We start from the raw sequence: 67387 nt of genomic DNA on the forward strand, positions 1-67387 counted from the left end.
AAGAACATTTCTTATGGAATTTCTGGTTATGATCAGGAATGATCAGTTCATTTTTTACTTTTTTCCTCATTTAGGATTTATACATGATGGCCAATTTTGAGAAAATCATCTTAGAATATCAAGCTAGAATGAACCTAAGTTCTGGAAAAGAAGGCCTGGATGGAAATGTCTGGAGAGATAAGCAGTTGTTCATCAATAACATTGTGTTTGGTTTCAATTTAGTTTTGCTTTGTCACACATTGCTGAACCTAACACTAACTGATACAGGTCCAGTAGAATACCACAGCAAATGTATATATATATATATATATATATATATATATATATATATATATATATATATTATAAATTTCTAGAAATGCGTATGTTTAGAAAAAATTCTGACAGTACTAAAAGGTGTAAAACAAAAATTAAAACTATTCACTCTCCATTTTCTCTCCCCCAAATAATGTCTGTTGAAAGTTTGTTTCTTCCTCCAAATAAATACTCTTTTGTCCATATGATAAAAAGGTAAGGGTACAGATGGTAACTTCAGGTGGGCTAGTGGTAAAGAACCAGCCTGCCAATGCAGGAGACTCAAGAGATGCTTGTTCGATCCCTGGGTCAGGAAGATCCCCTGGAGAAGGGCATGGCAACTCAGTCCAGTATTCTTGTCTGGGGAATTCCATGAACAGAGGAGCCTGGTGGGTTACAGTCTATAGGGTTGCAAAGTGTCAAATATGACCCAAGTGACTTAGCACACACACAGATGGCAACTAGCTATATAAGTATATTTTGACTGTCAGCTATTTTATTAGTTATTTTTATCTATGGCATATGGTATATAGATATCGATGTAGATATAGATACATACATATGCATGGTTTCCTGAATTTAGCAACACTATATAATATCTATTTATATGTTTTGACAGCAGAGAAGAGTAGCTAATTTTCACTTTCTTCTATTCTCCCTCTCTTCTTAACTTCTTTGATTTCATTACGCTATATTTTTTCTAACATTCTTTATATAACAGTATATGACTATGTCCATTTGTATTTCTTGATTTTTTTCAAGTTTATTTAATACCCCTAATTCTCCTGAGAAATCTGTATTCAGGTCAAGAAGTAACATTTAGAACCGGACATGGAACAACAGACTGGTTCCAAATCTGGAAAGGAGCATGTCAAGGCTGTATATTGTCACCCTGCTTATTTAACTTATATGCAGAGTACATCATGTGAAATGCTGGACTGGATGAATCACAAGCTGGAATCAAGATTGCTGGGAGAAATATCAGTACCCTTAGATATGCAGATGACACCACCCTTATGGCAGAAAGTGAAGAAGAATTAAAGAGCCTCTGGATGAAAGTGAAAGAGAAGAGTGAAAATGTTGGCTTAAAACTCAACATTCAGAAAACTAAGATCATGGCATCTTGTCCCATCACATCATGGTAAATAGATGGGGAAACAGTGGAAACAGTGGCAGACTTTATATTTGGGGGTTCCAAAATCACTGCAGATGGTGACTGCAGCCATGAAATTAAAAGATGCTTGCTCCTTGGAAGAAAAGTTATGACCATCCTAGACAGCATATTAAAAAGCAGAGACATTACTTTGCCCACAAAGGTCAAAACTTTGGTTTTTCCAGAAGTCATGTGTGGATGTGAGAGTTGGATTATAAAGAAAACTGAGGGCCAAAGAATTTATGTTTTTGAATTGTGGTGTTGGAGAAGACTCCTGAGACTCTCTTGGACAGTAAGAATATCCAACCAGTCCATCCTAAAGGAAATAAGTCCTGAATATTCTTTGGAAGGACTGATGCTGAAAGTGAAACTCCAATACTTTGGCTACCTGATGCGAAGAACTGACATGGCAGATTCATGTCAATATATGGCAAAATCAAAACAATATTATAAAGTAATTAGCCTCCAATTAAAATAAATAAATTTATATTAAAAAAAAAAAGACATGCTGGGAATGACTGAAGGCGAGAGGAGAAGGGGATGACAGAGGATGAGATAGTTGGATGGCATCACCGACTCAATAGACATGGGTTTGGGTATACTCCAGGAGTTGGTGATGGACAGGGAGGCCTGGGTTTCTGTGGTTCATGGGGTCGCAAAGAGTCATACACGACTGAGTGACTGAACTGAACTGAATTCTCCACCAAGTTGAGAAAATTAATAAAATTCTATTAAATACTATATTCTCCTTTGCCTCCCAATATTTTTTTCTTGTTATTGTGACATATATATATATATATGTTATTATGACATATATATAACACGTAGTGTATAACATAATATCTATAATTACATTTTATATAGTTTTATATATGAATAATCCCAATACTAATCATTTTTCTTTCATCATGACTTCTCATTTTGTTTTCAGTTGCCTGGAATTTCCTACCTACAAAGGCTTTTTTGTTTTAGAAATGTCTTTCTGCTTCCTCTATACTTGAACATGGTTGGATCGGCACAGCTTTCTTGGCCCTTTGTAATTTCACAGTCATAGCTCCATTGTCACCAGGGATTTACTCTATAGATCATCACGACTCTGGAAAACCCTGAGGTATGACTTCTCTTATTTGTCTTTCTAAATGCTTGAGAAGTTCTTTATCCTTGAGATTCAATATTGACTCAGTACAGATGATTTTGAAATCAGTTTTCCGTAAACGAGGATGGGTGCTTTCAGACTCAAAAAATTCAATTCATTCTTAATTTCAGGGAAAATTGGTACACATTTTTTTGCCATATTTTGCCCACATTGTTTATATTATATATGTAAAGGGCATTATTTTCTTTAACTTAGGGCCTATTTTAAAAATAATTTGATATTTCAAAAATATAAAATGAATCTTGATTGTTGGTTTATGCTCACAGGTAAAGGAGCAGTTTTGCTTTATATTAGCAATTTTTCTTTATTTCCTTCCAGAGTTTAAAAAAGCGATTAGGTAAACAGAACTTAAACCTAAACAATTTATATTCAGAAATTTTTCTCAGGGTCTGAGGAAAGTGACAGGTAATTTGAGAGGGAAGGGAAGTGTTTCCTTAATTAACATGTCCTTATTCTACATTTTCATCTGATAGATAATTTGACTGGGTATATAATTCGGAGTGGAAGTTATTTCCCCCCCAGAATTTGAAGGCTGTACTTAATTTTCTTTAATTTCTAGTGTTGTTGTTGAAAAGTCTCACGTATCTCTGTCCATAGATTCTTCATACTAATAATTACTGCTACTATTTCTCTCTGAAAGCTTTTGGAATAATTTATTTAGTCTTTGTTTTCTAAAATTTTGGGATGATAATATTGATCTTTCTCACTTATTTTGCTCAGCAGTTAGTGATCCTTCACAATTTGGAAATTCATGTCTCTCTGTTCTTTTGACATTTTAGCCTTACTTGTTTCATAATTTTCTCTTCTCTTAGTTTATCTTTCTGAAATTCCTGTTATTTCTATTTGGAATATCTGAAATAGTTCTTTGACATTTTTATCCTTAGTTTCCTAATTTTCAATTTTCTTTCTTTCTTTTCCGTTAACTAAGTTTTGGTTACAGAATTGCTTCTATTTTATGTTTTGGTCTTTTGGCCCTGAGTGTTATGGGATCTTTGCTCCCTGACCAAGGATCAAACCCACATGCCCTGCACTGGGAAGTGAAGTTTAAAACACTAGACTGCCAGGGAAGCCCCTTAATATCTTGAATCTCTTTTCTAGAAGACTCTTCAACTTCATTTTTTTTTCCTTCATTTATATGTTAAAGTATTGTGAGCTTTTTTGCTGTTATCTGTGCTGTTTTATCTGGCATTTTGTTCTTTTTTTATTAGATGCAATACTTTTATTGATGGAAACTGTTTGATCCTCTGTAGAGGATAAAACTCCAGATTTCTGAGACCACAATGAAAGATAAATTACCTGGCAGTGTAGATTGGGAGAAAGTCTTTAGGGGTCTAACCACTTCTTATAAAATCTTTCAAACTATCCTGATTTAGTCTAGCCTCCCCCTACCCCCTTGCACCCTAGCCTCTCCTCTCTGAGAGATACCAGATGCCAAAAATCCTTGAGATTTTAGAGCTCTGCATTGTAAACTGGGTTGCTTTATTGTTATGGCCATGGTTTTAGATTCGAATTTGACTTCCTTGGGAATGTTAAGTTACCATTCATAAATCTCTCTACACTTCTCAAAATTGTTTTGATGTTTCCTCTCCCTTTATCTATGTCCTTTTAGGTGCTTTGTGACTTAAAATAGATTTTAATAGCTGTGAGCATGGAACAAATATAAATATGTGCCTTCATTCTATCTTCTTTATCCATTCCCATTTAATCAATTTTGAGATGAAAATGATTTGGCTATTTTTCTTTAAAAAAATGGTATTTATGTGTTGCTTTTATGGGTAAAATGTAAACAAAATTTTAAAAGAGATAAAATGTCAAGTATAAACAAGCTGCCAAGATAATAAAAGGAAATGAGAAAGAAAACATGAAGATATGGAAGTTTTCTCATCATGAAGGTGAGGATTATATGAGGGTTAGTAATAGTCATAGTAAGATAAACTAAATCCTTCATGATCTTATTTAAACTTTAATATAAATATTTAATCATCCCAGTTGAATTAAGCTCAAAGAAGTAGTCTAAACTGTTCTAATCTAAATTAAGAAAAGTCTTCATAATCTTTAAAAGTTCCAAATGATGCAGTAATACTTCATGGGGATGAAAATAACCATGTTATTAGTTCTTTTGTCTACCCAATGTTTATGAAAACCTCAAGAACAAATGCTATGAGTTTATCACAATCTGTTTTATTTTTCTCTTCCCTTCACTTCCCCCCACTCCTTCTTCCCCTTTCCCTCTCTCCTCTCCTTCTCTCAGTCTCTCTGAGGCTTTTTGTTTCTGTGACATGTATTTTGGCATCTGAGTGTGAGTGCAAAGAGAATGAAAAATGCGAAGAAGAAACTGAATGTTATGGATTAGAACTTCTTGACAAAACACAGCTGCTCATGTTGGAGGGCACTTTATTGAAAACATAAATTCCCACAAGCAGCACCTGGAGGCCAATAGTTTTCAAGCTGCCAAGACTGTGCTGTGAATATTCTAACTGAATATATAACAACTGTGGTAAATATCAATTATGTAAATGGTAAAATGGTATACTTTAGATTTATGTAGCACAAACTAAATTCATAGTGGGAAAATTTCAGATTAGTAATTACTTGAGGAATTTTTGATTTCTTATATGCAACGTTCTAAAAAACTCAATAAATATGAGTGTGAACCACTATTTCCATTGGAGAATAATAAATACAGATAGAATAAAAACAGTATGATGCTGAAGAAGCTAATGATAGAAATTGTAATTTTCTTACCCCAAAATGATATTGTGTATATGACACCAATTTATACCTGTAACTACCTGCTCAACCTTTACCACACCAACCCCCTCCCCAAACTGAAAGGAGCTGACAATATGTGCTTTATGATGCTAATTATCAATGTTTACATATATTTGGGTGCATTTTGTTAAGTGCACCAAACCCATAATTCTTTATGTAATTTTATTTATTTGGTTAGTTTTTTTTTTTTTTTTTTTGGCTGTGTTGGGTCTTTGTTGCAGCACTCAGGCTTTCCCTGGCTGCAGTGAGCAGGGGCTACTCTCTAGACGGGTTTCTCATTTCAGCCCCTTCTCTTGTTGCAGAGCATGAGCTCAGTAGGCTGTGGCACAGGGGCTTAGTCACTCTGGGACACGTGGAATTTTACAGGACCAGATATCGAACCTATGTCCCCCACATTGGCAGGCTGATTCTTAACCACTGGACCACCAGGGAAATCCCCAAGTCCATAACTTTTAACTTTCTCTTAAAGATTTTAATTTCCCTCTGGGCATTGTTCTAAAACATCTCATTATTTTATTCAAAAGTTAATTATTCAACTGTTTTGTTTTGCTTAACAAATATATACACGTGGTCCAGACTCCTAATTTAGCCTCAGTATTAATCATATTTCATTAAGGTCCATATTCATAATGGATATGACTAAGAGTGTTCTCTAAGAATATATTGAGGATTTTTTCAAACTACAAATTCACCAGGTCCCCTGAGATTGATAAATGCCTAGAAGCATGTAGTTCTCATTTCTCAGTCTCCTAACCTTAAAAATCAATTGTGCACTGGAAAAGTAGCCTATGTCACAAACAAAGTTATATATTACTGTCTTAAGGTTAACTTCAATCCTGTGTATGTTATGAGGCATGTAACATGATGGTTATGTTCAAAACATCATTGGATTGTTGAGACACAATTATTGATTGCCAGAAATGGAGGGTCAGTGTATGTAAATATCACATATTTTCAACTTTTAACAGTACAAAACCAATTTTGAGTAATTGTATTTTTAAGTCAAAAAGCAAAGAATTTTAGGCTTTGAGTATTTATGTAACAGATTGTTTCTTTAAAAAGATATAAAGCCTAAAGATGATGAAACAGAATGAAAGAAATCTAAAATTGCAGAAGAAATGAAATAAAGTCGAGATAAAATTTCTTCATAGAACCATTCAACTTCCGCTTCTACGAAAGTGAAAGTGAAAGTTGCTCAGTCGTGTCTAACTTTTTGTGACCCCATGGGCTGTCCATGGAATTCTCTAGGCCAGAATACTGGAGTGGGTAGCCTTTCCCTTTTCCAGGAGATAATTCCCAACCCAGGGATCAAATCCAGGTCTCCCACATTACAGGTGGATTCTTTACCAACTGAGCTATCAGGGAAGCCCTTGAAAAGAAGGGTCTTCTTTTGGAAAAGACCCTGATGTTGGGAAAGATTGAAGGTAGGAGGAGAAGGGGATGACAGAGGATGAGATGGTTGGATGGCATCCCCGACTGGATGAACATGAGTCTGAGCAAGTTCTGGGAGTTGGTGATGGACAGGGAAGCCTGGTGTGCTGCAGTCCATGGGGTCTCAAAGAGTCAGACATGACTGAGCAACTGAACTGAACTGAAGATAAAATTAATCATTAGTGTACACAACAGAAGTAGCTTAAATTTATTGAGTGTTATTATATACCAGACACTGTTTTAAGTGTTTTATGTGAATTAACTAGTTTGTTTCTCAAAGCAATCCTTTGATAATTTACTTCTTGAAGCAGGCTTTTGGAAATTACTATTTTTTTTTTTTTTATATTAGTAGTGAATTATATGGCTATGTTAAGGCAAAGGATGCGGGGTTAGGAGAGCTTGTTTCCAATTGTGGCCTTGCTTTTGATTGAATCACAATGGTCAGTTGCTTCTAAAATGTGATCCTCTGTCAAGGAGACTAGAATTTTTCTTTCACTATTTATCTTAATGGATTGATTGAAAAATAAGTTATCTAACTTAGGTAATTTCTTCTTCTTGATTTAGACTTTATAGCCTATACCCCAGTTTTTTCAAATAGCTAAGACAGTGATAGTAATAATATCTTTCTCAGAGGTTAAGTGGGAAAGGTAATGAGTTATAATGAGTTAGTGCAGGTAAATATTTGGTCTATAGCAAGTATCTAACAAATTTGAACTAAAATTGTTTTTGACTAAATTCAGAATTTAAAGGTTGTTTTCATTATTCTGTAAAAGCTATTATACTGCATATTTTCTAGCAAGTCCAATCATTGCTTTATAGTAACATAACTTAGCTATTAACAATAATAGTGAACAACTGTTAATTATAGGTTGTCAATACAGTCTTAACATCTTAGTATTATGATGTTATTCATCACTCTCATTCAATAATATTGCATTGTTTACTTTTTATTTCACCTAGTACTTAAACTATTGTTTGCTCCAAATATCATATCTTTACTCAAAAGTGATTTACTTCTTTTTTTTCTTCTCAATATTCCTTTTAGAATTTAGAATATTCTCAGACAATTTATTTGCAATTAACCTAAAATTATCTGCTTGATTTTCAAACTTCCCACAGTCTCATCTCACAATATTTTTATGCTGTTTTTATACATTATTCTTAGTGCCTGCTTTCCCTAACCTTTCACAGCTGGATAGCTCACCAAAAAAAAAAAAAAAAAAAAAAATTCAATCCTACTAATGTTCTAATTCACTTTTGGCCAGATCAGAAAATACTATATATAAACACCTCAGTCTTCTGTGTGACAAGACTAGGCATCTAAATAATCTTTAACTACCTTATCAAGGATGAAATTTGTTATCAATGAAAATTTCAAAACTCAATTTTTTTCCAGAAAAGTAATCTTCTAGTAAAGTTCCCTCTATACTTCCAAAAGATTTTTTTTGAAAAGTTATATACATCCTTCAGTTCAGTTCAGTTCAGTCGCTCAGTCGTGTCCGACTCTTTGTGACCCCCTGAATCGCAGCACGCCAGGCCTCCCTGTCCATCACAAACTCCTGGAGTTTGCTCAAACTCATGCCCATTGAGTTGATGATGCCATCCAGCCATCTCATCCTCTGTCGCCCCCTTCTCCTCCTGCCCCCAGTCCCTCCCAGCATCAGGGTCTTTTCCAATGAGTCAACTCTTCGCATGACGTGGCCAAAGTATTGGATTTTCAGCTTCAGCATCAGTCCTTCCAATGAACACCCAGGACTGATCTCCTTTAGGATGGCCTGTTTGGATCTCCTTGCAGTCCAAGGGACTCTCAAGAGTCTTCTCCAACACCATAGTTCAAAAACATCAGTACATCGGTGCTCAGCTTTCTTTATAGTCCAACTCTCACATCCATACATGACCACTGGAAAAACCATAGCCTTGACCAGACGGACCTTTGTGGGCAAAGTAATGTCTCTGCTTTTTAATATGCTATCTAGGTTGGTCATAACTTTCCTTCCAAGGAGTAAGCATCTTTTAGTTTCATGGCTAAAATCACCATCTGCAGTGATTTTGCAGCCCCCCAAAATAAAGTCTGGCACTGTATCCACTGTCTCCCCATCTATTTCCCATGAAGTGATGGGACCAGATGCCATGATCTTAGTTTTCTGAATGCTGAGCTTTTATCCTTATGTATTTGTAAATTCAGCAAAACTTCAAATTTTATGTGAGATGTAATGTCCAACATTATGTAAATCTTGCCATTTAAAACTAAAACTTCTAGGTAATTCCTATAAATATGTCCATTAGAATTTGAAATACTGTATCAATCTGATATCTACTATCATTAATAATCAAGAATATGAACTTATCATTGTTTCCTTTTCTCCTTAAACTCACATTTCCATTCCATTTCTTGCATTCAGAATTCTCCCATTGTATAGTATGGTTATTCTTGAAAGCATTTTACTGATAACCCTATCATACTTCTCTGCATCAAGTATACATATATTATTTAAATTTATTTTTCTAAAATTATTTTATTACAAGCTTTTATACTAACATATGTTTTAAAAATATTTTTACTAAAACATTGTATCTCCTGATTTTTTACTATCTTGCAGCTTCAACGGTAGAGGCGTTTCTCTTTTACAAATAACCTGTAACATCAGACTAAGTTTTTAACCAAGAAAAATATTACTTTAGGCATCAATAAAAATAAATTTCTGAGATTATCATTTGACTTACAAACTTTAATTCTAAAATGGATAAAGAATGGCTAGCTTAATAAAAACATGGAGTCTTACCATGAATTTGTTGCCTGGATGCAAAGAAACGATGCTTTTATTTCTTATCAGTGCTTCACTTTGATTTCACGAATCTCTTCTCAGAAACAAAATAACTGTTTCAAAAATAACTGAAGAATGGCAGCATGGAGTAAGGAGGCAATATAGATGACATTTTTCATGTTCCTTAAGTTCTAATCTATAAAATATTTAAATTTGGAAAACTTGATCATTATTCAAAAGACACCATTCTTAAAGTCATGTTTCATGTTAGTATGCTAGATAAAGATAAGAAGCTCTAGATATGGTTTTCTTACTTTGTCTATAAAAAGCACTGGTGATACCAGTTCTTTAAATTTTCCATATAGTTAGTTGACTTACAGGCTTTGACACACTGGGGTATTGCAACATGCTAAGATTGACAGTTGTGAAAGAAAAGTTTGCTAAGAAAAACAGGTTAATTACCTCTACTAGATGTCTTCTCAGGAAGACAAATTTTAAGAGCATTTGAGTGTTCAAGGTTTGAAATTTGATTCTCTTAAAATCATTTATGCCCAGATACACATTAGAAAATCTTTCTGATCTGTGCAGCTTGTACCTCTCAGCTTGAAGACTACTGTTTTGAACCAGAGATCCCAAGTCCTGGTGAACATGAGTCAGGCAGGTCAAGTAACTGCATTAAGTCATCATGATCTTAATCAGATATTAAACAGATGAAATAAGGACTTGGGTAAATTCGAGAGAAGATGCAATAGGACAATGCATACTCTTCTTCTTTCAGTAACAACCCAATTTTGCAACTGGGTTTCTCAAAGTAAGAGTATTCCATAATGTTCTTCTAATATTAAATATTCTAATTTCTAAATGTTGGGAACTAATCCAATATAGAGGGTTTCCCAGGTGGCACTAGCGTATAGAACTCCTCTGCCAATGCAGGAGACTTAAGAGATGCAGGTTCGAACCCTGGGTTGGGAAGATCAGCTGCAGAAGGGCATGGCAACCCTCTCCAGTATTCTCACCTGGAGAATCTTATGGACAGAGAAGCCCGGTAGGCTACAAGCCATAGGATTGCAAAGTCAGACACAACTGAAGCGACTTGGCATGGCGTCCAATATTTATTAAAACCCTGAGTAGGTTAAATGAAACACATTTACAAGCAAAATCTATCTCTGAGTTACCTATTTGTTTGTCCAAACCTTTCTCTTCATGTTCTCTGCCATTTACTTGAGTTATACTCTGATTTTTCTTATTAACATTCTCATACATTCCTGATATTAGAGACTGGTCTTGCTAGTGCATATGCACCTGTTTTGTTCCTGACATTGCTCTTTAAAGTTGGGCTAGATTCTACTTTTCCTCATACCCAACTTGGAGTCTATACACAAAGGGACACATCACTTGTGAAAATGCATTTCTAGTTATTTGTGTTAAAGATAACAGCTTGTGTGAGATCCTCTGCTACTTCCTAACACACATTAAGTTGGAATATTTGTTTCTCTTTAATGCCACACAGACTTTCAAAAATAATTTCTGAAGGTGTTTTGCTTTTGCAAATGCTATGCTTTCAACCATCCAGTGGCTTGAAAATGGTTTAGCCACTATACACTTCAGTATTCCATCAGTAATCTCCCCCCACTTTTTTTTTCCCCTGTGTTTCCAGTTGGCCCTGTTACTGTGAACACCAAAATCTATCTCCTACATCACCACCCACTTAGAGAGACCAGTTTGTTCAGATTTTTATTCCCTGTATCCTATGCAGGTGATCTACGTATAGCCAACTGTGCACTTTGTCATTAACCATTTTGGAGTGCTCTCTTCCTGGAAATTCTTCCTGCATCCTTAACACTTATCAACATTGTACTAATTTTTTAGTACTTAATTCTAGGTAAATACACTCTGGTTATTCTGTATCTTTTTTTTCCTTCTCTTTCTTTCTTTTCTTTTTCTTTTTTTTTTTAACTTCAGACGTTCATTCCAAGTCAAGGTCTCTCTTTTCTGAAAGTCTATTAAATTGCTAAGTTCATACTACAAAATCAAGTACATTATCTTGAAGCATTACTACTTATATTGTTATGTATTTTCACCAGTCATATGTTAGACTTCTCAAAAGCCAATCATGTGATTGGACTCAACAAATTGCTTTAGAAATTATTAGAGTCTGGCTTAAGTTATTTTCTTGTCTTTGCAGTTAGTGTTTTCTTCCTACTTTACTCTTAATTGTTGGATTATACATTCCTTTTTAATCACAGCATTAGATACTTTAAATGACATCTTAATGCCATTTAGCAAGTTACAAGAAATGAAAAAAGCAAACTCACATCTCAAGGGAGAAAAGAGCTATGAAATGGTCAAATAAGAAAAAGAAAATAGTAATCTTTAAATCTCTAATATTTATCAATTCTATACAAGACTCTTCTCAGAAAGGAAGCTAACACAAAAAGTGTTATCAGAAAAGTAAACTTTGGTTCCTTCAATGTTAGTAGAGATAAGTTTCAGTATGTTTTGGAATAAATTCAATCTAATCTCTGTTCCTTTTACACTTCTTTATTTTTTTGTGACTATCAAATATTTCTCCAAGTTCTCACTAGTCTGTTACTCTCATTCCTATAATATTGCTGAGATTTTTCTGACTTGTGTTCTTCTCATTGGAAAGTTACAGGAAAGAGGCATGCATACTGAGGGAACAGTGATGACTGACATCATCTTTAAACTTTTTTTTCATTTAATCTACATTTACAAACAAACCCTTTGCTTCATCTAAGTTTAGTGTCCATTCAACTTTATAGCCACAAAGAGCCCTCTGAGGTGACACACAGAAATTAATCTACTTGCACATTTGTGCTATGGTTAAATTCATGATTATGTAGAGTAATTTTCAAGTTTGATGGAGAAAACTCTTTTAATGCATAAAATCTTGTGAAGGTAATTAGAACTGAAACTTCTTTGAGCTGCAGGAGAGATGGCCCAGGGATATATTTGCCTTTACAAATGCTAAACAAAATTACAATAAATTTGTCAAGTACATTGGCACTCCTACCCTCTATGGACCCTTCTAGAATGGCAGACTCAACATCTATGTTCTTACAACCTGGGATCAATGCTCCTGACATACTTAATTTCATGCATAAGTACTCTTTGTTAAGTGAATATAGCATTAACTATAAAATAGATTTCACTATTAGTATCAGATTTTTTTTTCACTTTTTGGAATTGCATTTTCTTCAGCTCAAAGTGTTCTCTCCTGTACACTTACACTTTATATGGTAAACTGTTAATGACTAAGATTCTGATCAATTGATTTGTGGATGTCAACATTTTCACTTTCCTTTAATGGAGCAAGTTTTATGTTGCAGAAAAATCTTTCCCATGTGAAGGCTTACTCAAGCATATTCTGCATCTGTACATCAATAGCTCCTCTGATTTAAACTGAAAGCACAGATTTTTTTTGAAAATGAAACACAAGCTTATGCCATAGAGAAGTTGAATAGCTGGGCCATAATAGCTCAGTAATGAGCCATTAGTGACTAAGGTGAAGGAAAAATTGCTGTAAATTAATAAATGACTTTGCAGCACATTCAACATTCGGCAAGAATCAAATGTCAATAGGAATCCAGGTGCCAAGGCTTCCTGTGAGTTTACAAACTATTAAGAAGAACACAAACAATTTATACCTTATAGTAGAAAATAAAACTGAATTCTTAAGTTCCCAATTCTCATTAAGTCCTAAGTCACCAAGTGGTAGAGAGAGCAGTGTAAACAGTTAAGAAAATTGTGTAGCATACTGATTACCCTCAGCTCTTTCTAAAGTCAGACACATAATCATATTCTAAAACAGTTTCCGGGAGTGCTCCTTATTTCTTTGCAACTGATTCTCTTTTCTGAAAGGTTAAGCAGAGACCTTAAATTCTCTGACAGGGCCATGTATGTCTCATTTTGAGAGGCACTTAGTATGCTCAAGAAATATCTGTTAAAAGCAAGAGTATTTTAAAAACTAATTTACAACCAGGGTTGCAAGAACTCTGTTTAGCTAGAAACTATATAAGCTGTGGAATTACAGCAGGATTCTGGAGGGTCCTGCTGGGCCAGGCATTACATTTGACTTTCTGGACAGTAGGGAGGTCTAAGGCATAAGAAGAGAAGGTAGAAGAGACAGCCTGGGAAACCAAGAGGCACTCAGAATGCAAAGAAACAACTATTTGCTCTCTAAGAACTATTTTCACGTTTTCATCACCAGTATTAGTTGATTATGGTATAATGGCTGAATATCAGTCTTGATTGAATGAATGATATTCTTAGCCAGACTATCAACATTTGCCCAACAAAGAATTGGCTAATGCTGATGTTACCAGATAGCACAGTCACCAGACTTCTTTCATGAGTCTGTCTTCTTTCATTTTCAATACACATTTCTTTTTTCCATTCACAGATTAAAACGTAAGGACTCAGTCAAATTATATGACCATTTACAGAGCTAGCAAGTGACAACATGGAACTTCAGCACGTAAAATATTGTACCTGACCCAGTACTTATTAAACCATCTCTGTTGGAGAAGAAAAGTCCTCCTAACTGAAATGGATAAGGATCTCACAGTACAAGTTGAAACCTTGGGAAGAAGTGAAGGACTGCTCACATTTGGGGTGGGGAGGATGAAAAGAATATCTTTTAAAGCCCTTGAAACACTTGGTTCTCTATAAGTCTAAAAAATAAGACTTCAAATATATTATCCAATCAGATGGTAAAGAATCCTCCAGCAATGCAAAGACCTGGGATCGACCCCAGTGTTGGGAAGATCCCTTGGAGAAGGACATAGCAACTCACTCCAGTGTTCTTCTCTGGAGGATCCCATGGACAGAGGAGTCTGGCAGGCTACAGTCCACAGGGTAGCAAAGAGTTGGACACGACTGAGCGGCTAACACAAGCACACAAAATACACTATATGAAATATATTTAAATAAGGCTTTGTTTAAATAAGACTGGTTGTTCAGAGCACACAGGTGCTCTGGATGGTGAGTGAAGGTGAGCCCTGACTGAGTTCACCAGGGCGCTCTGTGCAGTCAGCTGAGGAACCAGCCTGCTCCAGAGTGAGTCCTGACTGCAGCTTTCCCCAGATGTGGGATGCAGGGCTTGAGGCTCTTCTCCCTGAGCCTCAGTTCCCTCATTTTAATTTAGAAATATTTCTCTTCATTCCATTGCTGTGTAAACATTGTGAGATGATTTATATTTGGAGCTTGAGACTGGTAAAAGAAAAAAAAAAAAACACGTACTAAATAAATGTTAGTCCTAATTATAGCTATTTTTACATAAGCAAAAGGAAAAGATAAAATTTGACCTTCAAAGTCTTAGCAGCTGCTATAGAACTACTTGAAAAGTGGGTATTTCAAAACTTTTGTTGAATTATTGACCCAAGAGTGATATCATGAAAGTAATTTTTTTGACTTTTTTTCTGATTCTCTGAGTGTGATTTTCCACTCATACAAAATTATTCACTAGAGTTAGGATCACATAACTTTAAATTTTTTTTTCTATAGGTGTATATTTCTAGAGTCCTTTACATAGTAATGTGGAAGACAATAGACTTCAAGGCTGTGGTAGACCATAAATTATAAAAATAAGTGGTAAATTCTAAATTTGCTTCACTTTCATAGATGTCCCTATAAAGCATATAAACCAAGACATAATGTAGTGTAACATGTAGTATAACAGAGTGAAAACAAATTACAGACAATTAAATCATAGCATGAAGAAATATTTAGTATTTGTTATATGCTATACAAATTAAGTCCTGTGTTGTGTGTGTGTGTGTGTGTGTGTATGTGTGTGTGTGTGTCTATGCTCAATTGTTCAGTTATGTTGACTTTACAGCCCAATGAACTGTAGCCAGCCAGGCTCCTCTGTCCATGGAATTTTCCAGGCAATAATACCGGAGTGGGTTGCCATTTCTTTCTCATATGTGATACCAGGAAATATGTAATAAGAAATATAATATAATAAGACATGATGTAAGCCCTTAAGAGTACCATTCTTAATTTACTAGTTAAGACATTCTTGCTTCTTTACTCATTTATGTATGCATTCATTCAGCTAATCTGCAAATGTTTACTGGACATTTTGAATGCACATTCTAAGCACTGATATGCTGAAACTACAATAATAGCAAAACAATGTTCTTACTATCAAAATACTCCCAGTCTTATGGAGGAGATAAATGTGTAAATAACTAATTGAAATGAAACATGGTAAGTATTATGAGTAGATGGAAAAACATGAAACAGAATGTGAAAGATTTTTAGAGCAAATTGAATGTAACTGGGAATGAGTTTGATAGGAGTTCACAGAGAATAAAGTATAAGTCTCTAAAACATGTTTCTGGGCTCTAACCAATACATTACAGTAAATGATGTTAAGATAGTTGCAGGTCAGCTGAACACAAAAATCATCCTGGAGGAAATGGGTCTAAAACAGACCTTAAAGAATGATATTATTTATAGTAGAAAGGAAGGAACAGACCATTTAATACACTAATCCAGTTTTTTTTATTTTCAACTGTCCGTTTTGACCACCTACATGCCATTATAAGCACCTGAGTGCTATAGATGATGGGGTTGCAAAGATTCAGACATGACTTAGTGACTGAATAATAACAGCCAAGTGAGCTATGCAGGCCTCTCACTTTGTGTCATGAGTCATAGAATCTTCATGGGAAGGGCTTTCAATGTTATGTCAAAGAACTTTTGGTTATTCATTGTCTAGAAGGTGTGCTTGGCATTTGGTCCCTAACACGGCTCTTCTTCCTTCTATCTGAATGCTCCAGGGATAGGGCTACTTACTTTCTTCCTCTTTATGTTTATATTTAGAAATGTCTCTCCTGTAGACCCACTCATTTCTCCTAGTCTTCTCTACATTTTCACAGACTCTTTGATACAGTTTTTCCTAGACATTCCTTCTAAAATTTTAAATACCATTATTATATTCACAAACTCCTCTTTTAAAATCAAACATCAACAGTTTCTTCAACTATATCCACCTGGTGCAAGTTTTCGATCTTTGACCACTTGGGAAAGATAAACAAAGGTACTAATAAGGTTTTCTTGTAGTAGCAAGGATAGATTTGGGACTCTTAATAAGACCTGGTCATGTTTGCTGATGGCTCTCTTTAGAATAAGGTGCATATATTGCCTTTTGTTCCCTATTGTTTTCTTTATGCCCATCATTTTTCAAATTCTCCATTTCTAGTTATGATTACTTAGCTTGTTTAGGTAAAATGTTGATCTTTTCTTATTATGGTTATGTCGATTTTATTTTTTGACTATAGTAGTTGGCTTGTTAGGAAGAAAGGGGGTTCAACTCATTTTAACTCTCCAGATCTCTAATTCCTCCTCTGTAAAATGAGGAGTCTTGATTAGATAAATTCTCAAGTCTGCCATAGTTGTAAAATTCTGATTGTATGTCTATTATCCCATTGGAACAACTGATAACATAGAGGTAACTAATAGAGGTAACTATTCTCTTTGTTAACTTCACAATAACTTCTAAAATTGTAAATAAAAATAATATCAATATTACATAACAGCAATAGAGAAAGAACAACAACAATAAAGGTAACTCCCAGCTGAAGCATCTATCTTGATCTTTGTTCCTGGCTAGAATTCAACAAGGTGTGTGTAATTTAAAGCAGCAGAAAAAAAAAAAAAAAAAACCAGTAGGGAGAGCAGGATGGCCAACTTAACCTTGTAATGGGAGCACAGCAATTGTTCTTCTAACATGAAAGGGGAAAATAACGACTGATAAACACCACTTTATAGAGTAATAGACACCAAAGAAAGGAAAGAAGGACCACCTGTAAATAACGGGCAATGCTACTACCTCTTGCCATTGTTTATTCTGTTCGTGACATGAAGGTAGCCTCATAAATTACTTTCTAAAGCTGCAAGTGTTTTTCTTTGAAGAGAGATTCATCATCTATGATTCCGATTCCCTTTACTGAAATGAATAGAATCAATTGCATACCCTGTAATAATGTTGAATAAAAATTACCTTTTTGAGACCATAACCTTTTCCAAATAGCATCGTAATTGAAATGTTATCCTGCCACATGACAATTGCCAGAATCTCACTTTCCCTTCTATTCCATACAAGACCTCAAAATCTCTTACTGATACAAGGAATAAATAAGCTTAATATCTGCAGCTTCATCTTTCCTCCCCCAAGTGGGCTGAGGTATCTCAATTGTTCAAATCTTCAGGAGTAACATGCTGTAATATCATCTGGTAATTTAAAAAAAAATCTTAATTATGCATTTCTTCCAATAATGTTTACATGACAGGTTAAAATATATTAAAGATTGTAAGTACAAGCATATAGTGCATAAATATGTGATACATACATTTATATGCATTATACACACACACACACACTCATACTAAGATTAAGTTTATAGAGTATTCAGTGCTTTTCTAAGTACTTTATACAGTAACTCATTTAATCTTCACAATTCACAATAAACCTATGGAGTAATTTTTTATTGTTATTTTATAGATGAAAAATATGAAGTACCAAGAAATAAAGTCATTTGACCCATGTCACACAGTAAATTGAAGGAGGAAGCAGTTTGACCCCAGAGACATTTGCGCTTATGTCATTGCTTATTTCCATGTAGCCATATAGATTTATTCTATAAATTGATGTAGTGAATATCTATCTCCTATCTAGAATGCATCTATGAGATTTATAAAGTTAAACAAACCTATTGTGTCTTAGTAATGTAACACTAAATCATTTGATGTTAGATAGCAGGAAGGTGAAGAAAATGGTGGAAGAAACTCATACCTCAAAACTGAAAATTTGAAAACTAACATTTAACTATACCTTTTAATTTTCATATCATCATTCTTTTGCTATGCCTTAATGTGGATAAGAGGAAACAATAATCTGTTACAAAGAAGTTTTACTATTTATTTATAAGACATATCTGAGGAGTCCAGGAGAAGATAAAACATAATTCCTAAATCTCCTCAGAGGTTGTAATTAATCTTATTTCATTTTCCTTAGAAAGATGTGAGTAGAAGGCAAGAGGAAGCATCATTCAAAACCTAGGGTAGAGAGGAAGGTGATAAAAAAGTGACCTCGCAAATCTATCCCCAGAGTCATCTCAAATGGAATTAGCAAGCTAGATCCTTTCTCTATTAAGATATAAGTAGGTGGGGGGCGGTCTTAAGATGGTGAAGGAATAGGACGAGGAGACCACTTTCTCCCCCACAAATTCATCAAAGATCATTTGAACGCTGAGCAAATTCCACAAAACAACATTTGAACACTGACAGAGGACACCAGGCAACCAGAAAGGCAGCCCATTGTCTTCAAAAAGAGGTAGGGCAAAATATAAAAGACAAAAAGAGAGAAGAAAGAGTTAGGGATGGAGACCCGTCCTGGGGAGGGAGTCGTGAAAGAGAAGCTTCCAAACACCAGGAAACCCTCTCACCAGCAGGTCTGTGGGGAGTTCTGTAATCTCAGAGGGCAGCATAACCAGGAGGGGAAAAATTAAATAAATAAGACCCACAGATTATGTGCCTAACTGCAACTCCCAGTGGAGAAGTAGCCCAGATGCTCAGATCTGCCATCAGCAAGTGGGGGCCGACAGGGAGGCACGTGCTGCATGCTTAGGGTAAGGACCACCCTGTCTGAATGCCCTGAGGACTATCTGAGGGGGGGAGTGTGAGGTAGCAACCCAAACTGTGGGAGAGCCAGAGTGAGAGAAGAAAGAGAGAGAGAGAGAACTTTCCCACGAAACGCTCTAACCTGAGGCACTGCCGGCCGCTCACAGAACAAAGTGCTGAGCGAATACCAGAGGAGAGCTAGCTGGCTGTGGACCAGCCCATCCCCCGCTGGAGGCAGAGAGGCAGGCGGGCGACAGCCAGAGCAAGAAAGGGGCAATCTTGGCCCCAGAGATGGCATCCTCCACCAAACTGCGAGCAGCCTCCCCGTCGCTAACCAAGTCTTCCTGAGATCCTGGATGGCTGACATTCATCTGGAGGGCCAGAGATCAGCTCCCCAGAGGAGACACGCGGCACACCTGAGATGATGCTCCAGCTGCACACCCAGGAAACCGAGCAGCTGGGACCCAGGAGGTGATAAGACCCACTGTACACCTGGGGAGAGTGAGCTCACCAAGCACATGGTCTCCTGAGCTGCTCGGACCTGGGAAGGGCACAAAACGCAGGCCCAACCGAGTGTGTGCCTTTGTGGAGTACCCGAGAAATTTAACCTGAGCAGCTTAGACCTGGGAAGTGCATGCAACCCTGGGCCCAGTTTAGACAGTTCCCCTGCAGAGCAACCTGGAGCCTGAGCAGTGTAGACTGGGAAAGCACACACGCTGTGAGTGGGGGGAAACCCAGTGTGGCCCAGACACTGCAGGCATTCCCCACAAACACCAGTGATATTTGCTTGCAGTGTTCCCCCCTCCCCACAGCACAACTGAACAAGTGAGCCTAAATAAGTGATCACCTTCGCCCCCTTGTGTCAGGGTGGAAATTAGACACTGAAGAGACTTGCAAACAGAAGAAGCCAAAATAAACAGAGGGAACCGCTTTGGAAGTGACAGGTGTTCAGATTAAAACCCTCTAGTTAGCACTGACTACGTTGGAAGGGGCCTATAGACCTTGAGAAGAAGTATAAGCTGGACAAGATACTATCTGAAACTGAACTGACCCCACACTGCCCACAACAGTGTCAGAAAAATTCCTAGATGTATTTTACTATTATCATTTTTTTTTAATTTTTAAAATTTTAAGCCCTTTATTACTCCTTTAATTTTAATTTTTATAACCTACTATTACCTTGCAGAAAAAAAGACCCTGTTTTTAAAGCAAATTTCTTATAATTTTTATGATTTTGCTTTGTTGCTTTGTTTTTTTTTTTTTTTTTTAATATTGCATTTTTGAGAGTCTAACCTCTACTCTAGATTTTTAATCTATGCTTTTTGGTATTTGTTACCAATTTTGTACCTTTAAGAATCCAAAAAAAAAAAAAAAAAAAGAATCCAATCTTTAGTACCCATTTTTACTTAAGAATGTGATTACTGGCTTGATTACCCTCTCCCCCTTTTGATTCTCCTTTTTTAATCCCCCAGGTCACCTCTATCTCCTCCCTCTCCATTCTCTTCTCTATCCAACTCTGTGAATCTCTTTGGGTATTCTGGGATGTGGAGGACACTTAAGGAACTGATTATTGGCTAGATCTGTCTCTCTCTCCTTTTGACGACCCCTCTTCTCCTGGTCACCTCTATCTCCTTCCTCCCCCGTCTCTTCTCAATGTAACTCCATGAACCTCTCTGAGTGTTCCAGGCTGTGGAGGGCACATAAGGATTTGATTACTGGCTAGATTGTTCTCTCTCCTTTTGGTTCCCCCTTTTCTCCTCCTGGTCACCTCTATCTCCCCCCTCCCTCTTCTCTTCTCCACGTAACTCTGTGAACCTCTCTGGGTGTCCCTCACTGTGGAGAATCTTTTCTCCATTAACCTAGGTGTTTTATCATCAGTGCTATATGGATGGAGAAGTCTTGAGGCTACTGTAAGAATAAGACTGAAAACCAGAGGCAGGAGGCTTAAATCCAAAACCTGAGAACACCAGAAAACTCCTGACTCCAGGGAACATTAACCGACAAGGGCTCATCCAAAAGCCTCCATACCTACACTGAAACCAAGCTCCACCCAATAGCCAACAAGTCCCAGAGCAAGACATGCCAAGCTAATCCTCCAGCAGTGCAGGAACACAGCCCTGAGCATTAATATACAGGCTGCCCAAAGTCACACCAAACCCATAGACACCCCAAAACTCACTACTGGACACTTCATTGCACTCCAGAGAGAAGAGATCCAGCTCTACCCACCAGAACACCGACACAAGCTTCCCGAACCAGGAAACCTTGACAAGCCACTCGTCCAACCCCACCCACAGGGAGGAACATCCACAATAAAGAGGAACCACAAACAGCATACAGAAAGGCTACCCTAAACACAGCAATCTAAAAAGAAGATGAAAATGCAGAGAGATATTGGAACATGATAAATGCCCACCAAACCAAACAAAAGAAGAGGAGGTAGGGCATCTACCTGAAAAAAGAATTCAGAATAATGATAGTAAAAATGATTCAAAATCTTGAAAACAAAATGGAGTTATAGATAAATAGTTGGGAGACAAGGATTGAGAAGATGCAAGAAATTTTTAACAAGGACCTAGAAGAAATAAGAAAGAGTCAATCAATAATAAATAATATGATAACTGAGATCAAAAACACTCTGGAGGGAGCCAACAGTAGAATAACTGAGTCAGAAGATAGAATAACTGAGGTGGAAAATAGAATGGTGGAAATAAATGAAGCAGAGAGGAAAAAAGAGGAAAAAAAATCATTAAAAGAAATGAGGACAATCTCAAAGACCTCTGGGACAATGTTAAATGCCTCAACATTCAAATCATAGGAGTCTCAGAAGAGAAGACCAAAAGAAAGGACATGAGAAAGTATTTGAGGAGATAATAGTTGAAAACTTAGCTAAAATGGGGAAGGAAATAGCCACCCAAGTCCAAGAAACCCAAAGAGTTCCAAACATGATAAACCCAAGGAAAAACACCCCAAGACACATATTAATCAAATTAACAAAGATCAAACACAAAGAACAAATATTAAAAGCAGTAAGGGAAAAACAACAAATAACACACAAGGGGATTGCCATAAGGATAACAACTGATCTTTCAATAGAAACTCTTCAGGCCAGAAGGGAATGGCAGGGCATACTTAAAGTGATGAGAGAGAAAAACATACAACCCAGATTACTGAACCCAGCAAGAATCTCATTCAATTATGAAGGAGAAATCAAAAGCTTTACAGACAAGAAAAACCTGAGAGAATTCAGCTCCACCAAACAAGCTCTTCAACAAACGCTAAAGGATCTCTCTAGACAGGAAATACAGAAAAGGTGTATAAACTCTAACCCAAAACAACAAAATAAATGACAATGGGATCATACTTATCAATAATTACCTTAAATGTAAATGGGTTGAATGCCCCAACCAAAAGACAAAGACTGGCTGAATGGATACAAAAACAAGACCCCTATATTTGCTTTTTACAAGAGACCCATCTCAAGACAAGGGACACATGCAGACTAAAAGTGAAGGGCTGGAAAAAGATATTTCAGGCAAATGGAGATCAAAAGAAAGCAGGAGTAGCAATACTCATATCAGATAAAATAGACTTTGGAATAAAGGTTGTGAAAAGAGACAAAGAAGGACACTACATAATGATCAAAAGATCAATCCAAAAAGTAGATATAACAACTATAAATATATATGCACCCAACATAGGAGCACTGCAATATATAAGGCAAATGCTAACAAGTGTGAAAGGGGAAATTAACAGTAACACAATAATATTGTGAGACTTTAATACCACACTCACACCTATGGATAGATCAACTAAACAGAAAATTAGCAAGGAAACACAAACTTTAAGTGATACAATGGACCAGTTAGGCCCAATTGATATCTATAGGACATTTCACCCCAAAACAATGAATTTCACCTTTCTCACAAGTGCACACGGAACCTTCTCCAGGATAGATCACATCCCGGGCCATAGATCTAGCCTTGGTAAATTAAAAAAACTGGAATCCTTCCAAGAAACTTTTCTGGTCACAATGCGTTAAGATTAGATGTCAACTACAGGGGAAAAAAAACAAACAACTATTAACATTAATAATATTAGCTATTAAAAATACAAACATATGGAGGCTAAACAACACATTTCTGAATAACCAATAAATCACAGAAGAAATAAAAAAAATCAAAATATGCATAGAAACACATTAAAATGAAATCACAACAATCCAAAACCTATGGGATTCAGTAAATCAGTGCTAAGGGGAAGGTTCATAGCAGTACAAGCCACCTCAAGAAACAAGGGAAAAATCAAATAAATAACCTAACTGTACACCTAAAGCAACTAGAAAAGGAAGAAATTAAGAACCCCAGGGTTAGTAGAAGGAAATAAATCATAAAAACTAGGGCAGAAATAAATGAAAAAGAAACAAAGGAGACCATAGCCAAAATCAACAAAACTAAAAGCTGGTTCTTTGAGAAGATAAATAAAATAGAAAAACCATTAGCCAGACTCATAAAGAAAAAAAGGGAGAAGAATCAAATCAACACAATTAGAAATGAAAATGGAAAAATCATAGCAGAAAACAGAAATATGAAGGATCATAAGAGATTATTGTCAGCAACTATATGTCAATAAAATGGACAACTTGGAAGAAATGGACAAATTTTTAGAAAAGTATAACATTCCAAATCTGAACCAGGAAGAAATAGAAAATCTTGACAGACCCATCACAAGCATGGAAATCAAAACTGTAATCAGAAATCTTCCAACAAACAAAAGCCCAGGACCAGATGGTTTCACAGCTGCATTCTACCAAAAATTGAGAGAGGAGCTAATACCTATCCTACTCAAACTCTTCCAGGAAATTGCAGAAGAAGGTAAACTTACAAACTCATTCTATGAGGCCATCATCACCCTAATACCAAAACCAGACAAAGATGCCACCAAAAAAGAAAACTACAAGCCAATATCACTGATGAACAGAGATGCAAAAATCCTTAACAAAATTCTAGCAAATAGAATCCAACAAGATATTAAAGAGATCATATATCATGAACAAGTGGGCTTTATCCCAGGGATGCAAGGGTTCTTCAATATTTGCAAATCAATCAATGTGATACACCACATTAACAAATTGAAAGATAAAAGCCATATGATTATCTCAATAGATGCAGAAAAAGTTTTTGACAAAATTCAACATCCATTTATGATAAAAACCCTCCAGAAAACAGGAATAGAAGGAACATACCTCAACATGATAAAAGTCGTATATGATAAACCCACAGCAAACATTATCCTCAATGGTGAAAAATTGAAAGCATTTCCCCTAAAGTCAGGAACAAGACAAGGGTGCCCACTCTCACCACTACTATTCTACATAGTTTTGGAAGTTTTAGCCACAGCAATCAGATAAGAAAAAGAAATAGAAGGAATCCAGATTGGAAAAGAAGTAAAACTCTCACTGTTTGCAGATGACATGATCTTCTACATAAAATACCCTAAAGACTCTACCAGAAAATTACTAGAGCTAATCAATGAATATAGTAAAGTTGCAGGATATAAAATTAACAGACAGAAATCCCTTGCATTCCTATACACTGAGAAAAATAAAGAGAAATTAAGGAAACAATTCCATTCACCATTGCAATGAAAAGAATAAAATACTTAGGAATAAATCTACCTACAGAAGCAAAAGACCTATATATAGAAAACTATAAAACACTGATGAAAGAAATCAAAGAGGACACAAATAGATGGAGAAATATACCATAATCATGGATTGGAAGAATCAATATAGTGAAAATGAGTATACGACTCAAAGCAATCTATAGATTCAATGCAATCCCTATCAAGCTACCAACGGTATTTTTCACAGAACTGGAACAAATACTTTCAAAATTTGTATGAACATTAAAACAAACAACAACAACAAAAAAAAAAACGTTGAGTAACCAAAGCAATCTTGAGAAAGAAGAATGGAACTGGAGGAATCAACCTGCCTGACTTCAGACTACACTACTGGCACAAAGACAGAAATATAGACCAATGGAACAAAATAGAAAGCCCAGAGATAAATCCATGCACCTATGGACACCTTATCTTTGACAAAGGAGGCAAGAATATACAATGGAGAAAAGACAATCTCTTTAACAAATGGTGCTGGGGAAACTGGTCAACCACTTGTACAAGAATGAAACTAGAACACTTTCTAACACCATACAGAAAAATAAATTCAAAATGGATTAAAGCTCTAAAAGTAAGACCAGAAACTATAAAACTCCTAGAAGAAGACATAGGCAAAGCACTCTCTGACATAAATCACAGCAGGACCCTCTATGACCCACCTCCTAGAGTTTAGGAAATAAAAGCAAAAATAAATAAGTGGGACCTAATTAAACTTAAAAGCTTTTGCACAATGAAGAAAACTATAAGCAAGGTGAAAAGATGGCCTTCAGAGTGGGAGAAAATAATAGAAAATGAAGCAACTGACAAAGAATTAATCTCAAAGATATTCAAGCAGTTCCTGCAGCTCAATTCCAGAAAAATAAATGACCCAATCAAAAAATGGGCCAAAGAACTAAACAGACATTTCTTAAAGAAGACATACAGAAGGCTAAAAAACACATGAAAAGATGCTCAACATCACTCATTATCAGAGAAATGCAAATCAAAACCACAATGAGGTACCATCTCATGCTGGTCAGAATGGCTGCTCTCAAAAAGTCTACAAACAGTAAATGCTGGAGAGGGTGTGGAGAAAAGGGAACCCTCTTATACTGTTGGTGGGAATGCAAACTAGTACAACCACTATGGTAAACAGTGTGGAGATTCCTTGAAAAACTGGAAATAGAACTGTCATATGACCCAGCAATCCCACTGCTGGGCATACCCACCAAGGAAACCAGAATTGAAAGAGGTACACGTACTCCAATGTTCATTGCAGCACTGTTTACAATAGCTGGGACATGTAAGCAAACTAGATGTACATCAGCAGACGAATGGATAAGAAAGCTGTGGTACATACACACAATGGAATATTATTCAGCTATTAAAAAGAATGCATTTGAATCAGTTCTAATGAGGTAGATGAAACTGGAGACTGTTATACAGAGTGAAGTAAGTCAGAAAGAAAAACACCAATATAGTATATTAACACATATATATGGGATTTAGAAAGATGGTAACGATGACCCTATATGTGAGACAACAAAAGAGACACAGATGTATGGAACAGTCTTTTGGACTCTGTGGGAGAAGGCGAGGGTGGGGTGATTTGAGAGAATAGTATTAAAACACATATATTATCATATATGAAACAGATCGCCAGTCCAGGTTTGATACATGAGACAGGGTACTCAGTGCTGGTGCCCTGGGATGACCCTGAGGGATGGGATGGGGAGGGAGGTGGGAGGGGTTTCAGGATGGGGAACCCATGTACACCCATGGCTGATTTGTGTCAATGTATGGCAAAAGCCACTACAATATTGTAACGTAATTAGCCTCCAATTAAAATAAATAAATTAACACTTTTTAAAAAAAATACAAGTAGGTGCTGCTGAAATTCTAATGTGTTATCCTACAAAAAGTGAAAGTGAAAGTCACTCAGCCATTTCTGACTCTTTGTGACCCCATGGACTATACAGTCCATGGAATACTCCAGGCCAGAATAGTGGAGTGGGCAGCTGTTCCCTTCTGAGGGGATTGTCCGAACTCAGGGATCAAACCTAGGTCTCCTGCATTGCAGGCAGATTCTTTACCAGCTGAGCCACAGGCGAAGTTCAAGAATGCTGGAGTGGGTAGCCTATCCCTTCTCTAGAGTATCTTCCCAACCCAGGAATCATACCAGGGTCTCCTGCATTGCAGGCAGATTTTTTACCAGCTGATGTATCAGGGAAGCCCCCATCCTACAAAAATGACTCAATATTATATGCCTTAGTAATTATTATCTTAACTTTTCATGCTCCAGGACCTAATTGCTAATGAAAATCCTCAAGTGTTCAGGAGTACCCTGCTGTGAAGGACTTCACAGGTGGCTCAGTGGTAAAGAATCTGCCTGCCAATGCAGGAGACATAAGTTTGATCCCTGGTTTGAGAAGATCCCCTGGAGGAGAAAATGGCAACCCACTCCAGTGTTCTTGCCAGGAAAATTCCATGGACAGGGGAGCCTGGCAGGCTACAGTCCATCAGGTTGCAAAAAGTCGGACATGACTGAGCAACTAAGCATGCACATACCCTGGTATGAACCCATCTCAGTGCCATTCTAGTTCAGCAAACACCAGGAACATAGCTCACACCAATTAAAAATAAAATATCTGCAATGAGACCCCAAAATGGGATTTTTATTTTCTCTAGGTGATTGCAATTTGTGTTCAGAGCATTCTGTGCATTCCCAATTTAGTTAGATGTTGTAACCCCCCTTTAGTAGCTAGAATGCAAAGGCAAGAAACTTGGGTTTACTATTGGGAGGAAACAGAAGACTTTGAAGGAAATGGTGACCATTTGCTACCTGGTGGTCCATACAATGCAGCAGAACTTCAACCCTGCTGTCTCTTTAATTACATTTCATGCTCTTCTGCTCCTGTACTATTGTCCAACCATTTTCATTCTCAGTTCAAACATTTTAATGTCTCAGGGATTTCACATATATAGCCCCAATGCATCTTTTTCCACTCCTCACCAGACTAGCAAAGTAGACTATGTCAACTGCGTTAAATGGAAATCATATTTCCCTGAATTCTCTTCCCTAAATAGTTCCAAATTAGAAGCAAACAAAGGATATTTGGCATGAAATTTGAAAGGCAGAGGAGCCACAGATAGATTCTGTTCACACTCAGTTGATACAAAAAAAACTGTGCCAGTGCTGTCGTAGTTCACACAGGTGTTTGCTTCTCGGCTGACTCATCTTGATAGCACCGAGCAGCACTAGGGCCTCTATCTCCTTCACAAACTATGAGTTCCTCCTTTGGCTTCCTCTGCTCCTGTACTAGGTGTATGTTTAGCTCCATGACAAGGGTTGCAACTTTTCTAGAAAGTCACTTGAACCATTAAGATTGGTAGTTTGAAGGTGGTAAGAAACTGATGCAGGCTCCAGTTCATCCTCACCTGTTCTACTGTGTCCTCACTCTTCCCACTTCACATCATCTTCCAGACTTTCTGCCTACCATCTTCAGTTTCCAGCCCCACATGCAAAGACAGAAGTCTTACATAGGCTTAATCACATCCTGTGAGCTCAAATCCCTATAAGAAATTCCTTACATACCACTCCCAGTGGTTCAGTTCCTTCAAACAAAGCTCGCTGATAATGCTAGCTTCTGTTCTCCCTTCAGGCTTCAACTTAAATATCACTCTTTGTGAGGTCTTCCCAGACACGGTTATCCAGAATGTTACTCTTCTCATTCCTCTAGTTATACACCATTTCCTCATCTTGCTTATTGCTTTCCAAGCACTTATTTATACTTGTTTTATTAAACTTTTGTGCTATTTGTTTCCTTCATTACTAAATATACTCTATAGGAGAAGGAGTGATGTTAGTCCTCTTGCTCACTTCATCTCTAAGGTCTGTTACAACTCCTGAAATACAGCAAATGTTCATGAAGTATTTTTTTACACATGAATGAACAAAACTTGAATGAGTGGATACTTTTTAGAAAGGTAACTCTGAAGACCATGTGAACAAAGAATTAAAGAAGAGATTGGTGACTGGCTGACCAGATAGGGGATTATTGAAATAGTAAAGATCTGAAAGAGAACAGGATGAAAAATGAAAGAGAAAGATAGGAGACCCTGAAAAAAAAGAAGACTAGATTGGTTAATTCATCTCCTCTGTGGAGAAGGAGATGGTGAAAGAAGGTAGAACCAAGATGTGAGATCTCTCATTCATTGTAAAAACAAGATCACTAGGAGGAATATATAAGGAATTTCTCCAAATACTTGAATTCACACAATGTAGGAGCTGATTAAGCCCATGCAAGTCTTCCATCTTTGCCTGTGGAACTGGAGGTTGAAGTCACAAGTACAGGAAGTTTTAGGGAAATCCATGTGAAGCTGGGAAAGTGAAGACAAACTGGAACAGTTGAGGATGGACTGGAGCCTGAAACAGTTTTTCATTCCTCATTTCTCATGGGGATGATGATACTTCAACAGATTAAAGATGACGGATAGGCTTAGGGGAGTCAGATGTTGAGTTTGACTTTTTCAACTCCAATGAAAATTTCTGGATAAAAGTCAGGATTGATGACACTAATTTAAATGTATCAGGTAGTGGTCTTATTTGAACCCATGATAGTAGTAGAGATTATCCAGGTAGACTGTAGAAATGAGTTAGAAAGAGGTCAAAGAAGTTCTTAAATATTTGGAATGTGAGAGAGTGAGTAAAAATATAAAGCTTAAGAAATCAAAAAAAGATTTTCCATGCTCTGAGTAATCAAGTGAAATAGATCCAGGTAAGCAAGCTGGGCAAACATTATGAGCAAAGAATCACATACTTAATTCTTCTGAACCAGCAGCCTTAGAACTAGGCTACCAACACTATGAGTATTTAACCTTCTCTATCTTCTTTTTTCCTCAGCCCTTCTGCCCAAATACATACCTTACTGTAACATTCTGAAGTACCTTCAGAAGTTCAAATCTGAATTGAAAACTACTACCTGTAGATGTCAAATGAGAGCAAATTTACCCCTGAGAGTACATTTGGCAATGTTGGGAGATATTTTTTATTAATATTGGCATCTGGTGGGTAGAACCTGGGAAGCAGCTAAGTATTAGATAATCACCGGACAGCAGGCCCTGTCCCCAGCCAAGGACTATTCATCCCCAAATGTACCCAGTGCTGAGGCTGAGAATCACTGGTCTAGAGAAACATTTTGCAAGTAGCTGTTTTAGAACACAATTGGCACTAGTTCCAGAGAATATCAATAGATTTTGTACATATACATATTTATACATGTACATACACATAGACAGCTATGTGGTCCATTTAGTTGATAAATTTAAGTAGGTTATTTGCTTCAGTATTCCTCAGACTCTTGAATATATTAATGGACAGTTTACACCTCTTAAGTGGCATTTTGCATGCCCTGTTTCCCAAACTTAATTGACCTTGGAGACTATTTCTAATGAAACATGTTGAGAAGCTAATGTTTTGCAGTAAAACTTGGGGAAGCACTATTTTGGAGTCTGGGAACATATTCTTGGGATATAAGGGGCACAGTAATGTGAGGATCACCTTCTAAAAAGTTTACTAGATAATAAGCATTTAGACTTACCATTTAATTTCAAGTCTGTGTGGCCTATTAATCCAAGGCTGAGAATTATGTAGGACTTTATCTTGGGGCCTAGTTATTTACAAAAGTTTGATTCTGAGAAATAAAACAGCATGTAATTTTAAGAATGCATTAAAAATTCAAAACTTACTATCTATGCTATACATTTATACAGAAAATTAAAATAAGAAATATTTAACATAAAACCATAAATCAGACTAAGGAATTCAAATCAAGAATAGTAATTATTTCAAAAAAATAAGTAAACTAAGTTTATTTAAAGTAAAAAAGATTAAGATTACACTAAATATAATATTCAAGCTATGTAGAATAAAAATCATACTTAAAATTGAGTATCTTGCATTTTTTTTTTTTACTTTAAATATATATGTGTTTATTTGGTCAAGTAGAATCTTAGTTGCTGCACACGGAATCTTTCTTGTGTCACTTGGTGTCTAGACTGTGTGTGTGTGTGTGTGTGTGTGTGTGTGCACACAAGGCACTTCAGTTGTGTCTGATTCTGTGCAACTCATGGGCTATAACCTGCCAGGCTCCTCTATCCATGAGATTTTCCAGGCAAGAATATTGGAGAGGGTTGCCATGTTCTTCTCCAGGGGATCTTCCCAACCCAGGGATCAAACTCACGTCTCTTAAGACTCCTGTATTGGCAGGTGGGTTCTTTACCATTACTGCCACCTGGGAAGACTAGAGTGTGGGAACTCAGTAATTGAGGTGTGCAGGCTTAGTTGCTCCATGGCATTTGGGATCCTAGTTCCCTTACCTGGGATCACCAGGGATTGAACTTTCATCCCCTGTATTGGAGGGTGGGTTATTAACTGCAAGACCATCAGGGAAGTCCCTAGTATTTTGCAGTTACTTGGCATCTCTATAAACACATGTCAAATTTAATAAATGGGCCAAATCACCAAAGAGATTTCAATACTTTGAATTCACTTTGATATCAGTGGGAAAACATAAAGATATTCAAATGCACTGTAATACTGTGATCACAGCACCTTGTTATAGGCACTACTTTTTGAAAGCAAGGCCTCTTATTTGTGAAGTGATACTATTTCTTGGGCCTTATTTCTACTTGGAAAAATAGTGTTGGTCCATTGAGCGGCAAGTAAACATGGATTTTGTGTGTATGTATGTGTGTGTGTGTGTATCAAGTTTAAATTATTCTGAGAATTTGATAGTATAAATTTTAAAGAAAAGAAAGCTCTGGAAAGAAACCAGCGATCCACCATGAGTGATGGTAATACTAAATGGTCTGGAAAATAAGATATACAAAGAAGGCTAAAAGAGATGGTTGGCTTAGAAAAGCGAATCCTGAACATTGAGTTACTGAAAATTCTATTTGAACCAAAAACAGAACATGTAAAAATGTACTTAAAGTGTACCAAGAAAAAAGGTTAAACATAAAGATGAACTGTGATGTTATACACTTGAATCATTTCTGAGGTTGGTTCTTTTATAGCATTTTGAGGGTAAGAAACCAAACTCCTAAGCTCAGTTGAATTATATTTAGTTCTGCTTGGATAAAAAGAAAATGTTATTTATTTTTATCTTTATACATCCTTCTATGACTTTAACAAATGTTTTTCTAAATGTATATAGTGAAAAAATATTAAATGAAAAATGCATGCAGCAATGGTAGAGTGAAAGTATATAAAAAGATTTTATCAGGATGGAGGTGAGCCTCTGTGTATACAAGGTCAGGTACTATTGATAAAGGAACTCAGTATTTTAGGCTCTAAAACTTTATATTTCATATAGGAGAAACACTTATCTCTTTGAAAGACTAAAACTAACCAAAATAAGAAAACTGATGCATAAAAATCTACTACTAGCATATTGAACTGACAAGAAGTCATGTACCTGTCACATTTACAAGAATCTTCAAGGCCTGATCAAAACATTACATTGATATAATTATTATTATTAAATTAATTACTTAAATAATTATGTGTGGAGCAAAACTATATTTTTTATTTGGTGAATATGAAATTATAATAATGTAAATTAGCACACTAGGCAGATAGGCCAGTGTACACTGTGGTATAGGTTTCTCCTACTATATAAAACGTTTCAAATCTGAAATGACATAAAATAAAGACGCAATCACCTTAGGACGTGTCTAACTAGAACACACAAACAAAAAAAAATCCTGATAGATCACAGATGGTCACAGACGTAGTTCAATGGCAAGGCGCCTTGGTGCTGAGGTGTTCAGTGCAGTTCCCCAAGAAGGGGCTGGGTGGCGCCACTCTCACAGCTCAGGGCGCATACTCCATCTTCAAAGACGCTACAGAACACATGAAAAACGCTATTTTTTACTTTTTCTATAAAAGCCAAAATCCTCTTCGTATTGTTTTAGGATAGTGAAAGTAGGTACTAATGTAGGTCTTTTGCAAAAGCAAAGTGGCCTGGAGCAAAATTTATAAAATTTGGGACCTGTCACATAAAACCCCTGAAACTTCAGTGACACTTCAACTAGGGTTCATTTCTTTCTAGGAGAGGTGGAGGAATATACATCCAATGTTAAAAATACAGTTGAAAGTGACACACATCACTCTGGTCACAAACAACTGGCCCAGAATAAATCACATTGCCTAGTTGGAAGAGGGCTGAGAAATGTTGAAATGTGTGCAAAGATTTGGTGAGTTGTGATGAACTTGTCCTGCTCAGACTCTCTCATTATTTAAGGGAGGTTAAAATAGGTTGCTAAAACCATCACTGTGGTTGTGTGGAACTTGTTCATGATCTAAACAGCTTGAATAAGAGGACAAATTCTCCTTTTTCTAAGAATCTCTGGAGTGGACATTGTTTACTTTTTACCCTGAAATTCTAAATGCTTTTTCTATGATCCTATATCTGACCATCTCATTTTTAACTGGCATAGTCCATTTAACAGGTTTATATTTTAAAGCAATTTAACATTAAAAAGTCAGCTAGCTCCATAGCCATTCTGATTCTTTACAGTGACTTAATATATCTATAAGACTTCCCTGGTGGCTCAGACGGTAAAGCGTCTGAGTACAAGGCGGAAGACCCGGGTTCTATCCCTGGGTAGGGAAGATCCTCTGGAGAAGGAAATGGCAACCCACTTCAGTACTCTTGCCTGGAAAATCCCACGGGAGGAGCCTGGTAGGCTACGGTCTATGGAGTCGCAAAGAGTCGGACACGACTGAGCAACTTCACTTCTTCAACTTCAATATACCTATGATTTTAATCATTATATGTTGATTTTATTTTGGAACTGGATGGGTGAATGGGGTTGTAGACAGATTGAAAAAAATCATATGTTCATTAAATAATTTAATTAAGCTTTCAGTTAATCTATTATTTTATTATTAAGAAAAAGTATAGAATTTAAGTTGAAATGTTTATATATATATGGTCTTTAATAACAGTCGTTTTAATAGAAGTAATTAATTTAATGTTAAAAATATTGAAAACTGCTAAATTGGTCAACTGAAATTATTCTTTCATTGTTTAAACTTACAGCTTATAAATCTATTTTCTAAATAATATGATATCTATTTTATTAAAGAAACACAAACTTTCACAAAATATTGTCATATTGAAAAGATGTCAACAGATGATTTTGTTAATAAAAAGAGAAAATACACATAGACATCATTTCTATCAAGCATAAAAGTATTTTGAAAAAAATCTATATTGTAGCTCTATTTTGAAAGCTATTTTTGACAGAGCAGAAAAAATTTTCTTCATATTTACAGGACTGTGCATTTTTCAGCCAAAGAGTAATTATATTTCCTAATATCACTAAGCACATTATAATACTGAAAAGAAATATTGATGAAAATTGTAATTTAAATTACAGTGAAAAACTCTGAAAAGTCAGCATTATTAAAAACTGCTGAAAGATCAAAATCTAAGTAGTTGACTTAACACCTGGCCTAGATGAATAGAATAGTGGGCTAAATAAAGAGGACACTGAGTGTTAAGAATTTAATTCTTGAAAGTAGAGACTGAAATTATCCCAAACATTTTCAGAGAAGTAAAAATAAATTGGTGTCTACTAGGAGGGAAATACCATATCCAGATATACTAAAGAGTAACTTAGCTCCCATTGGACAAACTGGTTTGTGTCTATTCTGTCAGTGTTCGTGTTCTCTGCTCATTAAAATTTTTAACTATGATACCCAATGTTATCTATTCATTTATATTTAATTGGAGGAGGTTAACTTGTGCATTTCTTTGTTTTCTCTTACATATATTTTCTTAAGATTTTTTTTTTAATGTGGACCATTTTTAAAGACTTTATTGAATTTGTTACAATATTACTTCTGTTTTCTGTTCTTTCCATTTTTCGAGTCCCAAGGTGTGTAGAGTTTTAGCTCTCCCAGCAGGAATTGGACCTCATCCCCTGCATAGGAAGGAAAAATCTTAACTACTAGACTGCCAGGGAAGTCACTATTTTCTCTTATATATTAGATTAAAATTTTTCTTATATGTTTCTTCACCCTTTATGATTAAACACTCAGGCAATATCACCATTTCTTTTTTTTTAACTGAGCTATGTTGGTGTACAATATTACATGTTTCATGTATGCAGCAGAGTAATTCAAATTTTTTAAGGAAATATTCCATTTATAGTTATATTAAAGTATTGATAACATTCCCTGTATTGTACAATATATCCTTTTAGCTTATTTATTTTATCATAATAATTCATGTCTCTTAATCTCCTGTATCTATTTTATATACAGTAGCTTGTATCTGTTAACCCCATACCTCTATATTATCATTTCTTTACACCCAAAAAAGATGTCCTTTTCATTAGAGGGGACTGGGATGCAAAAGTAGGAAGTCAAGAAACACCTGGAGTAACAGACAAATTTGGCCTTGGAGTACAGAATGAAGCAGGGCAAAGGCTAATAGAGTTCTGACAAGAGAACGCACTGGTCATAGCAAACACCTTCTTCCAACAACACAAGAGAAGACTCTATCCATGGACATCACCAGATGGTCGACACCAAAATCAGATTGATTATATTCTTTGCAGCCAAAGATGGAGAAGCTCTATACAGTCAGCAAAAACAAAACCGGGAGCTGACTAACTGTACCTTGGATCATGAACTCCTTACTGCCAAATTCAGACTCAAATTGAAGAAAGGGGAGAAAACCACAAGACCATTCAGGTATGACCTAAATCAAATCCCTTACGACTATACAGTGGAAGTGAGAAAGAGATTCAAGGGACTAGATCTGATAGACAGAGTGCCTGATGACTTACGGATGGAGGTTTGTGACATTGTACAGGAGACAGGGATCAAGACTATCCCCGAGAAAAATAAATGCAAAAAAGCAAAATGTCTGTCTGAGGAGGCCTTCCAAATAGCTGTGAAAGAAGAGAAGTTAAAAGCAAATGAGAAAAGGAAAGATATACACATTTCAATGCAGAGTTCCAAAGAATAGCAAGAAGAGATAAGAAAGCCTTCCTCAGAGATCAATGTAAAGAAATAGAAGAAAACAATAGAATGGGAAAGACTAGAGACCTCTTCAAGAAAATTAGAGATACCAACGGAACATTTCATGCAAAGATAGGCTCAATAAAATACAGAAATGGTAGGGACCTAATAGAAGCAGAAGATATTAAGAAGAGGTGGCAAGAACACACAGAAGAACTGTAAAGAAAAGATCTTCATGACCCAGATAATGCCAATGGTATGATGGTATGTGAAGTCAAGCAGGCCTTAGGAAGCATCACTATGAACAAAGCTAGTGGATGTGATGGAATTCCAGTTGAGCTATTTCAAATCCTGAAAGATGATGCTGTGAAAGTGCTGCACTCAATATGCCAGCAAATTTGGAAAAGTCACCAGTGGCCACAGGACTGGAAAAGGTCAGTTTTCATTCCAATCCCTAAGGAAGGCAATCCCAAAGAATGCTCAAACTACCGCACAATTACACTCATCTCACAAGCTAGTAAAGTAATGCTTAAAATTTTCCAAGCCAGGCTTCAGCAATAGGTGAACCGTGAACTACCAGATATTCAACCTGGTTTTCGAAAAGGCAGAGGAATCAGAGATCAAATTGCCATCATCCGCTGGATCATTGAAAAAGCAAGAGAGTTCCAGAAAAACATCTATTTCTGCTTTATTGACTATGTCAAAGCCTTTGATTGTGGATCACAATAAACTGTGGAAAATTCTGAAATTAGATGGGAATACCAGACCACCTGACCTGCCTCTTGAGAAACCTGTATACAGGTCAGGAAGAAACAGTTAGAAATGGACATGGAACAACAGACTGGTTCCAAATTGAAAAAGGAGTATGTCAAGGCTGTATATTGTTACCCTGCTTATTTAACTTATATGCAGAGTATATAAGAGAAATGCTGGGCTGGAGGAAGCACAAGCTGGAATCAAGATTGCCGGGAGAAATATCAATAACCTCAGATATGCAGATGACACCACCCTTAAGGCAGAAAGTGAAGAAAAACTAAAGAGCCTCTTGATGAAAGTGAAAGAGGAGAGTGAAAAAGTTGTCTTAAAGCTCAACATTCAGAAAACTAAAACCGTGGCATCCAGTACCATCACTTCATGGCAAATAGATGGGGAAACAGTGGCTAACTTTATTTTTCTGGGCTCCAAATTCACTGCAGATGGTGATTGCAGCCATGAAATTCAAAGACGCTTACTCCCTGGAAGGAAAGTTATGACCAACCTAGACAGCATATTAAAAAGCGGAGACATTACTTTGCCAACAAAGGTCCATCTAGTTAAGGCTATGGTTTTTCCACTGGTCATGTATGAATGTTAGAGTTGGACTATGAAGAAATCTGAGTGCCAAAGAATTGATGCTTTTGAACTATGGTGTTGGAGAACTTTTGAGAGTCCCTTGGACTGCAAGGAGATCCAACCAGTCCATCCTAAAGGAGATCAGTCCTGGGTATTAATTGGAAGGACTAATGTTGAAGCTGAAACTCCAATCCTTTGGCCATCTGATGCAAAGAGCTGACTCATTTGAAAAGACCCTGATGCTGGGAAAGATTGAGTGCAGAAGGAGAAGGGGATGAAAGTAGGTGAGATGGTTGGATGGCATCACTGACTCGATGGACATAGGTTTGGGTGTACTCCAGGAGTTGGACAGGTGGACAGGGAGGCCTGGCGTGCTGCAGTTCATGGGGTCTCAGAGAGTCGGACACAACTGAACGACTGAACTGAAACTGAAACTGAACTAATTTTTTTCTCTATTAATATTCCAATGGCCTATTTAAAAAGTTTTATATAATTTAGAAGTTACCTTCCATGTACAATTATTGCAAAATATTGGCAATGTTCCTTGTGTTGTACATTTTTGAGCCTGTCTTATTCATAATAGTTTGTCCCTCTCACCTCCACCCCTACATTGACCCTCCCCCACCACTGGTAATCGCTCATTTGTTTTCTATATCTTTGAGTCTTCATTTTAGTTATATTCACTAGTTTATTGTACTTTTTAGATTCCATGTATGAGTGATATGATGCAAAGTTTGTCTCTCTCTCTGGCTTATTTTGCTTAGCATAATGCCTTCCAAGCTCATTCATTTTTGTCAACCCAATACATTATAATCAAAGCTTCCTTACTTTCAGATAACTCAAAGCCTCATTAAGACCAGTAAGAATCTGACCAATAAACATTTGCTAAATGTAGGGACAATTCAGCCTCCCAAATCCCATTGGTTCATTATATTTCATTCCCATTTCCCATATCTCTGAACAGTTTTATAATGACTTTCCTAGTACTGATTCTGCTTAATATACAACAATGTGTGTGTAAATGAAAGCTTAGAATTCAACTCTTCTTTGCTTCAAATCTGTTTTTTTTTTTCCTTAAGTCATTTCCTACCCTAAAACTTTCACTCAAATATCCATTATAATGCCTTTCCTTTATTTTTACTTTATTTTAACAATTTTTACCCAATGTACGAACCCAATCTTTATCTAGCATACGTTTATGTCTAAAATGTATTCACTCACTACAAAAAATTATTAATCATCTATTAGCTTAAAAACAGGCCTGTGCTGGTGTCAGCGGGATGCAAAATGTATAGAATACAATCCCTGTTCTTTGTAGATCATAGAAACTTCACCAAAGAAGGCAAATAATAGACTGACCATTACCAAGTATAAGTACTACAGAGAGTATAAGTACTCCAAGAGAACAGTGAAATACTGTCTCTGTTAATTCTATCTGGTGACACTGGAGACACCCTCCCAGAGAAGGGAAAATGTACACTGAATTATAAAAGAGGAGTAAGAAATTTCCAGCTAGAAGCGGAGTAAAATTGAGAAGGTCATTCTGAGTAGTGGCTCTAGTAAGCAATTGCCGCTTAGTTTGTTTGGTTAACTGCCCCTCTGTGGATCTTCATTTCATGGGGCCCCAACGCAGACTTGGTGTAGAAGCCTGCTTTCTCGTGGGTCCCATGCCCTCTCCTCCTGTAAACTGGAGTGTGTGCTTGCTACACTCTGCATTTATTCTCATAATTCCTCTGTCACTTACATTTGTATTATAATTTTATTATTAATATAATATTACACAAATAGATGAAGCACATCAAAATAAAAGGCACTGGTATAAAAGCTTATTTGAATGTTTTGGAAAGGATTAAGGTGAGTCTATGAATATACTGCTGTCAATTTACATATGCCCACAAGATATGGTAGACATTTACATTTGTATCTGCTATAAGGATTTTTACTCATATTTCTCTTCATTAAATTCCTATTCTACTTCAAATATCTGCAATACAACTGCATGTGGATGTGGATATTATGGGGGCTTCCCCCAGGGTTCAGTGGTAAGAATCCATCTGCAATGCAGGAGCTGCTGGAGACACGGGTTCCTTTTCTGGGTCAGTAAGATCCCCTGGAGGAGGACATAGCAACCCACTCCATGGGCCGCAGGCTACAGTCTCTGGCATTACTAAGAGTCAGACATGACCGAAGCAACTTAGCACCCACACATGTGGGTATTGTAAGTCATTAAATTCTAGTCCTGGGCCCGCAGTAAAGAAATACACTTAACTCTGCATCTGTTTTAATTTATAGCACATTGCTTAAAGTATGATTGCATTTTGTTAGTTATCCCTCACTTGTCAGATGTTTTTAAATGAAATGACCACTGGAAAGTTTTATCTTTTTTCAGAAAAGAAAGTTTCTAAAAATCAGAAAAAGAAAAAAAAGTAAAACTATGGCTTAAAAAGTCATTGTTACAGAAAAAAATGAATATTATAGTGTTTTCTTACTCTTCTTAATAATTAATTTGCATTGTCATTAGAATGTAAAAAAAAATTTTAAAGGCTGCTTGAAGTAAACATTTATTGCCATGAAGGAAAAAAAGGAATACCAAGAGAAGTAAGTTTTATCGTTTGTTTTTGTTTTTTTTTTCAAAGAGACACACCAGCAACATCTCAGTGGTCACAAAAATTACTCCAAATGAAACAGTAATAAAAATTTTGCCACTATGTGTAAAAGGTCATTCCTAGTTAATAGACTGTTAGAAGATAATTTATTCTTTCATTCTGTCAATTTATATGCCAAGCATTGTGCAGTTTACTCAGGCTATTTATTCAAGAAGTGTTTCTCTCTTCTGGGAGGTAAAATCTGGTGGAAGACATAACAAGCAGAAAATTATAATTCTGTGCTATAAATAAGTTCTACAGTTAAAAATGCTACACCAGTATATTAATTTTCTACTGCTGCTATAAAAATTACCACAGACTTGGTAGCTTGAAACAATACAAATTTATTATCTTTCCATCCTGAAGTTCAGAAGTTCAAAATGCTTACTATAAAGAACCCTTCTACCAACCACTGATATAGATCAATCCATTAAATAACAAATATTTATTAAGGACTTTATATTTCAAGACTCAATATATGACACTATCTCTGTTCTTGTGGAGTTTGCAGTTCTTTAGTTGATGAGGCAGACATTAATAAAATGATCACAGACATGTAACATTACAATTACAATAGAATAAGATCTGTGAAGATAAATCACACAGTACCATGGAGTAGGGGAAAGACCTACCACTGGGGACCAGGACAGAGGAAATTAAATTGTGATATCAAGAAATAATAGGAAATGAACACATAGAGAAGGGGAAAGTGCATTTAAGACAGAGGAAGGAACATGTAAGAGGCCCAGTGATGAAGGCTGAGGTTCAGTTCATCAAGGAAAGACCACTGTGTAAGACATAGAAACTAAGACTAACATAAGATCATGCCAAGTTGTATTAAGATTTTTGTTAAAAATTTGTAGCATTTTGAGTAAGGATCTTGAGTTGATTAGATTTGCTTTGTGAACTGTTTGCCTTAGTAACAATGGGCAAGAGTGGAGGCAGAGGGATGCATTCATAGGACTGCATTGTGATGCCTCCGGTAGGAGATTGTAGTAGCTTGTTCTAGGGAGAAGAGTGTGGAGAACACGAGATGAATTCTAGAGATCCGTAAGAGGTAAGATCACAAGGATTGCTGATGGAAATGGAAGATGAGAGGATATGAAGTGTAAACAATGACTTCTAGTAGTCTATCTGGAGGAAGAAAACATATGCTAATAGTATTCAGAGTTAAGTAACACATAAAGAGAATGAGTTTGCTGGGAGAGGTTAAGGAGTTACTTTTGAGATGTGTAGAGAAGAAAAATCAATTTTCTCTGAATTATCAAGTATTTCTGGTTTTTGTGGTGAGATGGTGGTAGTACTCAAGTAAGAGGTGATAGGAGAGTGGTAACAACAGATCAGAGTATTTGAAATGCCCATTCTTTTAGCACCATGTGGAATTTTACTGGGGATGAATTGAAGGATGAGGGCGAACATTTCACTTGGGAATCATGGACTTACTATATACAGCAACAAACAGAGAGGTATAAGGCTTTTTCTATTTTCTGATCTAATAGCAGACATTTGCAAGAGTAAAAGAAAGATAAATTATTGTGACAACTAAATATTAGGAAACTTTGGTCTGAAAGTGGAATACTAGATTTAAATGTGCCGAGTGAAGGATATTAGGGTAATTAAATGTGCCGAGTGAAGGATATTAGGGTAATGTCAAGGTATAAGTGGCTGGACATGGATGTAAGTGAATTGTATTGGTTATTTTACACTGGCTCTTTTTCCAGTTGTGTGACTTCAGATTAGTGACAGAAATTCTTGGCACTTACATTTCCTACCTATAAAATGGGATAACAAAAATAGCTGTTTCATAGGATTGTTGTGAGTTTTAAATTAATTAATATGCAAACGTGTAACAAATACTTAGATCACAGTCTATTCTCTATAAATGTTACTTTTATTATATAAAAGACACAGATTTCTTTTACTCCATATTTATGCCCTCAGTTAAAAATATACCCTCATAATATACCCTCAGTTAAAAAAATGTTTACCTTTGTATTTTGCAGAATAGAATAAAACAACGAATCTTAATACATATTTCTTTTGTAAATCTTCCCCCAAAGGAAAAGACAGTAGTACTACTGACCTTGATAACAACATAGCAGTTTCTTAATTAGCGTGCATGTGTGCTAAGTTTCTCAGTAATGTCTGACTGTTTGCAACACAATGGACTGTAGCCTGCCAGCCTCCTCTATTCATGGGATTTTCCTGGCAAAAATACAGGAGTGGGTTGCCATTTCCTCCTCCAGTTTGTCTTCCTGGAATAGGGATCAAACTTGTGTCTGCTGTGGCTCCTGCATTGGCAGGCAGATTATTCACCACTGAGCCACCTGGGAAGCCAGTTTCTTACTTAGATAGAAATTCTAATGTCTATGAATAACAAAATGGTTGTCTATCTGTTACAGATACTTATTTAATATATTTTTATATGTACTCATTGAGTGAAAATTCTGCAATTTTCTTCTCCTTATAGTTATAGTAACTAGAACAAGTTAGGTTCTCATATTGTTGAAGCTTCACTTGGAGAATTTTGAGCATTACTTTACTAGTGTTTGAGATGAGTATAATTATGTGGTAGTTTGAACATTCTTTGGCATTGTCTTTCTTTGGGATTGGAATGAAAACTGACTTTTTCTAGTCCTGTGGCCACTGCTGAGTTTTCCAAATTTGCTGGCATATTGAGTGCAGCATTTCCACAGCATCGTCTTTCAGGATTTGAAATAGCTCAACTGGAATTCCATTACCTCCACTAGCTTTGTTCATTGTGATGCTTCCTAAGGCCCACTTGATTTTGCATCCCAGGGTGTCTGGCTCTAGGTGAGTGATCATGCCATCATGGTTATCTGGATCATGAAGATCCTTTTTGTATAGTTCTTCTGTGTATTCTTGCTACCTCTTCCTAACATCCTCTGCTTCTGTTAGGTCCATACCATTTCTGTCCTTTACTGTGCCCATCTTTACATGAAATATTCCCTTGGTATCTCTGATTTTCCTGAAGAGATCTGGAGTCTTTCCCATTTTGTTGTTATCCTCTATTTCTTTGCACTGATCACTGAGGAAGGCTTTCTTCCTCGGTGAACTGAGAAATTCCACATGTTCAAGCTGAATTTAGAAAAGGCAGAGGAACCAGAGATCAAATTTCCAACATCTGTTGATTCATAAAAAAACCAAGAGAGTTCCAGAAAAACATCTACTTCTGCTTTATTGACTACACCAAAGTCTTTTACTGTGTGGATCACAACAAACTGTGGAAAATTCTTGAAGAGATGGAATACAAAATCAATTTACCCACCTCCTGAGGAATCTTATGCAGGCTAAGAAGCAACAGCTAGAACCAGACATGGAAAAACAGACTGGTTACAAATTGGGAAAGAGTACATCAAGACTGTATATTGTCACCTTACTTATTCAACTTCTACGTAGAGTACATTATGTGGAATGCTGGTCTGGTGAATCACAAGCTGAAATCAAGATTGCTGGGAGAAATATCAATAACCAAAGATATTCAGATAACACCACCCTTATGATAGAAAATGAAGATAAAGAGCCTCTCGATGAAAATGAAAGAGGAGACTGAAAAAGCTGGCTTAAAAGTCAACATTCAAAAAACTAAAATCATAATATCCAGTCCCAGAACCTCATGACAAATAAATGAGGAAACAATAGAAACAGTGACAGACTTTATTTTTGAGGGCTCCAAAATCACTGCAGATGATGACTGCAGGCATGAAATCAAAAGACGCTTACTCCTTAGAAGAAAAGCTGTAACCAACCTAGACAGCATATTAAAAAGAAGAGACATCACTTTGTTAACTAGATCTGTGTAGTCAAAGCTATGGTTTTTCCAGTAGTCATGTATGAAAGTAAGAGTTGAACCATAAAGAAAGCTGAGAGCTGAAGAATCAATGCTTTTGAACTGTGATGTTGGAGAAGACTCTTGAGAGTCCCTTGGACTGCAAGGAGGTCAAACCAGTCAATTCTAAAGGAAATCAGTCCTGAATATTCTTTGGAAGGACCGAAGCTGAAGCTGAAGCTCCAATACTTTGGCCACCTGCTGTGAAGAACTGACTCAGTGGAAAAGACCCTGATGCTGGGAAGCTTGAAGTCAGGAGTAGAAGGGGACACAAAGGATGAGATGGTTGGATGGCATCACCGACTCAATGGAGATGATTTTAAGCAAGCTCCAGAAGTTGATGATGGACAGGGAAGCTTGGTGTTCTGCAGTCCATGGGGTTGCAAAGAGTTGGACATGACTGTGTTACTGAACTAACTGATGAGTTAAGTGCCTGCCACTGGACGTTTTCAGTAGTAAAAAGTTCTTTCTAAAGCAAGGTCACAAAAAAGATGGCATTAGGAACTTCTTTTTATATGAAAAGAGCTCTCTGTAAGTAAAAATAGAAAGAATAAATACCATTATGGAACAATTAACCACTTTTAAATAATCTGCTATTTGTTATCTCATTCAATTATCATAAGCTACCTTTAAGCAAGTCATTAAGCTAAGAAAACAAATGGCTGGAGATATAAAGCATTGTCTGCTATCACATGACTACAGAGGAGTGAACACAGCTTTTAAACCCAGGGGTCTATCTGCTTTCAATCTTTGATTTAATTCTTACTAGACTTGTCTTTATTCTAAAGAGAATTTGACCTATGAGTACCTGAGGTTAGGTGTAATTGACACAAAAGAAAATTTATTTCATCTTAAGAAAGATCTTCCAATAGGTTCAGGTATCATTAAATGTTCTGCAGGGAAATTAAACGCTCTATGTCGGAAACACATGGCATACGCATCCATAGACTTCATAACAAGTGCAGCAGAAATAAGGGACATTGCAAATGATATTTTTAGAAATGCACTTGTGACAGATCAGATTTCTGAAGACTAGATAATGGTTGTCATAACACACTTATCAAAAAAGGCATTAAGCAATGACAAGTATAGGAACAGAAAATTGGTTGGCTTAACATAAATTATGGGAGAAAACCAAGAATAGAAAATAAATGCTTACAAAGAAATGCCACATTTAAAACAAAAAATAAAATTGCTTCAGTAGTGCTTCAATAGCTTATTTCATCATTTTAAAACACTACTTTCAATCACATGTGGGATATACACTGACAGTTATACTTGTACTATTTCCTACATAAAACTATGCATGTGTACTTTCCAACACAGCAAATGTGGTAAAGGCTCAAAATAAAGAAGCGCATATAGATATCAGTAGTGATCTTCAAATTAAATGCAGTAGTGTGACATTGTGCTTGGCCTTTTCACAAATATGTTTGGCTATCCAGTTATATAATAAGGAAATGTTAGATGTGTACATTAATTATCACTATGTATCTAACAACTCAATGGCTTAAAAAAAAAAAAAAAAAAACTTATTCTCACACTTCTGTGGATTTCCAGAATTTGATAATATAGGCTATCCTTTGTTTCAGACCTGGTTAGGCCTGATTTGGACAAGTCTGTTTTAATAATTTTCATTGGGGTCCAGGCTGTGGAGGTACTAGTGACCTAGCTATGTTTGTTAATTTTAGGTGTCAAATGGACTGGGCTTGGGGGTGCCAGATATTTGGTTAATTCTGAGTGTGTCTGTGAGGATATTTTCAGACAAGATTAACATTTGAATCAATAGACTGGATAAGCAGATTCCCTTCTCCAATGTGAATGACCTTCATTTAAGCAGCTGGAGTTCTGCTACTACTGCTAAGTCACTTCAGTCGTGTGCGACTCTGTGCGACCCCATAGACAGCAGCCCACCAGCCTCCTCCGTCCCTGGGATTCCCCAGGCAAGAACACTGGAGTGGGTTGCCATTTCCTTCTCCAATGCATGAAAGTGGAAAGTGAAAGTGAAGTCGCTCAGTCGTGTCCGACTCTTTGCATTCCCATGGACTGCAGCCTACCAGGCTCCTCTGTCCATGGGATTTTCCAGGCAAGAGTACTGGAGTGGGGTGCCATTTCCTTCTCCACAGCTGGAGTTCCGAGTAGAGCAGAAAGGCTCACTGGAAGGTGAGCAGGAGCTCTTCACCAGGACTATCATGAGCAGGGGCATGGTCCTTTCCTGCCTTTGGACTCCAATTGAAACATAGATTCTTTGTGAGTCTTGAAACTATTGGCTTGTATATTGCAGCTGTTAGGAATTTTCAGCCTTCATAATCATATGAACTGGTTCCTCTCTATATATTATATATCAAATACAGTATACCCAGGTTTGATCCCTGGGTTGGGAAGATCCTCTGGAGAAGGGAATGGCAATCCACTGCAGTATTCTTGCCTATAGAATCTCATGGACCAAGGAGCCTAACGGACTACAATCCATGGGATAGCAAAGAGTTGGACATGACTGAGTGACTAACACTACTACTTATTATATATTCAGTTCAGTTCAGTTCAGTTCAGTCACTCAGTCGAGTCCGACTCTTTGTGACCCAATGAATCGCAACATGCCAGGCCTCCCTGTCCATCACAAACTACCAGGGTTTACTCAAACTCATGCCCATTGAGTCAGTGATGTCATCCAGCCATCTCGTCCTCTGTCGTCCCCTTCTCCTCCTGCCCCCAATCCCTCCCAGCATCAGGGACTTTTCCAATGAGTTAACTCTTCACATGAGGTGGCCAAAGTATTGGAGTTTCAGCTTCAGCATCAGTCCTTCCAATGAACACCCAGGACTTATCTCCTTCAGGATGGACTGGTTGGATCTCCTTGCAGTCCAACCGATTCTCAAGAGTCTTCTCCAACACCACAGTTCAAAAGCATCGGTTTTTCGGTGCTCAGCTTTCTTCACAGTCCAACTCTCACATCCATACATGACCACTGGAAAAACCATAGCCTTGACCAGATGGACTTTTGTTGGCAAAGTAATGTCTCTGCTTTTTAATATGCTATCTAGGTTGGTCAAAACTTTCCTTCCAAGGAGTAAGTGTCTTTTAATTTCATGGATGCAATCACCATCTGCAGTGATTTTGGAGCCCAAAAAATAAAGTCTGATGCTGTTTCCTCTGTCTCCCCATCTATCTGCCATGAAGTGATGGGACCAGATGCCATGATCTTAGTTTTCTGAATGCTGAGCTTTAAGCCAACTTTTTTACTCTCCTCTTTCACTTTCATCAAGAGGCTTTTAAGTTCCTCTTCACTTTCTGCCATAAGGGTGGTGTCATCTGCATATCTGAGGTTATTGATATTTCTCCCAGCAATCTTGATTCTAGCTTGTGCTTCTTCCAGCCCAGCGTTTCTCATGATGTACTCTGCATATAAGTTAAATAAGCAGGGTGACAATATACAGCCTTGATGTACTCCTTTTCCTATTTGGAATCAGTCTGTTGTTCCATGTCCAGTTCTGACTGTTGCTTCCTGACCTGTATACAGGTTTCTCAAGAGGCAGGTCAGGTGGTCTGGTATTCCCATCTCTTGAAGAATTTTCCACAGTTTGTTGTGACCCACACAGTCGAAGTCTTTGGCGTAGTCAATAAAGCAGAAATAGATGTTTTTCTGGAACTCTCTTGCTTTTTTGATGATCCAGCAGATGATGGCAATTCGTTCTCTGGTTCCTCTGCCTTTTCGAAAACCAGGTTGAACATCTGGAAGTTCTCTGTTCACGTATTACTGAAGCCTGGCTTGGAGAATTTTGAGCATTACTTTACTAGCGTGTGAGATGAGTGCAATTGTGTGGTAGTTTGAGCATTCTTTGGGATTGCTTTTCTCAGGGATTGGAAAGAAAACGGACCTTTTCCAGTCCTGTGGCCACTGCTGAGTTTTCCAAATTTGTTGGCATATTGAGTGCAGCACTTTCACAGCATCATCTTTCAGGATTAGAAATGGCTCAACTGCAATTCCATCACATCCACTAGCTTTGTTCATAGTGATGCTTTCTAAGGCCCACTTGACTTCACATTCCATGATGTCTGGCTCTAGGTGAGTGCTCACACCATTGTGATTATCTGGGTCATGGAGACCGTTTTTGTACAGTTCTTCTGTGTATTGTTGCCACCTCTTCTTAATATCTTCTGCTTCTCTTAAGTCCATACCATTTCTGTCCTTTATTGAGCCCATTTTTGCATGAAATTTTCTTGAAGGGATCTCTAGTCTTTCCCATTTTGTTGTTTTCCTCTATTTCTTTGCATTGATCGCTGAGGGAGGCTTTCTTATCTCTCCTGGCTATTCTTTGGAACTCTGCATTCAAATGGGAATACCTTTCCTTTTCTCCTTTGTTTTTTGTTTCTCTTCTTTTCACAGCTATTTGTAAGGCCTCCTCAGACAGCCATTTTGCCTTTTTGCATTTCTTTTCCATGGGAATGGTCTTGATCCCTGTCTCCTATACAATGTCACGAACCTCCATCCATAGTTCATCAGGCTCTCTGTCTATCAGATCTTGTCCCTTAAATCTATTTCTCACTTCCACTGTATATTCATAAGGGATTTGATTTAGGTCATACCTGAATGGTCTTGTGGTTATCCCTACTCTCTTCCATTTAAGTCTGAATTTGGCAATAAGGAGTTCATGATCTGAGCCACAGTCAGCTCCAGGTCTTGTTTTGCTGACTGTATAGAGCTTCTCCATCTTTGGCTGCAAAGAATATCTGATTTCAGTGTTGGCCAGTTGGCGATGTCCATGTGTAGAGTCTTCTCTTGTGTTGTTGGAAGAGGGTGCTTGCTATGACCAGTGCGTTCTCTTGTCAGAACTCTATTAGCCTTTGCCCTGCTTCATTCCGTACTCCAAGGCCAAATTTGCCTGTTACTCCAGGTGTTTCTTGACTTCCTACTTTTGCATCCCAGTCCCCTCTAATGAAAAGGGCATCTTTTTGGGGTGTTATAATAAATATATATAATAATTCTATATACAATATAAATTAAATATACATATAAATAATATGCATACATCTTACTGATTCTGTTTCTCTGAGAGCCCTGACTAATATATATCCAAGGGATCTCTTTTGAAGAAAACAAGAATTTTCTTAAGTCTAAGTTCAGAATTGACTTATAGATACTTTTAACTGTATTCTATTAGCCAGAAAAATCACATGTACAAAAATCATTTCACGAAGTCAGAAAAGAAGAGACGAACACCATGCTCACTATGTGGCCATGGCAAGGGTGAAGATTTGGGGTGTTTATTCATTGCACTTCAATAGAGCCAAAAACTTAACATGAGGATCCATGAGCAGTGATATGCCTCTTTTTTGGTCTTTGCTAATCAAGATAATAAAACTGATCACCTATGGAATATACTTTCTGTACATAGAATACTAAGGACCAGACATACATTTTAGAAAATTGTGTTGTAAATGCATTTCTCTCCAATATTTAGAAACTACTCTAGTAAGGAAAATGACAAAATATAGCAATAAAATGAAGAGATATTAACTACTTTAGAGGATTAAAATAGCCTACATTTGGTTTTGGTTTGACTAGATTTGGTCATTAGACCTGAACATTTTTTTCCCATAAGTTTATTTTTTCTAGTTTTATTGAAGGATAATTGCTTTACAATATTGTGTCGGTTTCTGCCATACATTAACATGAATCAGCCATAGGTACACACATGTGGAAATTTTAATTTTGTGTTCATTTTCTCTCTTAAAACTTTAGAATATACTTGAAGGAAGTACTCCAGTTGAAAGAAACAGACAATGAGAAAGAGAAAGGGAGAAAGGGAGGAATAGAAAAAGAGAGATATTGAGAAAGCAGATAATTATTAAAAGTTTTTATTTTAATAGTTTGTGTTCTTAAGAAGAACAAATAATGCATAAGAAAAAAGGGTTATAGCATCATAATAAATGACAGTAAATAAATAAAAAGTAATAAATAAAAGCATTTAGAGAGCAAGAAAGATCTTCAGAGTTTACAATATTATGGCACAAATATAAAATTCAGTAGACTGAGAAAATATTTGAACAAAGTTTCTGTAAAATAGAAGAGCAACAAAAAAGAGACAGAAAGTAGAATATCAGAAAAATTAAAGCATTGACCCAGGATGTTCGATATCCAATATCAATCTACTAAAATTTTCAGGAAGCAGGAACATAAAAAAGCAGAAGCAAAGTCATCATTTAATAAATAATACAAGAACACTGCTGCTACTCTCCCCAAATCCTTGGAACCAAAAAAAGAGAATTTTATCAAACTTTTAAAATAAGAACATGAACATGCTATTTAAAATGTTCCACAACACAGAAAAATAAGGAGATATTTTTAACCACTTTTTTTATATGAAAAATAACCACTATACCTAATAATGATTAAAAAAAAAGAAAAGAAGGAAAACTGATTTACAAATGGAATGATTATTATGAGTTAATTGGGCTGAAGTATGTGTGGAAGAATAAAATATTTAAAGCCTCTGAGGTGAAAATAAGCATGTATCACTATATATTAAAAAAAAAAAAAAAGACAGTGTTAATTTTTACTGTTAGCAAAGACAGGAAGGATGAATAACTGATATGAGAAAAGGTTGAAGAAATAGGCAAAGTATAAAATACAAAATCTTCTGAGATTTTGAGAAAGTTGTCATTAAATACAATAAGATGGCATGAGGGTGTTTCGAACAGTAAAAATAACTGCTCAGATGTATCTAATTATGAAATCAGTTCACTTCAGTTCAGTCTTTCAGTCATGTCTGACTCTTCGCAACCCCATGGACTGCAGCACACCAGGCCTCCCTGTCCATCACCAACTCCCGGAGTTTACTCAAACTCATGTCCATTAACTCAGTGATGCCATCCAACCATCTCCTCCTCTGTTATCCCCTTCTCCTCCCATCTTCAATCTTTCCCAGCATCAGGGTCTTTTCAAATGAGTCAGTTCTTCACATCAGGTGGCCAAAGTGTTGGAGTTTCAGCTTCAACATCAGTTCTTCCAATGAATATTCAGGACTGATTCCCTTTAGGGTTGAGTGGTTGGATCTCCTTGCAGTCCAAGCAAATCTCAAGAGTCTTCTCCAACACCATAGTTCAAAAGCATCAATTCTTCAGCACTCAGCTTTCTTTATAGTCCAGCTCACGTCCATACATGACTACTGGAAAACCATAGCCCCGACTAGATGGGCATTTGTTGGCAAAGTAATGTCTCCGCTTTTTAATATGCTGTCTGGGTTGGTCATAACTTTTCTCCCAAGGAGTAAACGTCTTTTAATTTCATGGCTGCAATCACCATCTGCAGTCATAGTTTCAATTATACTACTTTCACCAATTTTACATTTTAAAGAATCTTCTTGGTGTCTGATCATGGGTCACAGAAAAAATGTATACTTGTTCATGATAATGAATCTGATAAAGGACCATGAGATTTAAGTTTCATATTGACAAAATGGGTGATTACCTATGCTGCACAATTTCATAGACAAATAGAAACTTACCAAAAATACTTAACTTTATCTATTTAACAATACCTATAATGTATTCGACCATGTGGTGCTTTCCTGGTGGCTCAGAGGTAAAGAATCCACCTGCCAATGTAGGGGACATGTGTTTGATTTCTAGGTCAGGAAGATCCCAGGGAGAAGGAAATGGCAACGTAATTCAATATTCTTGCCTGTGGAATTCCATGAACAGAGGAGCCTGGTAGGCTACAGTCAATGGGGTCGCAAAAAGTCGACTAAACAACAGCATCATTCGACAGGGTACACATATCAATAACACTTCCTTATTCTTCCAATCTCCTGACCCTAATATGACTTAGAAGAGTTAATGCTTGTTTTCAATTTACACAAAGAGAAAAAGACCATAAAAAACCTTTAAATTGTTTGATCAAGGTCCTGTTTTTGAATCAGTTTTTCAAAGCTTTCTTTCAAAGATCTGGTTCTTGCTTACTTTTCTAGGATTGTCTTTTGCCCTTTTATCTTCATACACCATGATCTCTTGCTACAGCAATACTGTATTTTTCACTTTCATGGGAATTTTTATGGAAATTACTCTTTATATATGGAGAGTTCTTTGGGATGAGAGATAGTAGCTTTTATTTTATGTTTATTTATGAGATGTATATCCAGCATATTTCTTTGTCAGATATCATTACCCACAAGGGAAAGAATGATATTAAGATAGAATTTTGTCTAGTAGTACTATTCTTTGTGTGTGTGCTCAGTCACTCAGATATGTCCAACACTTTTGCAATTCCACGGACTGTAGACCCCAAAGCTACAAGGCTCCTCTATCCTTGCAATTTTCCAGGCAAAAACACTGGAGTGGGTTGCCATTTCCTACTCCAGGGGATCTTCCCGACCCAGGGATCGAACCCACATCTCCATGTCTTCTGCATTGACAGGCAGATTCTTTACCACTGCACCACCTGGGGAGCCTTAGTACTGTTCAATACCAAGTGCTAAATATATATTTCTTGACTGAGCTATTAAGCACCAAATAAATACTTTTGGAATGAATTTTAATCTCAATTTGCTTTTTAACATTTAAAGCTTAAAACTGAATAGATAAAGCTGTATATTCACAGAGAAATTTATTTGATAGCTCTTTCTTCTCAGGAAGTATCTCTGTGTTAGGCAGAATCTTGTCCCTATGACCTTTGTCCCTGGTGTTATGTCAATGAATACGTTACATCAGGTGGAGAAAAGACTATGGAGCTGTAATTAAGGTTAATAATCAGTTGACTTTAAGATCGAAAGATTATCTGGGATTATCCAGGTAGGCAGAAAGCAATCACATGAGCTCTTAAAAGCAGTAAAGGAAGTCAGAGGGGTGTGGATAAAGGGTAAATCAGAGAGATTTGAAGGATGTGAAAAGTTCAACATACTATTGTTGGCTTGAATATGGGAGGAACCACATGGTAAACATGAGAAGGAAATAAATTCTGCCAAAGTTAGTAATCATGAAAAAGGACCCCAAGTCCTAGATTGAATTGTAACTCTGCTGAAACATTGATCTTGGCTTGTAATACACTGAATTGAGATTTCACCTGTCTTGCCAGATTTTTGACCTACCAAAACTGGGAGATGAGCAAAGAATGCAATTATAAGCTGCTATATTTGCAACTGATTATGCAACAATAGAAATCTAATTTACTATCTAAAACAGTGTTCATTAGTACTATGGTTCCTTAGTTCTTGTGACAACACTTCAATGTTAAAGAGATTTACTCACAGAGAAAAACCAATACATGAAATTAAATTTAATTGTATATCTAATTTAATGATATAAATATGATACCATTTGTACTTTTAGTGAATGTATAATCAATATATGGGCAGTATTCAGATTTGCAGCTGTTTCCAAAGACTTTTTCTGTCATATTAGAAAAAACTCTGGAAGACCAACCAAAATACCTGATTTCAAGTCCAATACCAGGCACTTGAGCCTTAGGGAAATCTCTTTTGCTTGTAAGTTATATTTGCCATATTGAAAATGGGAATCATGTCAGTTTTCTCCCCCCCACCATGCACATGGTTATGAAATTTTAATGAAATGATATGAATAAATACATTCATAAAACATAATGTTAATGAGATTTGTGATTACTATTAGACTACTGCTAAGTGGAATATTCATGGTTATGTTTTCTTAGTTAATTTGGAATAGTTTCCACAATTGCACAGTAATTAGGTATTATAATCAATGTAGTTTTCTCAAAAAATGTAAATGGATCAATGAATGGGTAGGTGAATAGATAGTGGAAGGCATACATATTTAGATTTTTTAAAAAATTATTGTGCTGTAAGGAAGACTTAAAATGAATTTAGAAAACTCCTCTTTTGTATAAGTGATTTTAGAGGGTTAATATCATTGGAAAAGTCTCAACTCATTAAATGCCACTGTGTAATTTATATAATTTTTAAAATCAATATTGCTCAAGGAGCAAATTCAAAGAGCAAGACTCTTTATTTCATATATGTGGCATTATTAATTTTGCAGCAACTCCAGGAGATGCTAAAATAGTTCAGTTCAGTTCAGTCACTGAGTCATGTCTAACTCTCTGTGACCCCATAGACTGCAGCACACCAAGCTTCCCTGTGCTATCACCAACTCCTGGAGCCTATTCAAACTCATATCCATTGAGTCAGTGATGCCATCCAACCATCTCATCCTCTGTCATCCCCTTCTCCTCTTGCCTTCAATCATTCTCAGCATCAGGGTCTTTTCAAATGAGTCAGTTCTTCACATCAGGTGGCCAAAGTATTGGAGTTTCAGCTTCAGCATCATCCTTCCAATGTATATTAAGGACTGATTTCCTTTAGGATGGACTGGTTGGATCTCCTTGCTGTCCAAGGGACTCTCAAAATTCTTCTCCAACATCACAATTAAAAATGATCAATTCTTCAGCACTCAGCTTTCTTTACAGTCCAACTCTCATATCCATACATGACTACTGGAAAAACCATAGTTTGACAAGATGGACTTTGGTGGTAAAGTAATGTCTCTGCTATTTAACATGCTGTCTAGGTTTAACATGCTGTCATAAGTTTTCTTCCAAGGAATGAGTGTCTTAATTTCATGGCTACAGTCACCATCTGCAGTGATTTTGGAGCCCCCAGAAATAAAGTCTGTCACTGTTTCCATTGTTTCCCTATCTATTTGCCATGATGTGATGGGACCAGATGCCGTGATCTTAATTTTCTGAATGTTGAGTTTTAAGCCAACTTTTTCACTTTCCTCTTTCACTTTCATCAAGAGGCTCTTTAGTTTTTCTTCACTTTCTGCATAATGGTGGTGTCATCTGCATATCTGAGATTATTGATTTCTCCCATCAATCTTGATTACAGTTTGTGCTTCATCCAGCCTGGCATTTCACATGATGTACTCTGCATATAAGTTAAATAAGTTGGGTGACAATATACAGCCTTGACTTACTCCTTTCCCTATTTGGAACCAGTCTGTTGTTCCATGTCCAGTTCGAACTGTTGCTTCTTGCCCTGCAGATAGATTTTTCAGGAGGCAGATCAGGTGGTCTGGTATTTCCACCTCTTTAAGAATTTTCCACAGTTTATTGTGATCCACACAGTCAAAGGATTTAGCATAGTCAAGAAAACAGAAATAGATCTTTTTCTGTAACTCTCTTGCTTTTTTGATGATCCAGTAGATGTTGGCAATTTGATCTCTGGCTCCTCTACCTTTTCTAAATCCAGCTTGAATGTCTGCAAGTTCACGGTTCAAGAGCTGTTGAAGCCTCACTTAGAGAATTTTGAGCATTTCTTTACTAGCATGTGAGATGAGTGCAATTGTGGGGTAGTGTGAACATTCTTTGGCTTTGCCTTTCTTTGGGATTGTAATGAAAACTGACATTTTCCAATCCTGTGGCCACTGCTGATGTTTCCAAATTTGCTGGCATAATGAGTGCAACACCTTCACAACATCATCTTTTAGGATTTGAAACAGTTCAACTGGAATTCCATCACCTCCACTAGCTTTGTTCATAGTGATGTTTCCTAAGGCCCACTTGGCATTGTGTTCCAGGATGTCTGGCTCTAGGTGAGTGATCACACCATCCTGATTATCTGGGTCATGGAGACCGTTTTTGTATAGTTCTTCTGTGTATTGTTGCCACCTCTTAATATCTTCTGTTTCTGTTAGGTCCGTACCATTTCTGTTCTTTATAGTGCCCATCTTTGCATAAAATGTTCCCTTGGTATCCCTAATTTTCTTGAAGAGATCTGTAGTCTTTCCCATTCTATTGTTTTCCTCTACTTTTTTGCATTTATCACTATGGAAGGCTAAATGACTTGCTAAATGACATGTTAAAAAGAGTACATCATTAAATCATAGATGTACATGGAATTTTCTCAGTTCTAGCTCCTCACAAAACTAAACTCACAAAGAAAATATGAAGGCATTAAAGATACATTAATTTAAATAATAGAGTGAAGAAAACAGATATTGCCTTAGGGTGGACAAATATTGGTCAGTTACTCCTTATTAACTGTCTACATTATCATTTATTTATTTTAGCACTTACTTCTTATCCTTTGGTCTGGTAATTACTTTCTACACTCTGGACCCTTGTGTTATTTTCTGGCAAGCAAACTGATCTAGTAAACATTCAACATCGTTCATTCACACTTAAAGGTTTTCACTAAATCTTTATTAATACTGAATTTTAAAGTTTAAAACAATTTTTCAGTGGTTTTCAAAATATGACTCTGATGTGCTTTTCCTTTATATTTATGCTGATTGAGTTCATTGAACTCCTTTTATCTTTAGATTCACATAATTCAAATTAGAATATTTCTTGATCATTATTTCTTCAAATATTTTTTTCTTCCACCTTCAGGTCTGATTCCCTCTGTTCTTCATTCTATTACTATGTCTTCAAGTGCACTGATCTTTCTTTTGTGGCATCTAATCTGCTGTTCACATCATCCACTGTACTGTTTATTTCAAAGATGGTTTAGCACCTCTAAAAGTTTTACAGTCTTCTTTTTAAAAGCTTTGCTCTTTTTTTGCTATCTTCTAGTTCTCTCCTCCTTATGTTCATAGTTTTGTTTTTATTCTGAGCATTTGGGACATATACATTAGCTATTTTAATACAGTGTCATCTTTTCCATTTCTGCATCTCTTTCTTTTGATTCATTTTCCTGCTGGTTGTACATCATATTTTTCCTGCTTATTTGCATACCTAGTAATTTTGTATTGAATCTTAGAAATTATGATTTTTATGTTGGGTGAATAGATTTTATTTCTTTAATGAGCTTGGAGTTTTCTCTAGCATGTAGGTAAGCTGCTTAAAGGAGATTTGATCCTTTGGGGATGGCTATTAATCCTTGTGAAGAGAAGTTCAGAGAAATCTTTAGTCTATAGTTGATTTGACTCAACTTCTAAAGTTGTGAACTATCCCTAAGGCCTCATAAAGTATTTAACTTTGTATTTCTGCTTTTGGTATTTTTGAGCTCTAGGATTTGTTTAGACTGGTGTTACCCCAAGCACTTCATGGAATGCTTCCCTATTCATGTATAGAGAATTAATAAGGTAAGTATTCAAGAAGACCTCACTATAGTTCTCTGAACCTCTGTCTCTGTGCTGTCTTCTCCCCAGTATTTTTTCCAACACATTGATCCTTCTCTACCTCCTTCCACCTGACTTCTGGCTCTTCAGCTGGTTCAGATTGCTCAGCTTTGGTTTCTCTTTGCCTGCACCGTAAGCCCAGAAAGCTGACTTCAGAGAGTAACGTACATCAAGCATAAGTCTGACTTATTTGTCTTCTTTCTCTCAAGAATCACAGTCCTATTCTGGCTGTTTTCTAATGTCTGACACCTGTTGAGGTATATATAGTTTTTTAGTTGTTTATAGCAGCAGAGTCATTCTAAGAGCAGTGCTCTATGGCCAGAAGTAGAAATATTCTTGAAGTCATTAATTTTTTTTCTATTTCTTTCCCTGAAAGGGCCCAGAAAGAACAATGCATCATCAATACAAGTATATCCAGATCTTTGTTTTAAAATACTATTAGTAACTGAGATGAAACAAAACTCCTTATGGCTGATTTCCAATTTCCCATTGACTGATTCTAGAAGTGGTACAGGGAAAGGAAGAGATGAGCCTGGAAATTCTTGTTACACTAGAAAGTAAAAGCAAACCAAAAAAAAAAAAAAGAAAAAAAAAGATGAATGTATATCAAAATTTTAAAAGTGTCTGAACAGCTCATATATCAAGCAATTCAAGAATTTCAGTGAAACACAGACGGGCCAATGTTTTAGAAGTAAAAGCCTTTCTCAAAATACGGAGCTACGTTTGTATAGGAAAAATGGAGTAAATGTAGATCCACCCTGCATGTGTGCATGCTATGTCACTTCTCACGTCCAACTCTTTGCAACCCTGTGGACTGTAGCCTGCCAGGCTCCTCTCTTTATGGGGTTCTCCTGACAAGAATGCTGGAGGAGGTTATCATGCCCTCTTCCAGGGGATCTTCCAGACCCAGGGATCAAACACGTGTCTCTTATGTCTATTGCATTTGCTGGTGGGTTTTTTACCACTAGCGCTACCTGGGAAGCCCATAGATTCACCCTAATAAAGCCTAAAATGAGAACCTTCACAAGATAAAGAGATTCACCAAAAATGTAACTGCCAGGTAGAGAAAATTCAATACTCTTCTGATGAAGGTAACAAAATCAAGATTTTCTTCAATATATCATCAATAATGTTTTACATAGAGTTAAAACTTTTTTGACATATGAAGAGGCAGGAAAATTAAATTTATAATCAAAGTAGAAAGCAAGTGGATAGAAAAAGATACTCAGACGGTACATTTGTTTGAATTAGCAGCCAAATACATCAAAATTACTGTTGGAAATATGTTAAACAATTTATAGCCAAAGATGAGTAGAATGTTAAAGAGATAAGGAGTTTCAGAACAGACTGAAATTTCTCTTAAAAGTACCAGATATGAATCTTAGAACTAAAAATGTACAATATTTGAAATAAAATTATTGGAGGGAAATGACAACAATATAGAGAAAGAATATGTACTTGAAGGCCAGTAAATAGAAACTAATCTAATCTGAAGCACAGATATAAAAAGGAAAGCTTGAAAAAATAAACAGAGCCACAGAAACCTAGGTGGTGATAATAGCAAACAGTCTAAATACAAACCTCAACATATGAACCTTCTTGAAGTTGTGAACATGCATCTTGTTCCAGCAAGGAACCAGAACCTGTGCTATCAGTGTCAGGCATAAGTGAAATTGCAGATTGTCCTCCATTCCCTATTGCTAACAATCCTTCCATTCCACCTTAGCACACCATCTCTCCCTCTTGCAGTCAGTAACTCTTCTTGCCTATCCACTGGATGCCAGCTCTTGCACTACACTACCGTGCTTTTCAAGGTACCATAGTGTAAAATTAAAAATGATTTCTTAAAAAAAAAATAGCTTTCTTTATTTTTTTATGTTTATTTTTGTGTATTATTTTTGTGAAAAGTATTATAAACCCTATTACAGTGCAATATTATAGCCAATAGTTGGGTACCTAGATTAATTTTGTTGGACTTAACCAACAAATTGGACTTACAAATGTCCTCTTGGAACAGAACTGCTTCTATGCAGGGAACCTACTATGCATGTAATTGGTGTCCCAAGAGAAGAAGCAAAAATGGGAAAGAAAAAGTATTAACCCCAAATAAAATTTTTAAGCTTTTAAAAACAACAGTCTACAGAGCCAAGAAGAAAGAAATCCCAAGCAGGATAAATAGAATAAAAACTACACAAGGTCTCAGCCTGGTGAAACTACTACTAATGACATATAAAGAAAATATCTCAAAAGCATCCAGTAAGAAAGAAAGGAGGGAGGTAGGAAAAAGGGAAAAAGGGAGAGAACAAGCAATGTATACAGCAGAAGATGAACAGGACAGCTAGTGGAAGAGAGACAGTGATGAAATGATATCTTTAAAGTGCTTTAAAAAATGAAATTACATTTGCCAGGAATGCTATATACAGTGAAGATATTCTTCAAAAAAGAAGGTAAAATAAAGAAACTTTCAGGAAAATAAAACTCAAGAGAATCGGGAACTAACAGAGCGGAGTTGCAAGGGTCATCACAGGAAGTGGATCCAACTAAAGAAAATGAGAATGAAAATAATTCTTGCCTTGTGTGCATTAATTAGATATTCATTCCAGGGAGAAGAAAAGTTAAGGAAGCATACTGTAATCTCTAAAATAGCCACTAGAAAACTAATTGAAACAGTGAATAGCAAAATTCTGCATAGGAGGTAAAGTGGAATAGTAAAAACAATCTATTACTATATTTTCATTATTTTAACAGAAAGTAAGGGAGAGAGATGGAAACTAGGGGCTTGAGGGTTCCTGGCCCCATCTTCTTCCTCCTTGACCCTGTTGGCCTCTTGCCAGGAAACTACGAAAGAAATAAATGGCATTCTAAGCAAATTGAGGCAGAAGATCAAAATCTGAGTAATAAGTGGGTTGACTTTTGATAAAGTGCAGAAGCTGGAAAATGATGTGGTTAAAAAGATATGATTATGTGTTTCCAGGAAATGGCTTGGTGGCATACAAAGATAGGTAATTCTTGTACAAACAGAATATTCAAGGTCACCTGGGCGAGGCCCTAATCCAAGATTTAATCGATTGTCTGAGCTACATTGCAGAAATGAAACTCCTAAAGAAAAGGGGTATTTTTGAATGAAATTCTAAATGAGATGTGAATGTGTCCTCTATTGAAAGAAGCTGCAGCCCCAAAGAACACACGGAATTCTATACACACTACTAACAAAAAAAGTTAAGACAAAAAATGTGTAGCAGATCTGGACAAAGAGTTTGCAAATAAAAACTTCATGTTTTCTTTTAGGAGGCCAGGTCAGCTTTCATGTCTTTCCTGATAGCTGGAACAAGAGATGTTTCCTGGGACATGTGGAAAATCATGATTATAAGACTGTTTCTCTCTTTGGAGGCATAACCATGGCAAGTAGGAAAGACCATGAGATACTCACAGATCTGAGAACCACAGGCTGCACCACGTCTGTGCCTGAGGACACATGCAAGATCCTTCAAGAGTTTTTGTCCTGATGATCCTTTTCCCCTTGGGAAGAAAAGGGAGCTGACAGGGTCATTCAGAGGCTACACCTGAGGTTTCCTCATGCTTATGTGCCCCAGTCCAGGCCAGGCTCTCCACAGGGTCAATCATCCCATGAGTCCTTACAGTGGTATCCCCACTTAGCCAGGAGAACACTCTCTACCCTGAAACACACGATGCCCTCCATCTCCAAGGAGAGACAAGAGAAGAAAAGACTTGTCAAGAATGGAGCAAAGGAATAACCCCACCCATAGACTTTATCACCCACTTCCATATTTTCAGTCACAGTATACATGGGTTTGGGAGAAACTTCCTATCCTTCTAGAGGGAGAAAGGAAATGTGCCTGGACCCTCCCTCTTCACAGGCCATTCGATATACACAGCAGATGTTTATGTTTGGACATTATACATCAATAACAGAAAGGGGGCCTGGAGATGAGAAAGAAAGGACAGGACACGTAAAACAATCCAAGCCTTGGACAAAAGTGTAAAAGCACTTTTTAAAATGGAACATCCTCCTGAGTGTCAGCTAGATGAGGCTTTGAAACTGAGACCACTCTGATCACAGGGGTAGTATTAAGCTCAAGACTGCCTGCAGTCTTTGTTTTTTGATCCTGTGCCCTGCCTGTGAGATATAGACCTCAGCATGGACTGCAGACAGAGGACCCAAGTGACCACTGACCCCAACTAGTCTGCACTCAGCTCTCCTAGAAGGTGGATCAGTTCTATATTCACCACATTTTGAATAGCCTGTCTGGTTCTCGGTAACCATGGAGATGGGAGGAAATCCAAACCAACAACCTCTGCTAGAGAACTGGCACTAGCAGAATGGTCCTTCCCTTGGATGTACATTCTGATCCCAGTTCTGGAGAAACTACCTTGGGGTGTTAAATTTCACCAAAAGTATCTTCTTATTGGACCTGGCTGGCTTCCCAAAATCATTATTCACCTCTGGTTTCTCAGAGGAGTCTGGATAATCCACAGCAATAGGAACTGCAATTTACCTCACTGCAGATTTTTTAATGAAAGGTGTTCATCCAGGCCCTTGCTGTTGTTGTTGTTCAGTTACTAAGCCATATCTGACTCTTTGCAACCCTGTGGATTGCAACACACCAGGCATCCCTGTCCTTTACTATCTCCTGGAGTTTGCTCAAACTCAAGTTCATTGAGTTCACTGATGGTATCCAACCATCTCATCCTCTGTGTCCCCCTTCTCCTCTTGCCCTCAACCTTTCCCAGCATCGGGGTCTTTTCCAGTGAGTTGGTTCTTCACATCAGGTGGCCAAAGTGTTGGAGCTTCAGCTTCAGCAGGCCCTCACTAGATCTTGCCTTAAGGGTTGAGAGCTGCTGTGATTGGGACCCTCTCTCTTCCCTTCCACATTCTACAAGTTCTTTGTGAAACCGGAAGGCAGTACAAGGTCCCAGTCTAGAACACAGATGAAGAGAACACCCAAGGTCATTGTTCACACATCACTTTTCAGTATTTGGAACGACTGAGATCCACCAACCATCTACAAATAGGTACTGAGGGCCAGCCTCAGTCCTCAGAGAGGACTCTCCTGGGGATCACCTACCTGAATCCTGGTCTGGGGAAGCCTGTGCTCTGCAAATTCTGCCTCCCAGGCCCCAGCCAGTTGCTTTATCATGGATTAAACTGGTTCCCTCCAAACCTTCTGGCCACTCAGTCTTTGCTTAGCTTGGATTGGGTTGGGGGAAAGAAAGAAGACACAGTGGCCTGTGAAGTCTGCCTGGCTCAACCACACTGTTAACGCTACATGGGATTGTGGTTTCTCAGTGATTCCTAGGTACAACCATCCAGGGGCAACTTTTCTCATAGAATTTAGTAAATGATACTGTGATGGCCCTTCAAAATGAAAAAAGTGAAATGAAAAGCAGCAAACTAAAGGGATTTTTATTGTTTCCTAAAAACCAAAACAAACAAACAAAAAAAGGCAGTGATGGCTAAACAGTGGACAAAGGACAGATGACAAAAAATAGGACAAATAGTAAAAAGGTACAATTGAACCCCAAAATATCACTAATTATACTAAATATAAGTGGACTTAGTGCTCTTATTAAGAGTCAAAGATTGTCAAATTAGATAAATAAGTAAAATTCTGTCTATATATAGTATGTGTGCCTGTGTACTCAGTCACGTCTGACTGTTTATGGACTGTAGCCCACCAGGTTCTTCTGTCTGTGGAATTTTCCAGGCAAGAATACTGGAGTGGGTTGCCATTTTCTCCTCCAGGGGGATCTTCCCAAACCAGGGATTGAAAGCAGGTCTCCTGCATTGGCAGGCAGATTTTCTACCACTGAGCCACCTGGGAAGACTTCATATGCAGTGTACATGAGATGAATTTTTAACATAGGAAAGTTGAAAGTGAAAATATCAGAAAAGATACACTATGTAAACACAGTAAAATAAAACTGATATGACCGTACTTATATCAGATAAAGTAGATGTCAGGACACAGGGTATTTCCAGGTATAATGAATATTTATAATTGTAAGAGAATCAATTTAACAAAAGGATCTAAAAATATTAAATTGCTTGCACCTAATAACAGAGCTCAACAAATCATAAGTAATAAATGTTGGAACTAAAGAGAGAAGTAGACAAATCCATCATTATTGTTGGGCATACAGTAGGATTTTATTTACATACACTAAACACTAATTTAATTTGAGGCAAATCTCAGTAATGGTCGATCTTGGTGAACGTTTGATTGTAAAGGGGCAAATTATATTTTCTCAGGGTGATGAGATACCTTTCTATCGCTGACTGGGATGGTGGTTTCACAGCAGTATGCATTTGTCAAACTTCTCAAACTGTACACCTGTGCTTTTTACTGCATGCAAATTCTTTTTCAAAATCCTCAAGTCAGGGCCCAGTATTTTCCATAATACCCCCTTTTCACTTACCACATTTAATATTGGATTTTCTATACATTTAAATGTATTATTTCTCCTTTTGGAAATAATATATATATAGAATCCTGCTTGAGTTATTTTGGGGGCTTCCCTGGTAGCTAAGCTGGTGAAGAATCCACCAGCAATGCAGGAGACCCTGGTTTTATTACTGGGTTGGGAAGATCCCCTGGAGAAGGGAACGGCTACCCAATCCAGTATTCTGGCCTGGAGAATTCCATGGATGGAGAAGCCTGGCAGGTCACAAAGAGTTGGACACAGCTGAGCTTTCACTCTCACTTGTGTTATTTATTTATCTTTACAACTTTGCAGCACTTTTCCCAACTTGAATAATCAATAAATACCAAATGAGCAAATAAAAATGAACTCTGAATACTGAATCCAACATTGTAGATAGCATTAAGTTTATTCTCTATTGTAGAGCAAGGAATGCCAAGTGATGCTAAATTTGGCACACTGCTTATTTTTGTATGGCCCTCAAGCTAGGAATGGGTTTTCCATTGTAACTGGATCAAAAGAAGAAAACATAAGTGAAAAAATGATATGAAATTCAAATGTCAGGAAGCAAAAATGAAGTTTTATTTTAACAGGGAAAGGTAAAAAGATGAGAAAAGACATACCATGAAAACCCTGAGTGTGATATGGTTTTACTAGCATCATGTAAAGGAGCCTGTGAGGGTACAGGGGTTTCCAAATGTAACTGAGGCAAATTCATGAAGATGAAATAGAAATTTTTAACTGGGCTGATCTAGAACTCAGGAATCTGAATTGTCTTCCCTGACGGCTCAGCTGTAAAGAATCTGCCTGCTAATGCTGTTTGATCTCTGGGTTGGGAAGATCCCCTGGAGAAGGGGATGGCAACCTGCTCCAGTATTCTTGCCTGGAAAATCCCATGGACAGAGAAGCCTGGAAGGCTACAGTCCTTGAGGTCACAAAGAGTTGTCCACAATATAGTGACTAAATATCAACAACGACAACAACAAATCTGAAACTGCACCACACCCTCTGTAAAAAAAAAAAAACCTGCTGTAGAGTAATTGGAATGACAAAACAATTCTTAGTCATAAGCCATGCAAATAATTAGCTGTTTCACAAGATACAAAGTAACAGATGGGGGTCACACATATTTAGTGAGAGAACTGCAAGTGATTATGTAGGCTACAGAAGATACAATTTGGAAGGCTATGGGATAAGGAGATAACTGGTTTCTGCCTACACAGTTTCAGCAGCTTTGCAAAGATGAGATTTATAAATACTTTATAAATTAAAGAAATTAACTACAGCACCACTAAACTGAAAGTACCACCTACACTACTTGCACAGTTTTCTATTAATAGTGACTGAAGCATTAGCTGCCAAGGCCTTGGAATAAATTATTATGAAATTAGAGCTTGCAGAGATGAGTTATCGCCTCTCATATGCACATTACTTGTAGCAAGAAAATACCATATTTGGAGTCAATCTCGTGGCGTGTCCAAAAGCTACACTTAGTTACAATGACATAAGAGCTCAGACATACGGCCTTATTAATGTTTTATAGAAATGGGGTGGAGAAGATAAAACGGATAGTAATTTAAATGAAGATGAGATGGTTCTTTAATACTTCTCAATTCTTTTGCTCTCTCAGATACTTCTAAGGGTACAAGAAGGAATTTCTTGTTTTAAAAGAAACTCATCATTCTATGGAGTCATTTATTAAGGAGGCAGTAAATTCAGTATTAATTACATGTAAGGTTATAGTTAGAAACGTTGAGTTCCACATTTAATAAATTGTCATATAACTGCATGTGGGTGTAAAGGAGTTTCCTGATCAAAATTGTCTACCTATAGTTAATATGATAATTATACCTCTTACTGGCAAATGACAGCTTGTTGGGAATTGTTTAATCAAAAAGAAAAAATTATTTACAGAATAGAATATAAGGGTAACTTACAGGTCACAAGGGCCTCGTGTGTCCAAACCTCAGAAAAAGAACTGGAACCATGAAAATGACTGTCATTAGAGCTTTCTCGTCGTTAGTCACTTGGACCGTTTCCTGGTTCAGTCTTGCTGCTGAACAACCTCCTCTCATTGCTGAAAACGGCTGCTACTAGCTTCCATTTTAGAATTCTTGTGGTGGAGATGTGCCATCATAAAGACTAACCGTTTGGATGCCTCATTAAAGAGCTGCTTGTTGTTAGCTGGTGTCAGTAAGTACTTCTCCTAGTCTAACCACAATGGGTCCTGCTACTGTGTCCAGAGGAAGTGATCTCACTGTTCCAATATGACAAGTACTCACTAATCAAATCAGAAAATATAGTAATAGGGCCAAGGTGACAAAATATCATTTATCTAAAAAATTCCCTCTTCCATTAAAACAATGATTTTCATTTATTGCCCTCAACCCACCAATTTGGGAAGATATTGAGAAAATAACAAGAAGAAGAGCTTATTATGAGCCCACACCCTTTTAAAATTAATAATTAGATGCATTTGTCAAAATTGAAAGACTACTAAGGGTTTATGAATTCAACTGTATATAAATATATACCTCAACAACAATAACAAAAAAGCATTGTAAATAAATATTGAACTCTGGTTAATAATGTGCATGTTAAGGTTTTTGTGAGGCTGTACTATGTCTGTAACTTTGCTTGAAATGCATCAAAAAATAATATACATGAATCGATGGTTAGAGGGATGTGTAGATGAATATAGACAAACAGATATATGATAAAGCAAATAGAGTGAAATGTTAATTTCTGCACTGATACAGTACATATATGCATTTTTACAGAAAAATTCTTTCAACTTTATTGTGTGTTTGAAAATTATCCCTATGAAACATTGGGAAAAAACTAAAAACCAAATGAAACAGAATTTCCTTACATAAAGAATGCATACTCAGTTAGTATTTCTATGCACTTGAGAGTCTAGAAGAATCTCTATTCCTAGTATACTTCAGATAGTATTTTACATTGCTTTAAATTCACTTACCTTTCAATTCTAAGTTCACTGTGTACCTTTCTCACTGATTAAAATGGGTCACCTCAAACATTTCTTTTGAGTTTTTAATTTCATAATGAATAGCTATCCATTTTTAAATACAAACAGCAAAATCTGAAAATATTAATTATCTATATCCTTACTACTCAGAGATATTTGATGTGTGTTTTTTAGAATTCACTTTAATAAATGCCCTTTTAAAAGTGAGAGTGAGTAAAGCAAATAGATGGGAAGCATGTATTATCTTTGTCATCTAACAGATTTGGCCAAAAAACCCTGCTTCTTAAAATTCAAATTTATCATTTCCCACCTGAACCTTATCATGACAAATATTGTTTTTATCCTTCGGATTTCTCATTGACCTATCCCATGGGTATTTTATGTTCTATGGATTTTCTCAGCTAGTACAGTCTTCTACATGTATTTCATAATACAGTATTATCGGATTGTACTGTCTCAATAGCTTAGGGACTGAGATGTTTATCAAGTACTGTGTAATAGGCACCACTATGAATTGTGACACAAAATAATATAAAGGAAGTAAAACTTATTTTAGAGAATATTAAACAGGTTATTTTGTTGAATGGTTAAGACAGGTAACTACTCTGAGCCCCAGTTATAGAACTTTAACAGCTTCAAGAGAAGCAAAATAAGATGCTTGTAGCACTTCATCTAGTGCACATCACATGCTTAGTGTATATAAGTGTGAACTGATATTAGTATGTAACTTTAAATTTGCATATTACTTGCATATTCACAGACTAAAATATGCTAAACATGTCTGTACTTAAGAGGTTTCAATATTTTTCCATAGATATTTTTTGCATTACTGATATTTTTATAAGACTGTTTCCACAATGCAGCCCAACTTCAGCTTAGACAAGATCTACTATCACAAAGTCTGAATTTTTTGCGTCTCGGCCATTGAGATTTTGTCATTTAAGAATCTAAGATAATGAACCTCACTAAAAGTTTTAGATTCTTTGGGAAGCCATCCTTTTATCTCTATGCTGGACTGTGACTCTGATACTTCATCTGTGTGTTTTGTTGTTGTTGTTCTTTAGTCACCAAGTCGTGTCCCGCTGTTTGAGACCCCATGGACTATAGCGTG

The 67387-nt window shown here is 36.7% G+C and overlaps 1 pseudogene; it reads left to right on the forward strand.

Annotated features, from left to right (window-relative positions):
* The first annotated feature begins 51306 nt into the window (after positions 1 to 51306).
* On the forward strand, positions 51307 to 60352 carry LOC133074053 (phosphomannomutase 2-like; annotated as a pseudogene).
* The last annotated feature ends 7035 nt before the right edge of the window (positions 60353 to 67387 follow it).

Source organism: Dama dama, chromosome 19, assembly GCF_033118175.1.
Source record: "Dama dama isolate Ldn47 chromosome 19, ASM3311817v1, whole genome shotgun sequence".
NCBI classification, from domain to species: Eukaryota; Metazoa; Chordata; class Mammalia; order Artiodactyla; family Cervidae; genus Dama; species Dama dama.